Consider the following 72089-nt stretch of genomic DNA (forward strand, 5'->3'; position numbering starts at 1 on the left):
AAAAAAAAAAAATAGCGTGGGGGTCCCTTCCAGGCCCTTCAGGTCTGGAATGGATATTAAGGGGAACCCCGCCGTCAATTAAAAAAAAATGACGTGGGGTTCCCCCCAAATATCCATTCCAGACCCTTCAGATCTGGTGTGGATTTTAGGGGAACTCCACCCCAAATTGAAAAAGAAAAGGCATGGAGTTCCCCCAAAAATTCACACCAGACCCCTTATCCGAGCATGTTAACCTGGCCGGCCCGCAGAAAAGAGGGGGGGACAATGTTGATGGGGACAAGGGCCTCATCCCCACAACCCTTTCCCGGTGGTTGTGGGGGTCTGCGGGGGGCTTATCAGAATCTGGAAGACCCCTTTAACAAAGGGGACCCCCAGATCCTGCCCCCCCTATGTGAATTGGTAATGGGGTACATTGTACCCCTACCATTTCACGAAGGAAGTGAAAATAGTTTGAAAAAACACACACACACACAGTAGAAAAAAGTCCTTTATTAATAAAAAAAAGGAAAACAAATCCAGCGGTGGTAATCCACTCGGTCCCAGCTCCCTGCTCCAACGTTGTCTGTATCCAGCGACGGGTGATCTCCGGTCCAGCGATGAGAAGATCCATCCATTCTGAAGCTGTGACATTTCTTATATAGGGGAGGCGGGGCCACCCGTCACGTGACCCCGCCCCCTCTGACGCAAGGGGGAAGCCGGACTTCCCCAGTGACATAGCAGAGGGTGCGTCAGAGGGTGTGGGGTCACGTGATGGGTGGCCCGCCTTTTTTTTTTATTAATAAAGGACTTTTTTCTACGGTGTGTGTGTGTTTTTTCCAACTATTTACACTTTCTTTGTGAAATGGTAGGGGTACAATGTACCCCATTACCAATTCACATAGGGGAGCCAGGATATGGGGGTCTCCTTTGTTAAAGGGGTCTTCCAGATTCTGATAAGCCCCCCGCCCGCAGACCCCCACAACCACCGGGCAAGGGTTGTGAGGATGAGGCCTTTGTCCCCATCAACATGGGAACATCCTCCCCATGTTGAGAGCATGTGGCCTGGTATGGTTCAGGAGAGGGGGGGGCGCACTCTGTCCCCCCCTCTTTTCTGCGGCCGGCCAGGTTAACGTGCTCGGATAAGGGGTCTGGTGTGAATTTTTGGGGGAACTCCACGCCATTTTTTTTTTTAATTTGGGGTGGAGTTCCCCTTAAAATACAAACCAGACCTGAAGGGCCTGGTAATGGAATTAGGGGGGACCCCCACGCTATTTTTTTTTTTTTTATGAATGAATCCTCTCTGAATTGCCGGAGCCGACAATTCATTATAGCCGCAAGTCCGGTTTTAAAAGACTTTTTTTCCTTTCAGAAATTACACTTTGGGCCAGATTCACATAGAGATACGACGGTGTATCTCCTGATACACCGTCATATCTCTGATTTACTTCGGTCGTATCTATGCGACTGATTCATAGAATCAGTTACGCATAGATATGCCTAAGATCCGACAGGTGTAACTGTGTTACACCATCGGATCTTAAGCTGCAATTCCCGGCTGTCCGCTAGGTGGCGTTTAGGTTTATTTACGCGACGATTATGCAAATGAGGGGATATGCCGATTCCGAAAGGAACGACCGCCCGGCGCTTTTTTTTTACGTCGTTTGCGTTCGGCGTATAGTTACCCCTGCTTCAATGGCGCAGCTAATGTTAAGTATGGCCGTCGTTGCCGCGTCAAATTTTTACATTTTACGTTGTTTGCGTACGTCGATTCACAAAAGCGCTGGACGCAAGTTATGCTCACGCCGAAACGTCCTAGCAACGTCATTGGGAGCAATGCACGCCGGGAAAATTTGCGGACGGCGCATGCGCAGTAAAATCGGCGCTGGGACGCGCCTGATTTAAATACTACACTCCCCCTAGCCGCGGAATTTGAATTCCTTTGGGGGATTTAAGATACACCGCCGCAAGTTTTGAGGTAAGTGCTTTGTGAATTAGCATTTGCTTTAAAAAATTGCGGCGGCGGATCTTAAATCACATAGGTTACGCGGATCTAAAGATCCGTGTAACCTATGATTAAGTTGCGAAGCCACTTAATCCAGTGTAATCCCAACATGGCAGAAAATGTGTGTAAACAGATCCACAGTGCCCATAGGGAAAGACGAATGCCAAAGCCCCATGACCCCTAATTAATAAGTGGTCACAGTAAGCATGTTTGGATAAACCACCTGGCTCAGCTTTCCTCAGGCATCCCGTGTATGTAACATCAGACTCAATGAAACCCTACTAGGAATACCAATATGGCTGACTCCCCATCTGGACAGGAAATGATGTCACCCGTTACCAATCTTACACCTTGCTTCATATGGCATGTGACTTCATCACATGACTTGATCCCTGTCAAAGTCACGCGTCATGTGACGCAATGTGTAGGAACGGTAGTAGGTGACATCACTTCCTGTCCAGACCAGGAGTCAACCGTATTGGTACTCCTAGTGAGGTTTCATTGAGTCTGATGTTACATACACCTATGGGAGCGGCTTTTTATATGCTTTTAATCTTTTTAATAAATATATTGCACTATGGGAGTGTCTCTTTTTTTCCTTTGTGCTGAATGCCCTGAGAACATCAGGAATTGAGCGTTTTTATCCTATCCGAAGCCAAGCTGATTGGGGAGCATTGGAGTTTGACTAATAACGTGTTTAATGATTCTCCAATTACTAAAATAATAATCATGTAAGTATTCTGTATCTTAAAATAAATATACATCAATATAAATTAATATATTTTTTGGACAGTAATAGTGTGTAATAAAATATGTGTTTAGTATAACCCCACCCTTGAATATAACCAGTGTGCATATATATAAAAAAGATACATTGTATTGTCAAAAGTATTGGGACGCATGACTTTACACTCCCATGAACTTCAATGACATCCCAGTTTTAGTCAATAGGGTTCAATATTGAGTTGGCCCACCCTTTGCAGCTATAACAGCTTCAACTCTTCTAGGAAGGCTGTCCACAATGTTTAGGAGTGTGTCTATGGGAATGTATGTCCATTCTTCCTGAAGAGCATTTGTGAGGTCAGGCACTGATGTTGCACGAGAAGGCCTGGCTCGCAGTCTCTGCTCTAATTCATCCCAAAGGTGTTCTGTTGTGTTGGGGTCAGGACAAACTCGCTCATCTCTGTCTTTATGGACCTTCCTTTGTGCACTGGTGTGCAGTCATGTTGGAACAGGAAGGGGCCGTCCCCAAACTGTTCCCACAGACAGCATCTCATTGGGTAGGATATCTCCGTGGCTCGACGTACCTCTATTTCAACTCCGAAATTTAGTTCATCCTGTCACACGGAGATTGTATAGCTTTGATATTTTACGCAAAAAATTCAATATACCCAACCATCTTTTTTTATTTTTACCTGCAGGTGAGACATTTCTTTCAATCCAAATCTTCTACCCTGACTCTCGACAAACCGACGGCTTTTGAGTTTCTATGTGCCCAGGGCCCCCACCAATTACACCTAATATCCTCTATTCACCGTATCCTCCATGGGTCAATCCCTCTCTCTGAAACCACACACCTTTACATGAGAAAGTGGTCCCACCTATTGGGTAAGCCTATTACGGTCCAAACCTGGGATAAGATTTGGTCTTCCACCTTTAAATCCTCTAAATGTGTGATCCATCGGGAAACGTCTATTAAAATTCTCATGTTTTGGTATAAAACTCCTGATGTTATTCACACATATGTTCCCTCAGTTCTGCCGCATTGTTGGCGTTGTGGAAAAGATATTGGCTCTTTGTTTCATATTTTTTTGAAGTGTTCCCTGGTTCAACCCTTTTGGCAGGAGGTGAGACTGCTGGTACAGGAGGTGATAGAAGTTTCCCTTCCATTTGACCCATTGAACTTTCTTTTGGGCCTCCCATTCCCAGGTCTAAACAAAAAAGCTAACCGCTTGGCCGCTTATATTTTATTGGCCGCCAAGAGGCTCATACCGTTGTGTTGGCTGTCTAGTACCCCGCCTCCATGGCCCAGATTTCTCCACCTGGTAGCTGAAATTCGGAGGATGGAATATTTGACGGCCTCTGTTAACAATTCCATACCAAAATTTGATAAAGTCTGGGAACCTTGGGATCTCTCTCGAGATACGGGACCCCTGTGTCATTGCCCTCATCTTAGTATATGGTTTCCCCTTGTGTTTTTTTTTCTCTCTGTTTATACCTCTAATATATACCTAAGAGTTGTTTGTTTAATATGATCCTGTAGATTCATGCAGATCACTTCTGTGTTCTGCGTCCGTGGACACTATGTATATGTCATTTACTTTCATTGTGTTGAACTTTTCAATGCTTTGTACTTTATGATACTATGATGTCTTACTTGTTTGTTTTATAACCCAATAAAAATACAATTATAAAAAAAAAAAAAAGTGTTCCCACAAAGTTGGAAGCATGAAATTCTCTAAAATGTCTTGGTATGCTGACTCTTTAAGGGTTCCCTTCACTGGAACTAAGGGGCCAAGCCCAACCCTTGAAAAACAACCCCACACCATAATCCCCCCCATCTCCACCAAATGATTTAGACCAGTGCACAAAGAAAGGTCCATAAAGACATGTATGAGTGAGTCTGGGGAGGAGGAACTTGACTGGCCTGCATAGAGTCCTGACCTCAACAAGATAGAGCACCTTTGGAATGTGAATTAGAGTGGAGACTGCGAGCCATGCCTTCTCATCCACATCAGTGCCTGACTTCACAAATTGGAAGAATGGTCAAACATTCCCATAGACATAAACCTTGTGGACAGCCTTATAAGGTGTGCATCAGAATGATCATTGGAGGCTCTCGGCCGGCTACGGAACTGGGCATGCCCAGTTCCGAGCCCGAGAGTGTTAGCGATGCAATGGATGGCATTTTGCCACTCTTCTTAAAGGGCCGCCTGGGTCCCGATGACAGGGCCGGCCCTGTCCAAAACTCACCACTCCCTAATAGACAGAAAGTGACTGTGCAAAGGCTGAAATCTTATATCGCCTTCACAATTGAAAGTCTATCTGAAAAGGAGTGGTTGTATTTGCTCAATACACTATTTGAGTAACCTAATCCTGAACAGTTCGATATTTCCAGCGTTTACTCCTTTTATAGGACACCTTTGGACTATTCTCAGGCAGTGGCTGGCATCATGAAAAGGAATCACTGCTTCTCCAAAATGTTTACACTTTTGAATTCACTACTACTATCTCGGGGATCTATTAAGGCCACAATATAGTGAGGAATGATCCTTTTTTATCAATTGAACAATGAGGTTTATCACAAGTTTAGGGCAGTGAATGGCCAAAAAAGCACCACATCCCAATTATATGCAAAAGGAAAGAGGGAACTTTTAACTCCTTCTATACAGGGCATTTTCACCCCCTTCCTGCCCAGACCAATTTTTAGTTTTCAGCGCTGTTGCACTTTGAATGACAATTGCGCGGTCATGCAACACTGTACCCAAATTAAATCTTTATGTTTTTTCTCCCCACAAACAGAGATTTTGTTTGGTGGTATTTGATCATCTCTGCGGTTTTTATTTTTTGCGCTATAAACAAAAGAAGAGCGACAATTTTTTAAAAAAACACAATGGGCCAGATCCACAAAAGAGATACTCCGACTTAACTGCTGTTCAGTCTGTGTGTAACTTTGGAAACGATCCTCAAAAGGCTTTTTCCAAAGTTAGGCAGAAGATCAGGCATGTGTAATTGAATTACACTGCCGAATCTTAGGATGCAGTACCGCATCCGCCGCTGGGGGCATTTCGAGTCGAAATGCCGTTTCTAGTATGCAAATTAGCACTTAAGGCGATCCACAAAGCTTTCCAGCTTCCTTTTTGCGCCGTAAGTGTTATTTTGCAAGTGTAAAATTAGGGCTGGTTCTACAAAGTGTAAACTAGTCACACCTTGTAAAAGCCCATTCCAGCGACGGCATTTGGTATGCTTTCCCGAGGGAGAACTCCACGGCAATTTGTAAAAACAAAACCGGCATGGGTTCCCCCCCAGGAGCATACCAGGCCCTTAGGTCTGTTATGGGTTGTAAGGAGACCCCCCTACGCCGAAAAATCGATGTAGGGGGTCCCCCTACAATCCATACCAGACCCGTATCCAAAGCACGCTACCCGGCCGGTCAGGAATGGGAGTGGGGACGAGCGAGCGCCCCCCCCCCTCCTGAGCCGTGCATGCCCTCAACATGGGGGGGTTGGGTGCTCTGGGGCAGGGGGGCGCACTACAGGCCCCCCCACCCCAGAGCATCCTGTCCCCATGTTGATGAGGACAGGACCTCTTCCCGACAACCCTTGCCATTGGTTGTCGGGGTCTGCGGGCGGAGGCTTATCGGAATCTGGGAGTCCCCTTTAATAAGGGGGCCCCCAGATACCGGCCCCCCACCCTAAGTGAATGGATATGGGGTACATCGTACCCCTATCCATTCACCTGTAGGCAAAAAGTAAAAGTTAATAAACACACAACACAAGGCTTTTTAAAATATTTTATTATTCTGCTCCAGATGCCCCCCCTGTCTTCGTTATTAGCTCAATTACCAGGGGGGGCTTCTTCTTCCGCTCTCCGGGGGTCTTCCACTCTCCGGGGGTCTTCGCTCTCCGGGGGGGCTTCTCCGGACTCCGGGGGGCTTCTTCCATCTTCTCCCCTCTTCCGCTGTTGACTCGGCGAACCCCGGTTCTTCTGCAGATGTCCGGTGCCTTCTTCTTCAGCGCTGCCTGCCTGCTATGTTTGTGTGTTAGCTCGATTTCAAACAGGCAGCCGGCGCGGTCTTCTGTGGCGTCAGGGTCTTCTCTTCCTTTCTTCCGATGTTGCCTCGTCGCCTCTTGTCGCTGCAATGATGGAAGCGCGCCTTGCATCACATTTATATAGGCATCACCGTCCCATCATGCTCCGGTAGGTACCCACGTGGTGGGTGCACGTGGGTAGGCACCCACCACGTGGGTACCTGCCGGAGCATGATGAGACGGTGATGCGGCAGTGTAATTCAATTACACATGCCTGATCTTCTGCCTAACTTTGGAAAAAGCCTTTTGAGGATCGTTTCCAAAGTTACACACAGACTGAACAGCAGTTAAGTCGGAGTATCTCTTTTGTGGATCTGGCCCAATGTCACTACATTGTTGGATTGTTAAAAATCACAGAGGGGATCAAATATCACCATTAGTAAGCTCTATTTGTGGGAAGAAGAGAACGCAATTTTTGTTTAGAAGCCATGTCGCATGACCGCACAATAGTCAGAATTGTAAAGACACATTTTTAAACTTAACAGCATATTGGTACGGTAATAAATGCTTACTGTAACGACAAACAATCATTCCATTATTTCATTATGGGCATTTTGTAGTTCTGTTATGTTTTTTGATTGAGTTTACCTTTGCTATCATGGTTCTTATTTATCCGTGCACAGTTTTCATATACTTGGCTCCCAATTGAACACCAAGCGTCCCAACGGGTGGTCCTCATCTTGTAGCCCGGTGCCCTGCTGTCATAAAGACAGGGGTGCTCCTTCACCATCCTGATGTAAGTTTCCGGCTCCAGCATGGAAAGGGTTCTGTCAAATTCTGCCTCCATTGTTAAAATTGTGACTTTTCTTTATTGCAAGTAAAGTAAAATGGTGATTTCAGAACTTCCTGTAAAAAAATATGTCATTTCCTGTATTTCTTTTGAAGCTGTATGGGCGTCAAAACGCGCGTAAAAACGCTTGCTGTCGCGCGATACGCTCAATTCGCGCGTTTCCCATTACTTTCTATGGAAAAAAAAACGCTCGAAAACGCCTATGTCGCGCGATTCGCGCGACAAAAAAAGGTCCGGGACTAGTTTGAGCTTCGCGCGACAGGCGTTTGGGCGTTCAGGCGTTCAGGTGTGAACAGGCACCATAGGAAACAATGTTAATTCTGCCCTCTCGCGTTCGTGAGCAGTGCGTTTCAGGCGTAAAAACGCCTAGGTGTGAATGGGGCCTTACAGAACAAACCTAAACCTTCTATCTTCTTTGTAAGTCGGGAACTGCCTGTATAGGAATAATTCCCCAGGAAAAATAATTAAGTAACTTATTATTGGATCTTTTATTTTTTTCACAATTCTCTTCTTATGTTCACATGTGGCTGCAATTTCAAGTTTCCATTGGTCAACTGTGATGGCCCTACCACAGATTTAGACTCTATTATTATTATTATACATGATTTATTTAGCGCCAACAGTTTACACAGCACTTTACAATGTATAGGGGGGACAGCACAATTACAGTACAGTTCAATACAAAGGGTACATGAGTGCCCGGCTCGTAGAGCTTAAATTCTAAAGAGATGGGGTGGTGGTACAAAAGGTAATAGCTGCAGAGAATGATTTGATGGGGGTGGCTCGAGGACAGTTGTTAGGTGGGTGTGGGATAGGCTTCCCTGAATGAATGAGTTTTCAGGGATCTCCTAAAGGTGGACAGGGTAGGAGCTGATCAAACATACTGGGGCAGGGCATTCCAGGGTTGGGAGAGGTTCTGGAGAAGTCCTGAAGGCGAGCACGGGAGGAGGTCACAAGGGAGCTAGAGAGCAGGAGGTCCTGGGAGGAGCAGAGGGGACGATTTGGGCGATATCTGCAGATGAGTTTGGTGATGTAGATGGGGGCGATGTTGTGAATGGCCTTGTATGTTATGGTTAGCTTTTTGAATTTTACACGGTGGGGTAGGAAAAGCCAGTGAAGAGATTGGCAGAGAGGAGCAGCAGTCACGGATTGGTTAGTGAGGTGTATTAGTCTAGCAGCAGCATTCATAATAGACTAAAGGGGGATAGCCTGCTTAAGGGTAGGCCAATAAGGAGAGAGTTGCAGTAGTCAAGGCGGGAAATAATCAAGGAGTGAATACGTTGTTTTGTGGTGTCATTAGTCAGGAAGGGTCGAATTCTGGAGATGTTGCGGAGGTTAAGGCGGTAGGATTTAACTAGTAATTGGATGTGGGGACTGAAGGAGAGGTCAGAGTCAAGGATTACACCCAGCACCCTGTCATGTGTGGAGGGACCAATGGTTGTGTTGTTGAGATTAATGGTGAAGCCACAGGGGGGGACCGTGAAGGAGGAAATAAGGAAGGACTCTAATAAGGAAGGGCTGTGAAGGACTCTAGCTCCATGATTGATAAATCGTGTCATCTTTTTTGGCCAAATGTTGTGGCCTTATGTTTGTTAACTGCATTGTCACTTTTCATTTTTATTCTCAATTACATAAATAAAAAAGTGCCAGAATGAGTTATTAAGCACTTCAGGCCTGGAAAGCAACACCCCTTTCCTCCCCTGGCCATTATTCAGTTTTCATTGGTGTTTGGCTGACAATTACTTGGCCAACCAACTCTGTAGCCAAATTAATTTTAATAATTTTTCTAAGAAGGATGGAGCTTTATTAAGATTACACCTTTTTGGAAAGAGGACACCCCAAAATGATCATATTGTTTGTTAAAAATCTTTTGGTAAAAAAAAAATCGCAATAAGCGTTTATCGATTGGTTTACGCGAAATGTATAGAGTTTACAAAATAGGCGATAGTTTTATGGCATTTTTCTTAATCATTTTTTTTAACTACTAATGGCGGCGATCAGCATTTTATTTTGTGACTGCGACATTATGGCGGACACATCGGACAATTTTGACCAATTTTTGGGATCATTGTCACTTTCACAGCGAAAAGTGCTATAAAAATGCATTGTTTTCTGTGAAAATGACAATTGCAGTTTAAGAGTTAACCACTAGGGGGCACTAAAGGAGTTAAGTGTGACCTCATATGTGTTTCTAACTGTAGGGGGCGGGGCTGGACATGTGATGTCATTGATCGTCTTTCCCTATATCAGGGAACAGACGATCACTGACATTGCCACAATGAAGAACGGGGAAGCTGTGTTTACACACACCTCTCCCTGTTCTTCAGCTCCGGGGCCCAATCGTGGGACACCGGCAGCGATCGGCTCCATGGGTCCCGCGGGTGCGGTCACAAAGCTTCGGACCGTGTCGCGAGCGAGCCGGCGGCGGCGTGCTCCCGACCACATGGCTGGGCTCTTAAAGAGGACGTACAGGTACGTGCTTGTGCCCAGCCGTGCCCTTCTGCCGACGTATATCGGCATGAAGGGGTCCTTAAGTGGTTAGGGGGAAAATCTTCCGGGGCTGAAGTGATTAAATAACCACCAAAAGAAAGTCCTGTTTGTATGAAAAAAAATATAAAAATATCACATGGGTACAGTGTTGCATGGCCGCGCAATTGTCATTCAAAGTATGACAGCGCTGAAAGATGGAAATTGGCCTGGTCAGGAAGGGGGTGTTATGCACACGATCAGATTTTCCGCCGGAAAAACCTTAAATGTTTTTTCCAACGGAATTCCACTCAAGCTTGGCTTGCATACACACGGTCACACAAAAGTTCTCTGAACTTCCGTCGGTCAAGAATGTAATGACGTATTAAAACACTATGACGAGCCGAGAAAATTATGTTTAATGCTTCCGAGCATGCGTCAAATTGTTTCCGAGCATTGCTTTTGAATTTTGCACGTCGGAATTGCTACAGACAATTAGATTTTCCGACAGGAATTTTTTCCGTCTGAAAATTTAAGAACCAGCTCTCAATCTTTTGCTGGCGGAAATTCCGACAGCGAAAGTTCGATGGAGCAGACACACGGTCAGAATTTCCATTCAAAAGCTCACATCGGACTTTTGCTGTCGGAATTTCCGATTGTGTGTACGTGGCATAAGTGCCCAGTAAGCAAGTGGTTAACCACTTAAGACCCGGACCATTATGCAGGTAAAGGACCTGGCCAGTTTTTTGCGATTCGGCACTGCGTTGCTTTAACTGACAATTGCGCGGTCGTGCGACGTGGCTCCCAAACAAAATTGGCGTCCTTTTTTCCCCACAAATAGAGCTTTCTTTTGGTGGTATTTGATCACCTTTGCGGTTTTTATATTTTGCGCTATTAACAAAAATAGAGCGACAATTTTGAAAAAAAAACAATATTTTTTACATTTTGCTATAATAAATATCCCCCAAAAAGATATAAAAAAACATATTTTTTTTTAAGTTTAGGCCGGTATTCTTCTACCTATTTTTGGTAAAAAAAATCGCAATAAGAGTTTATCGATCGGTTTGCGCAAAATTTATTGCATTTACAAAATAGGGGATAGTTTTATGGCATTTTTATTAATAATTTATTTTTTACTACTAATGGCGGCGATCAGCGATTTTTAGTGACTGCGACATTATGGCGGACACATCGGACACGTTTGACACATTTTTGGGACCATTGTCATTTTCACAGCGAAAAGTGCTATAAAAATGCACTGATTACTGTGAAAATGACAATTGCAGTTTAGGAGTTAATCACTAGGTGGCGCTGTAGGGCTTAAGTGTGACCTTGTGTGTGTTTCTAACTGTAGGGGGCGGGGCTGGACGTGTGACCTATATCAGGGAACAGACGATCATGGACATTGCCACAGTGAAGAATGGGGAAGCCGTTCTTCAGCTCCTGTGACCAGCGTGTCCCACGGGTGTGGTCACCAAGCTTTCGGACCGGGTCACGTGTGCGACCTACGGCACGCGCAACCCACGGCTGGGCTCTTAAAGTCGAGCCATTCTGCCGATGTATATCGGCGTTAGGCGGTCCTTAAGTGGTTAAAAGAGGCTTTAGGATTGACTGTACTAAATTGTATATCGTGAACGTATAAGGTGAACAGCTGAAAACTCATCCTTCCGAAAAAGTCACTTGATCACATTGAGTGGAGTGTAAAAAAGTACAGTGCTTACGCGTTTCGGCAATATGCCTTAATTATAGCCACTGTACTTTGTACACTTCCAATTGATGTAATAAAGTGACTTTTTCTGAAGGACGAGTGGCTGGCTCTTTACCTTATACCTCCATGTTCCATTAGGCTGCATTCACACCTGAGCGTCGGTCGTTCGGTCGTTTTTTCCGGCGTTTTGTCGCGCGTATTCATGCTTATTTGCGCGTTTGCATACAGCGTCGTCCGAAGTTTTTGTACTTTGACGTTTTTTATTTTAGATAATAGGAAAAATGATCATCTTTTCATCACTTGTTGCTATGTTGGTAGATTTTTTTAATCTTCTGCCTGGGTGAAAAGTTCTATTGATTAAAGCGACGAAACGCCCGTAGCAAACGCTCGTTGTCACGTTAGTCGCTTGAATCTAGCGTTTCCATTACTTTCTATGGGAAATGGAAATGCTCAAAAATGACCAAACCGCCCGATACGCGCGACAAAAAAGAGTCCGGAACTTGTTTGAGCTTCAGGCGTTCGGCGTCAGGCGTATTGGCGTGCAGATGTGAACCATCTCCATAGGGAATAATGTATTTTTTCCCCTCTAGCGTATTTGAGCGTCACGCTTCAGGCGACAAAACGCTCAGGTGTGAATGCAGCCTGAGGCCCCATACACACCATAGAATCCATCCGCAGATAAATCCCAGCAAATGGGTTTCAGCGGATAGATCCTATGGTGTGTACACGCCAGCGGATCTTTATCTGCGGATATTTATCCCCTGGGATGGATTTCCAGCAGATGAATATTTGCTGACATGCTCAACAAATCCATCTGCTGAAGTCCATCCCAACGGATGGATCCGCTGGTCTGTACAGACTCACCGAATCCATCCGTCCGAAGGGATCCCCCGCATGCGTCGCAATGATTCAACGCATGCGTGGAATTCCTTATATGACAGCGTCGCGCCCGTCGCCGCGTCATAATCGCGGCGACCGCACGACACGTCATCGCCAGAGGATTTCGGTGCGGATTTCAATGCGATGGTGAGTACACTCCATCGCATTAAAATCTGCTGAAATCCTCGAGAGGATTTATCCGCGGAAACGGTCCGCTGGACCGTATCCGCGGATAAATCCTCCCGTGTGTATGGGGCCTCAGTGTTGGGAAAACACTCGTAAACAGGAGGACCGTCACTCCACCTCCATGGGGAATCTGTCTGGACTTTGTACTTTCCTTCTCAAGAAACTGAATACCAGTAACACATTCATAAGAACTCATTTTTACAGTGCTCGATGTGCCCAGATATGAGCAAAATGTTTAACAGCATCTTTGATATCCTTATTCTTTAGACTGTATATTAGAGGATTGAGCATCGGTGTCACCATCGTGTACAATATAGAAACGACTTTGCTTATAGACAAAGATAACCCCTTTGGTGGAAGTATATATATCGTAATTAGCGTTCCATAGAATATGCAGACAACGGTCAAATGAGAACTGCAGGTGGAGAAAGTTTTCCATCGATCAATGTTGGATGAGAGGCGTAGTATAGCCATGACTATACACCCGTATGATACAATGATTATAATCAAAGGGAAAACCATCACAGGAATGCTCAACAAGACAACCTCCATTTGAACGGCTGAAGTTTCTGAACAAGATAATTCTATAATAGGAGCAAAGTCACAGAAGAAATGGTCAATGACATTTGGACCACAGAACTCCAGAGTAGATAGCATTAAAGTGGTCACAAGGATGAAGATGAAACTCAACAACCAAGAACATAGGACTGACTTCAGGCAAGTTGGGAAACTCATCATCAAGGAATATCGGAGGGGGTAGCAGATGGCCATATATCTGTCATAAGCCATTATAGTTAATATGAAACATTCTGAGGACTCCAAGCCACCAAAAACATAAAACTGAGAAAAGCAACCCATGAGGGACATAGTGGACCCATTGTTTATTACACTTACAAGGGCATTGGGGATAATGTCTGTGGTCAGCAGGATGTCTGATAATGAGAGTTGGCTGAGAAAGAAGTACATGGGGGAATGGAGGCTTTTGCTGGAGGACACTAGTATGATGATCAAAAGATTTATACATACTGTCACACAGTAAATCAAAAGAAGGCAAACAAATATGAATCCTTTGAGTTTGTGAAAATTTCTAAACCCGAGTAAAAGAACTTCTGTAACTTTAGTCACGTTTCCGCCATTCATTTTCTGAAAATAAAGAGTAAATATTAACAATGATGATCACTAAATTGAAAAATGTTTGCGATATCATAAAGAAAAAGATTGATTACTGTTGCCCTTGGATGGTAATCAACATCCTTAACCACTTGCCGTCGCCGCACCGCCATAATACGTCCACAAGGTGGCTCTCCTAGGCGAGATCACGTATTATGACGTCCTGCCTTTTAGCCGCCACTAGGGGCGCACGCGCGCCGCCGGGCACACGCGATCGCTCGGTACAGAGCGGGGAACGGGAGCTGTGTGTGTAAACACACAGCTCTTGTTCCTGTCAGCAGGGGAAATGCTTTTCTTCGGTTCATACAATGTATGAACCGAGGATCAGTGTTTCACCTAGTGAGGCCACCCCCCCCCCCACAGTAAGAACACACCCAGGCATACTTAACCCCTTCCCCGCCCCCTAGTGTTAACCCCTTCACTGCCAGTGGCATTTTTATAGTAATCCAATGCATTTTTATAGCACTGATCGCTATAAAAATGCCAATGGTCCCAAAAATGTGTCAAAAATGTCCGAAGTGTCCGCCATAATGTCGCAATACCGAAAAAAAAAATCGCTGATCGCCGCCATTACTAGTAAAAAAAATATTAATAAAAATGCCATAAAAATACCCCCTATTTTGTAAACGCTATAACTTTTGCGCAAACCAATCAATAAACGCTTATTGCGATTTTTTTTTACGAAAAATATGTAGAAGAATACGTATCGGCCTAAACTGAGGAAAAAAAATGTCTTTTTATATATTTTTGGGGGATATTTATTACAGCAAAAAGTAAAAAATATTAATTTTTTTCAAAATTGTCGTTCTATTTTTGTTTATAGCGCAAAAAATAAAAAAACGCAGAGGTGATCAAATACCACCAAAAGAAAGCTCTATTTGTGGGAAAAAAAGGACGCCAATTTTGTTTGGGAGCCACGTCGCACGACCGCGCAATTGTCTGTTAAAGCGACGCAGTCCCGAATCGCAAAAAGTACTCTGGTCTTTGGGCAGCAATATGGTCCGGGGGGTAAGTGGTTAATGAACAAATATGCCATGTCCTAGTGTTATGTAAATAGAGAACAATTTAGGAGGAATTGAGGGAAAAATGGACCGCGGTTCTATAAACACTTTTAAAGCAGCATCAATAAATTTTGGTGAGCGTTTCACATTTGGGGCCAGATCCACGTACATCCGCGCATATATAGGCCGGCGTAGTGCATCTCATTTACGCTACGCTGCCGCAACTTAAAGAGGCAAGTGCTGTATTCTCAAAGCACTTGCGTCCTAAGTTACAGCGGTATAGCGTAAATGTGCCGGCGTAAGCGCGCCTAATTCAAATTGTGAAGAGGTGGGCGTGTTTTATGCTAATGAATCGTGACCCAACGTGATTGACGTTTTGAATGAACGGCGCATGCGTCGTCCATGGGGTATCCCAGTGCGCATGCGCGAAATCACGTCGCAAATAGTCAATGCTTTCGACGTGAACGTAACTTACGCAAAGCCCTATTCGCGAACGATTTACTCAAACAACGTAAACGACGAAAAATTTGACGCTGTCCCGACATCCATACTTAACATTGCGTACGCCTCATAGAGGCAGGGGTAACGTTACGCTGAAAAAAGCCTTACGTAAACTACGTAAAAAAATGTGCCGGGCAGACGTACGTTTGAGGATCGGCGAATCTAGCTAATTTGCATACTTGACGCGGAAGCGCCACCTAGCGGCCAGCGTAAATATGCACCTTCGATGCGACGGCGTACTAACACGTACGTCACTCGGATCTAGCCCACATTCAGGCGTATCTTGTTTTGTGGATACAAAACAAAGATACGACTGCGCATCGTAGAACTTACGCAGCGTATCAATAGATACGCCGCCGTAAGTTCTTTGTGGATCTGGCCCATAATGTTTATGGTTTGACTTTGTTTAACCACTTCATTACTGGGCACTTAAACCCCCTTCCTGCCCAGACCAATTTTCAGCTTTCAGCGCTGACGCATTTTGAATGACAATGACGCGGTCATACAACGCTGTACCCAAATTATATTTTTATGATTTTTTCCCCCACAAATATAGCTTTATTTTGGTGGTATTTGATCATCTCTGCGGTTTTTATTTTTTGCGCCATATACAAAAAAAGACAGAAAATTTAAAAAAAAAAACATTTTTTACTTTTTCGCAATAAGCGTATATTGATTGGTTTGCGCAAAACTTATAGCGCCTACAAAATAGGAGATAGATTTATGATTTATTTTTTATTTTTTACTAGTAATGGCGGCGATCTGCGTTTTTTTTTTGTCAGGCCTGCGATATTGCGGCAGACATATCGGACAATTTTGACACTATTTTGGGACCATTCACATTTATACAGTGCTAAAAAATGCATTGATTACTGTATAAATGTGACTGGCAGTGAAGGGGTTAACTCTAGGGGGTGAGGAAGGGGTTAAATGTGTAAACTGGGAGTGATTCTAACTGTGTGTGGAGGTGGACTGACTGGGGGAGGTGACCGATGCTGTGTCCCTATGTACAAGGGACACAGCATCGGTCTCCTCTCTCCCTAAAAGGAAGTGGAGCTCTGTGTTTACACACAGAGCTCCACGTCCCTGCTGTCACCGCCGATCGCGGGAACCTGGCGGACATCGCGGCCACCAGGCACACGCATCGGCCTCTTAGCGATGCGCTAGGCACAGTGTTTCCCCGCTGCACGCCCCCAGCGGCGCACGCGGGGAATGTAAATAGCAGGACGTCCACCCGGCACTTGAGAGCCGCGCTGTGGACGTCTTTCGTCTATAGCGCGGGTCTCAAGTGGTTAAAATTAAACTAATGTTGTTGTATTTGACAATTTAACTGAAACCTGTTTTCTCTCTATACAATTTAATGGGCTCCTGATGAAGCGATAATATATTTTGTGAAACATGTAGAGCACAAGTCTTTCATTGTGGATCCTGTGGACCTCCCATTGAGGAGATATTTATACTCAATATAGGCAATTACTATATAGACATCTCTGTAGCCAATTACCTACAATATTATTGAGTTACTCCCATTAGAGGGTCATTGGTTGATCCCAATTTTGTACTGTATTGTTTTTACCAATAATTTCATTTTCTTGTTTTATATGTATATAAATGTTATTTCTTTGTGAAACATTACATTTTGTATTTTTATATTAATGTGCCTACAAAGTCAATTTTTCCCTCAATTCCTCCTGAATTGTTCTCTATTTACATTGCGATATCATAAAATCATAATACCTGCCTTACATATCTTACATATTGTTGCTCTATAAATGAAAAGAAAGAACTTCAATTTTGCAAAAAAACAAAAATAATTTTTTTTTATATACTGCTATAAAGCACATCCAATAAAAACATTGACTAAAAAAATCAAATGTGTTCATCAATTTAGGCCAATACGTATTCTGCTACATATTTTTGGTAAAAAAAATCCCAATAAGTGTATATTGATTGGTTTGCACAAAAGTTATACCATCTACAAACTATGGGATATTTTTATTTATTTTTTTACTAGCAATAGCGGTGAACAGTGTGATATTGCGGTGGGCATTCTGACACTAAATGACACTTTTGACACTTTTTGGGAACCAGTGACAGTAATACAGTGATCAGACCAAAAAAATATGCACTGTCCCTGTACTAATGACACTGGCTGCAAAAAGGTTAACATGAGGGGAAATCAAAGGGGTATATGTGTGCCTAGCCAGTGTTTTACTAAACTGTTGGAGGTGTTTTTACTAGGGAAAGGCATGGATCCATGTTCCTTGTTTGCAAAGACACAGGACCCATGCCTTACCTTCTGTCAGAACAGATTGCTAAGACTAAAGTTAAGGTTGGGACTTTAAGTGAGGCAATAACTATATATACCTCCATCCCCAATAGATTGAATGGAAGGGCTCAGTTGTGGGACTTTAAATGAAGCACACTACTAGGTTATATGAACCAACTATAATAGATATTGTTTATTATTGCAAAGAGGGCATAACATACACATATAAACTGATAAATTATACTAAATCATAGGTCTCAATAAATAAGGTCTAGACCATGGGTCTTCAAACTATGGCCCTCCAGTTGTTCAGGAACTACATTTCCCATCATGCCCTAGTCATGTCTGTGAATGTCAGAGTTTTACAATGCCTCATGGGATGTGTAGTTCCACAACAGCTGGAGGGCCGTAGTTTGAGGATCCCTGGTCTAGACAATACAAGATTGTACCTAATTGTATCAACGTAGCATACATGGTAATGTATAATAGTGATAGGTCTTGATAGATAAGGTCTAGACGATACTTAGTTGTACATGTAGTGCCTGGCTACTTTCATAGCCGGTGCTGTTGTAAATTTATAGGGGGCCAGAGAGTTAGTTGCCCCTGGCCATGTTTATTTAGCTAAATTTAAGGCCTCTGTCCCAGCTCTGGCTGTACTGTGTGCCCATGCTTGCTTTCTGGGGACTTTCAGTCACCCCCAGACAGTAGGTGGCAGCAGTGGAGTCAGGGTCGTGTGGATATTTCTCCTCGGCAGCCAATCAGGAGGGTTGATCACCTTGCTGTGCATGCTGGGGTGGGGTATTTAGGGGGCAGACGCCATTGGTTGGGCGTCCTCGTCTTGCCGCCATCCACCTGGGCAGTCGTCCCACCACCCCCGTGTGTGGCCCTCCTGGCCAGGGTGTGTTAGTGTTGCAGTGTTCCTGGCTCTGGGACAACGTTTGCCCGGAGCACCTAATCTACTTGTGGGCCCGGTGTGTAGACTGGGTCTGCTATTTGCAAGTGGTCCTGGGCTGTCCGTCCCGTGGGAGGAAGCCGATTGATGGAGAACCTGTCTGCGAGATACCGAGCACGAGGCTGGTGTCTCAGGAGAGGCCTAATTGCTCATCGAAGGACACTTTGTTTCTGAGAGGTTGGACGATGGTCGCCTATCAGTTCCTGACATAATTAAGCTGTTTTGAAGGATATCCGGGTGCTGAATCCAGTTGAGAAGGATTTTGGACCAAAGCTATCTCCATCTTTAGGAGGGTCTGTGGCAGAGACTTCACCCTAAAGTTTCTGAGTGACACTCTGGCTGCTAGGCTGGTGAGAGAGGCCTATCCAGATGCACTGTACCCACTCTGGCGAAGAAAGTTGTCGTTGGAAGCAGGACTGTTTCCAGTAACCAGTTACATCTGAATCTGTTACCTTCCATACTGTCTATATCTTCACCTTTTCTACTATTTACCATTTTTACCCCATTGTGTAATAAAAGCAAAGAAAAGACACCTGTCGTGTGGACATTGACTTTATTACAGCTCTCATCCAGTACCCTAGACGGCAGGAGGACAGAGGTAACAGCAGCTCCTTTGGGGGTCGTGCTACATACATATTTGTCTCAAAGTAACATACATGGTAATGGGCATTGGGTATGTGAGCCAAATTTGTAATGGTAGCACATAAACAAGGTAACAATAAATATATTGGTCCATTAAAATATTAAAATGCAGATATTAAACATATACTGTGACGTATCGTTGTGGAGAAGCTCTATGCGTTTTGTGGTCACTATACCAATCGTCAGGAGCAGATACACAGTAAATGGGTATCTAAAATAGAATGAAAAATGCTAAAATAATATAATAGAAACTATGTAAAACACATACAATGCAAAAAAGGTCCCAAACATTCTCACCTATCAATAGCATATAGGTATGGTTGTAGGATGGTATCAATGGTAGTGGGCGGCTATGGAAGACATCATCCCTGGGAGCTGAGACGGTAACGTCAGAGGCACGGCAGTATCACCAGCAATCAATAGTGAATGTGAAGGTAGGGTAACCGGTCAACAGCTGGAGTATGTGTAGTTGGTAGTGTATATAATATATTGTATGATTAATTCCCAGGGGTATCTGTAGAAATGAATAGGTTAGAAATGAGTTAATTGCACAGCTGATAAACTGGAAGGAAGCTCCAAGCAATGTGGGTAAGAAATATATATCACGTGAATAAAAGATCTATTTACCATAACATAGAGGGCATAAATAAAAGCCATAGTGGAAGTGTAAAAATAACTGAGAAAAAGTACAACCATAGGTACCTGCATAGGTACCTGCAAGGGTATAAAGGAGGAATTATTCCACAGGTGCAAAAAGTATCATGAAAATATGTCAGCATAGGGTGTTGATGTGGTGAAGGTGGAGTATATATAATGGCCGTAAACCAATGGCAACCATCGAAGCCACGCAGCTTCAAAGGGGGGGGGGCGGCGCCGGCGCCCGAGCAGCACAACACGCTCAGTGTTTGGGGCCCAAACCACCCTGGTGGTGAACGCAGATGGAGAGCCATGTCAGTGTCACGGCGTCACAAGTGACGTCGCCTGCTAGACATGTGAGTGTAACGTCGACCCGCAGCGAGTATCTTCTGTCAGAACGGCAATCTGCCTTGTTTACACATTAGATCATCCCCGCCTCTTTGGCCTTAGAGGACCGGAGCAACGTCTTTTGCTTTTTTTTATAGCAAATGATCAAACACATTTTTGTTTTGATCTTTTGCTTTTAAAGATGAAGAAGAGATTTGGGATATTTTTGTCCCCATATCTCTCCATAAAGAGGACTGATCATCCTTATTTATATTACAAGGGATGTTTATATTCCTTGTAATATAAATACAAGTGATATAAAATACATAAAGGGACAGTGTAAAAAATAAATAAATGGATAACTCTTGAAAGGTGCAATAAGAGCCGGTTCACACTGGGGCGGCACGCCTTCAGGGGTGACTCGGCAAGGCGTCCTGAAGAAGACTTCAGAGGCGACTTGCAAAATGACTTCTGTATAGAAGTCAATGCAAGTCGCCCCGAGTCGCCCCTGAAGTCGCACAAAAACCTTTTTCTAAGTCAGAGCGACTTGCGTCGCTCCTATTAGAACGGTTCTGGTGAATAGAATGGGACGCGACTTGTCAGGCGGCTGAGTCGCCTGACGAGTCGCCCCAGTGTGAACCAGCTCTCAGGGTTAGACATGTGCACAACAAAAAAAAAAATTGTTTTGTTTCGTCTTGTTCCGTAGCTTAGTAAAGATTCGTAATTTCGTAAGACGCAAGTTTTCCTATTCGGACCGTTCGTATTTTCGTAACAGTTTTATTTTCATTTATACTGAATGATTCGTAACTTTTTGCCAACAAACTTCAAAATGAGCAAGTTTTCATCGGACAAAAGTTTGCTCTGCAAACAGACAAACTTTTCGGCAACAAAAGTCCGGCCAACTCCCTTCGGACAAAAATCCACGGAAACGTTTGTTTGAAGTCCGATCGTGTGTACGAGGCTTTACACTGTCCAATGGGACGCAGCACAAAAGAGATAAGCTGATTGGCTAAGATATTAAGAAAGATACATCACTCACTAGTCACTAACTACACTGCCCATTCGAAAGAACGCTTTGAGTACACAAATTTACGAACAGACAAAGAAACGGATTTAAAAAACACACAAATGAAAATACTAACATACGAATCAAAATATGAATATACAAAATTAAGAAAAGACAAAGGATTTTAAATACGGAATGCAAATAGTTTGTTATAGATGTCATTTTCGTTCTTTTGCTGTTTCAGTGTTTTGTATTCTAGTAAGTTTGTCCAATCGTACGTTCGTATTTTCTCGTGTTCGTTATGTTGCTTATTCATAATTCCGTAATTTTCGGATTTTAGTACTTTCAGCTATTCAGATGTTCGAATTGATACGAATGTATGAATACTAATATATGCTTCTTTATGTTACTTTTTTGTTAGCGGTTTGTAGAGGCGGCATCTGTCGGCTCTTACTCACACATTTTGACCTCTGCTTCTCCCCTTAGTTGGAAACCGTGTAGAACTTACAAGATACAACTTAAGCCCTGTACACACAATCGGATATCTGATGGAATCTAATCCGATGGATGTTCTATTTTTTTTCACCGATGGAAAATAAACCGATGGGGCCCACACACGACCGGTTTGGCCGATGAAAACAGTCCATCGGTCCGTTTTCATCAGACAAACCGATCGTGTTTACAGGGCTTTAGTCATATGTTTTATTGTACTATTTGTCTTACTTGTGAACAACTTTCAATAACATTTTTTGTAGGAAAAAAATTGATAAATAAATAAATAAATGAATAAATAAGAAAATAATATAAACATTTAAGCCCCCCTCTATGTGCTTATGTGATGCACAGAATGCATACGTAAGTCGCTCACGCATATGTAAATGGTGTAACATTTTAGGTATCTATTTACTCAGTGTAACATCATCTTTCATATTTTACAAAAAAGGGGTATATATTATGTTTTCTTGTTTTTAAATTCATAAAAAATAAAAAATAAATTGCATTTGAAAAATTGCTGCGCAAATACTATGTGAAATAAAAATCGCCATAATCGCCTGTTAATATATATATATATATATATATATATATATATACCGTATTTTTCGCACCATAAGACGCACTTCCCCCTCCCCATAAAATGGGAGGAAATGCCTGTGCGTCTTATGGAGCGAATATAGATCAGCCCCCCGCCGCCGAATACCGCTCGGCTCCTCAGCTGTGGCTTGCCTGCTTCTCCCTGTCAGGAGAGAAGCAGGCACTGTGAGTACGTGACAGGGAGCGTGTCCCCCCTCCTTCTCCGGGCATACCGCTCTCTGTTCGCCCCCCCCCCCCGCCGCCGAATACCGGGCCGGGCCAGCCGCTTGGCTCCTCAGCTGTGGCTTGCCTGTTTCTCCCTGTCAGGAGAGAAGCAGGCACTGTGAGTGCCGTATGTGACAGGGAGCGTGTCCCCCCTCTTTCTCTGATAAAGAAATTTAAAATGTTAAAAAAACGTTGCCTTTCGTGAAAGATATTACCTAAACTTCATATTTTTTTCTTGAAAAGAAAAACAATTTATTACATTTCTGAGCAAGAATTTGCGCTATAAGATTTATAGAAATGGTTGTAGAAAGATAAAAATACAATCAGAACATGGTTAAAAATATGACTTTTATATTACGCTCCAGATTCAAGTTTTATTGTATAATTCCTATATGAAGCTTACAATACCAAGAGCAAGAGATCAACATATACGGCATGTAGTCTGTAGTTTATGCATCAGTTACATTTTGAGAGACAAAACACAAAACAGCCACAGAATAGAGAGGACACATAGAATTAGCATTTAGCTACTGTGTTTTATAGGCATTTGAAAAATCTTTTGAGAAAAGAAAAAAAAATATCCTCCTTGTATATATTGTTAAATAACAACCTCAGCTCTCCCATCTTTACACCCCTATAGACCAGAGTTATTTTTACATTTCACTATGGGCCTATTAATTCAGCAATAATTGTTTGCATTACTTATAATAACAATGGGATACAGTACATGTATAATTTTTTTTAAGACAAACTCATCTATCTTTTGATGACATTGTCTTGCAAATTATTTATTTTTTTATGCAATCCATCAACCAAAAAACAGCAAAATAACATTTAAAAACATACAGTATTTATCGGCGTATACCGCGCACTTTTTTCCCCTTAAAATAAGGGGGAAATTGTGGGTGCGCAATATACGCCGACACCCGCTTCCCGTGCTCAGTTTGAATGCCTGCGCCGACATATACCGTGTGCAGTACACTCGGCTACATTCGGCCAGGCTCGGCTTCGCTCGTGCTCACGCATAAACGTCACAGAGCGTGAGCACGAGCGAAGCTGAGCCTGGTCGAATGTAGCCGAGGGTACTGCACTCGGTATACGTCGGCGGAGGCGTTCAAACTGAACACGGGAAGCAGCGATTTGACGGGGAGACATCGCGGGAGAAGCCGGGAGGACACCACTGAAGCCGCAGAAGGAACGCCGGACCCAACGAGGAGGACACCAACGAAGCCGCAGACGGACCCGACGAGGAGAACACCACCGAAGCCGTAGACAGACCCGACGAGGAGGACACCACCGAAGCCGCAGACGGACACCGGACCCAACAAGGCCGCCGATGGACGCCGCGCAAGACACCAAAACTGTAAGTACTAAAATGTTTTTTTTACAGGAATGCGGGTACACATTAAGGGTGCGCGCTATACGCCGGAGCGCGCAATACCCCGATAAATACGGTATATAATTTTCAACTTAGATGATACTTCTTTAGACTAAAAGTATGAATGTTATTTCATAATTTTTCTCATTTAACCACTTTAATACAGGGCTTTTATACCACTTCCATACCGGGCCTATTCTGTCACTTCTCTCCTTCATGTACAAATCATCATTCTTTTGCTAGAAAATTACTTAGAACCCCCAAACGTTTAATATGTTTTTTTTTTTAGCAGACACCATAGGGATTAAAATGGCGGTCATTGCAACGTTTTATCTTGCAGGTATTTGTGCAATCATTTTTCAAACGCCTTTGTTTTGGAAAAAAAATTGTTTTATAAATTAAAAAATAACAAAACGTCTTTTATAAAACATGAAAGATGATGTTACGCTGAGTAAAAAGATACCTAACATGTCACGCTTTAAAATTGCGCACACTCATGGAATAGCGCCAAACTTTGATACTTAAAAATCTTAAAAATGCGCTCTAATGCACGCGGCGATACCTCACATGTGTGGTTTGAATGGCGGGGAAAGGGGTGTTTTAATTGTTTTATTATTATTATTTTTTTTACTTAATTTTTTTTTTTTACACTTTTTTTTACACTTTTTTCCTATTACAAGGAATGTAAACATCCCTTGTAATAGGAATGGTTTGTGGCAGGTCCTCTTTATGGAGAGATGTGGGGTCAATAAGATAAAAAATTAGTCACTGATTGTCATGGTCTTACCTCTTGCTGGCTTCTTTCATCTGACATGTGCTGGCGGCCATGTTAGTTTCTGGGCTTCTTATAACTTACCACACCCTGCGGCTCCTCCTTCCCACTGGGAGGAGCTGGATGCCTTGCATATATATAGGAGGTCTGTTGCTTCAGTTCCTTGCTTGGTCCTCTTGTATTCACATGCTCCTGAGATTGTGCTGCTGCTTTTGGTTACCGACCCGGCTTCCACGGACTACCCTTCTGGATCCTGATCCCTGGCTTCGTTCGGACTACCCTTCTGGTTCCTGATCCCTGGCTTCGTTCGGACTATCCTTCTGGTTCCTGATCCCTGGCTTCGTTCGGACTATCCTTCTGGTTCCTGATCCCTGGCTCCGGTGGAGGACTCTGCACTGTTTGATCATCCGTTTGGACTTTTACCTTGCTGTTTGGTTTTCAATAAAGCCTTCCTATTTCATTTATCTATTGTTGTACGTCTGATTCATGCTTCCGTGACACCGATCTCATGCTTACTAGCCGCAATCACAGCTTTGTTTACTTCCGGGAACCCGTGCGTGACGTCATAACGTTGCGCCTGAGCCTCTGACGGTCATATCTCTATGATCCTCATGCAATTTATTTTGCATTTTTTTCTGCAATTTTTACACTGTTCTTTTAATTTTAATTTTTGTATCACTCCCAAAACATTCCTTGTGATAACAGCATAACAGGTCCTCCTTATGGAGAGATATGGGGTCTAAAAGACTCTAATGACGCGTACACACAACCGTTTTCCGGTCAAGCAAAAAAAAGAAAAAAGTTTTTCTCGACGTGATTACTCTCAAGCCTGTCTTGCATACACACGATCATGAAAAAAACGCTTGAGAAAAGCGTGGTGACATTCAAAAACGTACAGTGGCACTATAAAGGGGAAGTTCCATTAAAATGGCGCCACCCTTTGGGACGCTTTTGCTCATTTCTGAGAATGCACGTTTTTTCCCCCTCGGGAAAGCATACACACAAGCGTTTTTCACCAAAAGAAAAAGACAGATGGGAAAAACAACGAGAAAAAATAGAGCAGGTTCTATTTTTTTTGCGGGCAGATTTCTCGTCGAGGAAACTGCTATGGAGCATACACACGACCGGTTTTCACGACCAATCTAAAACATTTCATTTTTCTCGTCATGAAAAATGGTCATGTGTATGCGGCATAACTTTCCCCTCTACCTTTAAAAGCAAACAATCAAAAACAAAAACAAAAAAACAAAATCTTTTGCTTTAGGAAAATAAAAAGAAGAAACGTGTTTACATGGCCCGAGAACCTGGAAGTGACATCATGACATCATGACGTCACTCTGGTCCTCCAAGTGCATAGAGATTAGCGGTGGCCATCTTGCCATCGCTTATCTCTATGGGAAGACACTGTCGGCTAGGGATGAGCTTCGTATTCGAGTCGAACTCATGTTCCACTCGAACATTGTGTGTTTTGGGCCGTTCGCGACAAATTCGAGTGGCGTTTCACAGCCCATAATTCACTGCGACATCGCAGTGCATTGCTGGCTTATGATTGGCGGAGGCATGCACTATGACCTGCATGCTTGGCCCATCACAGCTTGCAAAAAACAGAGAGCCATAATTGGCCAAAGCCAGGGTGGCTTTGGCCAATTATGGCTCAGGGGGTTTAGTACACGCCCCACACTATAAAAGGCCATCTGCAGGTCGGCCTTGTGTAGTGTGTTGCGGTGGTTAAGAGAGAACAGAGAGAGACAGAGAGAGAGTGTCATTTTTTGCAGGTAGATAGAGCAGGCAGGCTATTCAGTTAAAGTTACAGTGTGTAGAGGATATATATACATCCCAGGTGTTGTATATATATTTATACACTGTATAGTTTAACTAGATCAGCTCTTCCTAATTTACTGGCAGGCAGGTGATTGTGCTAGCTGCAGTATTCTCATGTGGTGTATTGCCCGTGTCCTCTGCAGTGTGCACCATAAAGCTACTTTGTGTGTATTGCCTTTGTCCTCTGTAGTTTGCACCTAAAGCTACTTGGTGTGTAATGCCGTGTCCTCTGCAGTGTGCACCTAAAGCTACGTGGTGTGTGTACTGTCTGTGTCTGTGCTATTTTTCTCAATGATTTTCATCCATATTGCAGGGACCAGACATTATATGAAAGTCGCAAGCCCTGGCGTGGTAGCCAGGCACTATAGCATTGTGTATAAGCTCTGGGGAAAACGGAGCACAGATAGAACTGCTTGCCTTATGGGAAAGGGGGGTGCTATAGGTGAAGAACACAGAGGTCAGCTATAGTGTCTGACCACCTGTGTCAGGGGTAAGCGTAACACTACTTTGTCCACATTGTTTGCATTGCAACCCTTCCTTATACAACAAACAGTCTAATGGAAGGTTTTAATCTTTTGTGTTCATGTATCTTTTTTTATTGGTTGGTATTGATGTGGTGGTTTAGCTGCAGGTGTGTCTTCTATTCCTTTTTTCAGCATATTCTTTCTCTTTCCGGGCAATTCACACACCAATTTTCTTTTTTTTATATTTATTTTATTGTTTTCTTAATTATTATAATCTACCAAATTTTGCATACAGTTCCTGGTGTAGGTGGCCCCAGAGTGGAATATTCCCAGCTGCCATGTGTGTTTGTTTTTAGTTGTCTTTATACTTTTTATTCATTTATCCACATTGTTTGCATTGAAAACCCTCCCTTATACAACATACTGGGGTAGATTCAGGTACCTGTTTCAAATCTGCGCCGGCGTATCGTTACACTGATTCTCAAAGGCAGATACGCTTAAAAAATAGGCTTCCTCCGCCGACGTAACTTGAATGCGGCGGCGTATAATTGTGTGCAATATTACGCTGGCCGCTAGGGGCGCTTCCATTGTTTTCGGCGTAGAGTATGCAAATTACCTAGATATGCCGATTCACAAACGTACGTGCGCCCGGCGGTAGTTTTTTTACGTTGCTTGCGTAAGGCTTTTTACGGCGTAACATTGCTCCTGCTATTAGGTGGCGCACGCAATGTTAAGTATGGCCGTCGTTCCCGTGTCGAAATTTGAATTTTTTAAGTCGTTTGCGCAAGTCGTCCGCGAATAGGGCTGGACGTAATTTACGTTCACGTCGAAACCAATACGTCGTTGCGGCGTACTTGGGAGCAATGCACACTGGGATATGTACACAGACGGCGTATGCGCCGTTCGTACAAAACGTCAATCACGTCAGGTCATCATAGATTAACATAAAACACGCCCCCTTCCACATTTGAATTTCGCGCTTACGCCGGCCCCATTTACGCTACGCCGCCGCAACTTACGGAGCAAGTGCTTTGTGAATACTGCACTTGCTCCTGTAAGTTGCGGCGGCGTAGCGTAAATACAATACGCTGCGCCGCCGTAACATCAAGCGCAGCTACCTGAATCTACCCCACTGTCTACTAAAAATTTTCTTATGTTTTTTGTTGATGTATATTTTTTATTGGTTGGTATTGATGTGGTGTTTAAGCTGAACATAGCAGAGACCAGGCATGTCTTCTATTCCTTTGGTTTGCTAGCATACTCTTTCACTTAGCAATCTGACTTCATGAATTACCCTTAGCAATCCAGTCTCATGAATGACTCTTAGCAATCTGATCTCATGAATGACTCTTAGCAATCTGATCTCATGAATGACCCTTAGCAATCCGATCTCATGAATGACTCTTAGCAATTTGATCTCATGAATGACCCTTAGTAATCCGATCTCAAGAATGACCCTTAGCAATCCGATCTCATGAATTATCGTTAGTAATCCGATCTCATGAATGACCCTTAGCAATCTGACCTCATGAATTAGCCTTAGCAATCCAATCTCATCAATGACCCTTAGCAATCCGATCTCATGAATTACCCTTAGCAATCTGGTCTCATGATTGATCCATACCAATCCAATCTCATGAATGACGCTTAACCATCCGGACTCATGAATGATTCTTAGCAATCCGATCTCATGTATTACCCTTAGAAATCCGGCCTCATGAATGACCCTTAGCAATCCAATCTCATGAATGATCCTTACCAATCTGGTTTTATGAATGACTCTTACCAATCCAATCTCATGAATGACGCTTAGCAATCCAGACTCATGAATGACTCTTAGCAATCCGGTCTCATGAATGACTCTTACCAATCCAATCTCATGAATGACTCTTACCAATCCAATCTCATGAATGACTCTTAGCAATCCGAACTCATGAATGACTCTTAGCAATCCGATCTCAGGAATGACTCTTAGCAATCCGGTCTCATGAATGACGCTTAGCAATTCCGGACTCATGATTGACCCTTAGCAATCTGACCTCATGAATGACTCTTAGCAATCTGACCTCATGAATTACCCTTAGCTCCAGCTGCCAATGCAACAGCTTTGTTAACCTTCCAAGGGGTCTCCCACACAACACATGCTGGTATACCACTTGACACTTCAAGTGCTTCCATACCAGCTTGCAAAACAGTCCTTTCCTTTAGTTCATGGAAAGGGCATGTCCAATGTTAACATTTTCTTAACTTTCAATACTTTTTAATGTGTTTTTGTTAAACATTTTTTGCTGATTTACTTTTATTATAATTTAATTTTTAATTTTGCCATCCCTGCCCATGTCTAGCAAACATGGTCTCCTACCAAGTGTTTATTCTAATGGACTACTGAATGTCAACTATGTATCACTAGCTGAAGGTGTCCCAATATACAGTAGGACCAATATGAGCTTGAGGTATTGCCCTTCTGTGTTTAATAAGTGTGATGGTTTTGGGGTTTTGTACTCAAAGGTAGTTCTCAGTGAGTTCAGTTCATCCAGAAGTGGTTTAGTCCAATCCGGCCAGTCTCCTGATGATAATGTCTATGGTGAAACGCGTTGAGGTGAAGCATATTGATGTATCTAATTTTAGACATGCTTCTGATGAAGCGGCCTTCGCCGCGAAACTAGTCAAGATGATTGTCGTGACCCTCAATTTACCGTTTCCTTCTCCTTTGGGGATGAGATTATCGGTGTTGTGTACGGTCGTCACCATTTTAATTCTGTAACCCTTTATTGTGTTTTATTGATGTTGTATTCAATAAAATTATTTTTGTGTTTTTATATTTGTATTTGTATAATTGATATCTATTTTATTAGTACCGCAATAGTCCAATTGCCCCCCTTTTTTCTTTGGCTCTCTGGTTTGGGGACCTTAGACCCAATCCTTCTATACTTAAATTTCTGGACGGTGGTACATTCTACCATATCACTTATGTATTCCCACTTTAGAGGCTATACTTTAATTCTTAATTAGGTGGATAACACACCTGGGCCCCTGTAGGGCGGCCTGCGACAGGCACTGGGGTTGGTAATCCCGCCCACCAAGCACTCCCCAATATCGGGGAGTAGCCTCTGACTATATAATATTTTACCCCACCCCATGAAGTTTCCTACATTTGATGGTGTGTCTTAAGCGACTTCTTATTGCAAATTGTTTTGGCACAGTCTGGATATGAGGGTTGGGATTACCCCCCTGTCCATTGTCTGAATTACCATCAGACTGTTCTGGACAACTCCAACTCCCATAGACTAATGCTTAATCTGCCCAATGCGAGCTACAACCGCGTGGATATATTGAGTATCTCTTATCACCTTGAGTGTATGTCACCTGTCCCGTGTGAGCGCCATGATCCCCCTCGGCTTATTGTTGCCATAGTGGCACGCATGGCGATGCCGTCGGAGGCTCTTGTTCTTACCCCTCATATGCCTTAATCGTCCGCAATTCGTCCTAGCTCACCTTGGTGCCCATTATTTAGTGGGCACCTTTATGTAATGCTCATTGTAACTGTATTTTATTTACATTAATTGCATCTTATTTTTACCTATTGTATTTACTTGTACACACCTTTTTACATGTATTTATTTTTACTTAATTGGACTGCTTGCCACTCTCCGCTCTTTATGGGTAAGTCTGGGCTTCTCCGGACTGCTTTCCGGCGACGATCAGGTGACCGCCCTGGTGGGGCTAACTAGTCCTGCCCCTTGGGGTTGTACCTCACCTGTATGCGTCCCTGTGCGGGCTTCCGTCCCTCACACCTTGGGGTACTGACACGCGGCGCATACGCAAACTGATCGCGCTGTCGCCGTGTGGGCGGTCAGATCCGGCGACACTGCGCAACGGTGGTTGTCCACGTGTGTCAGTGCCACCGGATAGGGAGCATTTAAGCAGGACTCCCCTGTTTCCAGCGCAATGGATGCCGGATCCCGGGATCGCTGTGGCTTCACCCAGTCCACAGTAAGATATCGCTAGCCTCGCTTAGTATCCTTTTCAGCCCGACCTTGTTCATCCCCTTCCTCCCCCCTTTTCCTTTTTTATTCACCATCACCCTTATATATATATATATATATATATATATATATATATATATATATATATATATATATATATATATATATATATATATATATATATATATATATATACATATATTTATAACCCCTGATTTTATACCCCTTTTTCTATTATTAGGTGTCACTGTGCTGGCGTCACTACCCTGACGCCACTTTGGGATTCTATGTGGTCCCTCATCTTCACACATTCCATCTTCATCGACATTCCTGCTGAGTTAACATATGCTTTTCAGCGAATGTTCCAGTTGGGATCCTGCTCCCGGGACCCTTCACACGTACTACTTACTTTCCTGTATCTAAGGTACACATTTCCACTCTTGTTTTCTTTTCTTATTTACCTTGCTCTCTCTTCATTTCCACACTTTCTCTCCTCTACCCTCCCCCTTCCCCCTCCCCTCCTCTACCCTCCCCCTTCCCCCTCCCCTCCTCTTTACCTCCCCCTCCCCCCCTTTTTTTCCCTCCCTTCCCTTTTCCCTCCCCTTTCCTCCTTTTCCTGCTCCACACCCCCTTTCGCTCCTTTCCCACCCACACCACCACACAATTTTACACTTTTACTATTGGCAGTTATCACGTGTGTTTATGTACTCCCCACTAGTCCAAGGCCTGGGCTTTAGATATTAATCACTCTTTTTATCTTACATATCTGGCAAGTAGGTGCGTCCACATATGTGTCCCCCCTGGTTGCCGCATGGGACCTTGTTTGGTGATCCCCGCTGTCCTTGCCCGCGGGTTCTATAGGTAAGCAGCTGAGCCCTTGTCCCCAATCTACTTATTGTAGTTTTGTTTAATGTATAACCATCGATTGTTTGTCAATCTAATTTTAAACATTCTTCGGATGAAGCAGCCTTCGCCGCGAAACTAGTCAAGATGATTGTTGTGACCCTGAATTTACCGTTTCCTTCTCCTTTGGGGATGAGATTATCGGTGTTGTGTATAGTCGTCACCATTTTAATTCTGTAACCCTTTATTGTGTTTTATTGATGTTGTATTCAATAAAATAATTTTTGTGTTTTTATATTTGTATAATTGATATCTATTTTATCAGTACCACAATAGTCCGAATGCCCCCCCCCCTTTTTCTTTGGCTCTCTGGTTTGGGGACCTTAGACCCAATCCTTCTATACTTAAATTTCTGGATGATGGTACATTCCATCATATCACTTATGTATTCCCACTTTAGAGGCTATACTTTAATTTAGAACTAAAATCGAAAAGAAAGTTTACTCTAAAAAAAATTGTGTCCCACGATCCAGCGGTGTATATACCCCAGCCGTTTTCTACCCGTGTCCTTCCTCAGAGGCACCGGAGTCTCTACTATGGGCACCCCAGCTTTGACAGCTTGCGGCTTCAGAGAAGGGTGCCCAATGCACATGTGCGAGTGGCGCTGTGCTCTGTGACTGGTCCCAAAGACTTCTAGGACCTGTCATGTATCCCGGAAGACTTAGGAAAGGGGAACTTCTGCTTCCAATTTCCCCCTTCTCCCTTTCACAAACAGGAGCTGGGGAGGAGGCCTTAATGTGTAAGCTCCAGTTTTGGGTGGAACTCCGCTTTAGAAAAACTTAATAGTATATTTTGTGAACTTTTTTCCAAAGTACCACTTTGTATTGTTTTAAAAGCTAACATATTAAATTGTACAGTAATAGAATGTCAAAACAAAGTGTACAAAAACACTTCAAAACCACAACCTGAAATTCCCCAAGCCCCCTCACATCCCTGTATTTAAAATATAGACTTTAAATACACTATATTACCAAAAGTATTGGGACACCATACTTTAATGGCATCCCACTCTTAGGGCCAAATTCCCAAAAAAGCTGCCTAACTTAACTTTCAGCAGTTAAGTTACACTGACTTAAAATTTCTACCTAAGTGCCTGATCCACAAAGCACTTACCTAGAAATTACACGCCGTGTAACTTAAGTGCCTCCGTCGCAAGGCGGTCCTCCTCTCCGGGGGGCGTTTAAAATTTAAATGAGGCGCGCTCCCGCGCCGGCCGTACTGCGCATGCGTGTGACGTAATTTTTCCGACGTGCAGCGCGCGAACGTAATTGACGCCGGGCTTTGTGGATTGCGACGGGACACTAAAGTTGCGACGGGTGAAAAAAAATATACGCGCCGGGAAAACAAATAATTATAAAAAAAAATTACAGCGTCGCTCGGCATGCATTCCTGAGAGGGAGAACTCCATGCCAATTTTCAAAGAAAAAACCGGCATGGGTTCCCCCCCCCAGGAGCATACCAGGCCCTTAGGTCTGGTATGGGTTGTAAGGAGACCCCCCCTACGCCGAAAATTCGACGTAGGGGGTCCCCCTACAATCCATACCAGACCCGTATCCAAAGCACGCTACCCGGCCAGTCAGGAAAGGGAGTGGGGACGAGCGAGCGCCCCCCCCCCCCCCCTGAGCCGTGCCAGGCCGCATGCCCTCAACATGGGGGGGTTGGGTGCTCTGGGGCAGGGGGGCGCACTGCGGGCCCCCCCACCCCAGAGCACCCTGTCCCCATGTTGATGAGGACAGGACCTCTTCCCGACAACCCTTGCCGTTGGTTGTCGGGCCTGCGGGCGGGGGCTTATCGGAATCTGGGAGTCCCCTCAAATAAGGGAGCCCCCAGATACCGGCCCCCCACCCTAAGTGAATGGATATGGGGTACATCGTACCCCTACCCATTCACCTGGAGGCAAAAAGTTAAAGTTATTAAACACACAACACAAGGGTTTTTAAAATAATTTATTAGTCTGCTCCGGAGGCCCCCCCTGTCTTCTTTATTAGCTCTAATACCAGGGGGGGCTTCTTCTTCCACTCTCCGGGGGTCTTCTCCGCTCTCCAGGGGGGGTTTCTTCTTCTGCTCTCCGGGGGGGGTCTTCTCCGCTCTCCGGGGGTCTTCTTCTATCTTCGCCGCTCTCCGCTGTTGACTCGGCGAACCCCGGTTCTTCTGCAGCTGTCCGGTGCCTTCTTCTTCAGCGCTGGCTGCCTGCTATCTTCGTGTGTTAGCTCAATTACTAACAGGCAGCCAGCGCGGTCTTCTGTGACGTCACCTTCTTCTCTTCTGTTCTTCTCCCCTCTTCCGATGTTGACACGTCGCCTCTTGTCACTGCAATGATGGAAGCGCGCCTTGCATCCCATTTATATAGGCATCACCGTCCCATCATGCTCCGGCAGGTACCCACGTGGTGGGTGCCTACCCACGTGCACCCACCACGTGGGTACCTACTGGAGCATGATGGGACAGTGATGCCTATATAAATGGGATGCAAGGCGCGCTTCCATCATTGCAGTGACAAGAGGCGACGTTTCAACATCGGAAGAGGGGAGAAGAACAGAAGAGAAGAAGGTGACGTCACAGAAGACCACGCTGGCTGCCTGTTAGTAATTGAGCTAACACACGAAGATAGCAGGCAGCCAGCGCTGAAGAAGAAGGCACCGGACAGCTGCAGAAGAACCGGGGTTCGCCGAGTCAACAGCGGAGAGCGGCGAAGATAGAAGAAGACCCCCGGAGAGCGGAGAAGACCCCCCCCGGAGAGCGGAAGAAGAAACCCCCCCGGAGAGCGGAGAAGACCCCCGGAGAGTGGAAGAAGAAGCCCCCCCTGGTATTAGAGCTAATAAAGAAGACAGGGGGGGCCTCCGGAGCAGACTAATAAATTATTTTAAAAACCCTTGTGTTGTGTGTTTAATAACTTTAACTTTTTGCCTCCAGGTGAATGGGTAGGGGTACGATGTACCCCATATCCATTCACTTAGGGTGGGGGGCCGGTATCTGGGGGCCCCCTTATTTGAGGGGACTCCCAGATTCCGATAAGCCTCCGCCCGCAGACCCCGACAACCAATGGCAAGGGTTGTCGGGAAGAGGTCCTGTCCTCATCAACATGGGGACAGGGTGCTCTGGGGTGGGGGGGCCCGCAGTGCGCCCCCCTGCCCCAGAGCACCCAACCCCCCCATGTTGAGGGCATGCGGCCTGGCACGGCTCAGGAGGGGGGGCGCTCGCTCGTCCCCACTCCCTTTCCTGACCGGCCGGGTAGCGTGCTTTGGATACGGGTCTTGTATGGATTGTAGGGGGACCCCCTACGTCGATTTTTCGGCGTAGGGGGGGTCTCCTTACAACCCATACCAGACCTAAGGGCCTGGTATGCTCCTGGGGGGGGGAACCCATGCCGGTTTTGAATTAACAAATTGCCGTGGAGTTCTCCCTCAGGAATGCATACCAAATGCCGTCGCTTGAATGGGCCTTTACAAGGTGTGACTAACTTTACACTTTGTAAAAGCAGCCCTAGTTTTGCGCAAGCAAATCGGAACTTACGCAGAAATCACAATGATGAAAAGCGTTGTGGATCTGCTTAAGTCCTCATTTGCATTCTCAAAGCGGCATTTCAATGAGAAATGCCCCCAGCGGCGGATGTGGTACTGCATCCTAAGATCTGACCGTGTAAGTGTCTTACACATGTCAGATTTTCTGCCTAACTTTGGAAAAAGCCTTTTGAGGATATTTTCCAAAGTTAGGCACAGACTGAACAGCAGTTCCACCTGCGTATCTCTTTTGGGAATCAGGCCCATAGTCCATAGGGTTCAATATTGAGTTGGCCCACCCTTTGCAGCTATAACAGCTTCAACTCTTCTAGGAAGGCTGTCCACAAGGTTTAGGAGTGTGTCTATGGGAATGTTTGACCATTCTTCCAGAAGCGCACTTGTGGGGCCAGTCACTGATTTTTAATTTGTATATGTATTTTTCCCTAATTATTATAATCTTTCAAATCTAGCAGAAAGTTCCTAGACTAGGTGACCCAAGAGTGGGGGATTTCCAGGTTCTATATATATATATATATACATATATATTTTAGTTTTGTTTGTGTTTAGTTACTTCTGATTTTTTTTTTCTTGGTTGTCTGTCTGGGCAGCACACAGCAGAGGAGAGTGTTTCTTTAACCAGTTCCCGACCCCCGCATGTACATATACGTCCACAATATGGCACGTACAGGCACATGGGCGTACATGTACGTCCTTGCCTATTAGCGGGTGGGGGGTCCGATCGGGACCCCCCCCCGCTACATGCGGAGGTCCACGGCGCGGCTATTTGTTTATAGCCGCTCCGTCGCGATCGCTCCCCGGAGCTGAAGAACGGGGAGAGCCGTGTGTAAACACGGCTTCCCCGTGCTTCACTGTGTCGGCGCATCGATCGCGTCATTCCCTTTATAGGGAAGACACGATCGATGACGTCATTCCTACAGCCACACCCCCCTACAGTTGTAAACACATACTAGGTGCACCCTAACTCCTACAGCGCCACCTGTGGTTAACTCCCAAACTGCAACTGTCATTTTCACAATAAAGAATGCAATTTAAATGCATTTTTTGCTGTGAAAATGACAATGGTCCCAAAAATGTGTCAAAATTGTATGAAGTGTCCGCCATAATGTCGCAGTCACGAAAAAAATTGCTGATCGCCGCCATTAGTAGTAAAAAAAAAAAAATTAATAAAAATGCAATAAAACTATCCCCTATTTTGTAAACGCTATAAATTTTGCGCAAACCAATCGATAAACGCTTATTGCGATTTTTTTTACTAAAAATAGGTAGAAGAATACGTATCGGCCTAAACTGAGGAAAAAAAATGTTTTTATATATGTTTTTGGGGGATATTTATTACAGCAAAAAGTTAAAAATATTGCATTTTTTTCAAAATTGTCGCTCTATTTTTGTTTATAGCGCAAAAACTAAAAACCGCAGATGTGATCAAATACCACCAAAGAAAGCTCTATTTGTGGGGGGAAAAAGGACGCCAATTTTGTTTGGGAGCCATGTCGCACGACCGCGCAATTGTCTGTTAAAGCGACGCAGTCCCGAACTGTAAAAACACCTTGGGTCTTTAGGCTGCATATTGGTCCGGGGCTTAACTGGTTAAAGGAGTTGTAAATAATTTAAAAAATGTTGGCTGAAATGACTGTTTACAGGGTATAGAGACATAATAGTTAACTGATTCCTTTTGAAAAACTATTACAAATAGATAAAAAACAATCATATAATGTACCTGTAGTTTCTAGTTTTGTTTTTGCATGTTGTTTCCTGCCTCTGTGCTGTACAGAGCCACAGAGCCAATACAGGACAGTGATGGTTTGGAAAACGAAACTGATTGGTGCTGAGGGGTTTTAGACACACAGTAATCACACCTCCTTGAAGTTACTGACCACAGAGAGAAAGCTCCCAGTACTGGGGTTATCAGGAAACAGACAACCAGGAAGTGTGGAGATCAGAGAAGAATTACAGCAACTTGAGAGCAAAAACGAACAATGAGGACATGAAAACAGCACTGCATTAAGGTAAAGAAAGCTATTAAGATACAAAAAAAATTCCTTTACAAACCCTTTAAGTCCTCTAGTTTGACAGGACAATCTTCCTTCTCCTAGGCACTCAGCAGCCAGTTTATTTTCAATTATTTATTTCAATAAGGCATACAGTGATACAGAAACCTCAACAATGTTGAACATACAGTGGATCATCTCCACATATAAGGCTACATCCCCCATCATCACAGTGTCATCATTGGTTAAACATATAGGCCCGGATTCACGTAGCACTTACGCCGACGTATCTCGAGATATGCTGCGCAAGTGTAACTATGCACCGTCGTATCTGTGTGCTGTGCCCACAGAACTAGATACGCCTGAAAACAGGCTTCTTCCGACCGACGTAAGTTTCCTACGCCGTCGTATCGTGGGCGCATATTTACGCTGGCCACAAGGGGCGCTCCCATTGATTTACAATTCAAATATGTGAATGAGTTTCATTATGGATCGAGTAAGGGAGGGTTATAGCCCCTGTCAGATAATTTTTTTACCATTCTTGTCCCATTGCAGAGATTTCCCTTCACTTTCTGCCCCATAGCCAAACAGGAACAGGAAATCTATGCAAATTAAGGGAATCCATTGTCCCCCCAGGCTCACATAACTATTGTCCCCACTCAAAAATGTCAGTGCGGGTCTTAAACAGCAAGGGGTGTGGCATTGACAGGAAGGGGTGTGGCATATTTAAATTAGGGGGTGCACAAGTTTAGTCAGGCCTAGGGCAGCACAAAACCTAAATACACTACTGGGAAGAACGCAGAGGTTCAGGGCAGCTCACGATCCTTACATTTCTGAACAATGCAGTAAATCTCATTCCAGTAAGGCAGCGAAAGGTGACAGGACCAGAAGATGTGAAGGAGAAAACCGGGTTCCTCCCCACACCTCCAGCACAGATCTGTGCTCTGCGGGAACATCAGTTTTTTTTAACATGTATTTATTTCATTATATTCATGGCACCGAAGAGTCGTTTTCTGGAGTACAAACTCAAGACCATAGGCTGGTCTACAATACAGGAGTAAGAACAGGCAGCAGCGAATGAGGCAGTGAAACCCTAGGCCAGGAGAAGGGTAGGCAACAGCAGCAAAAATTATGGGGTAGATTCACGTAGAATGGCTTATTTTTATGCGGGCGTAGCGTATTTCCGATACGCTACGCCGCCGTAACTTAGTGAGGCAGGTTCTGTATTCACCAAGAACCCGCCCTCTAAGTTACGGTGGCGTATCGTAAATCTGCCGGCGTAAGCGCGCCTTATTCAAATTGTGAAGAGGTGGGCGTGTTTTATGCAAATAAAACATGACCCCACGTAAATGACGTTTTTGTCTAACGTGAAAGTAACCCAGTGTGCATGCTCCAAATTAACCCGCAAAAGCCAATGCTTTCAACGTGAACGTAAATTACGCACAGCCCCATTCGCGGACGACTTACGCAAACGACATAAAAATTTCAAAATTTGACGCGGGAACGACGTCCATACTTAACATAGGATACGCCTCATATAGCAGGGGTAACTTTACGCCGGAAAAAGCCTAACGTAAACAACGTAAAAAAATGCGCCGGGCGGACGTACGTTTCTGAATCGGTGTATCTACCTAATTTGCATATTCCTCGCGTAAATCGACGGAAGCGCCACCTAGCGGCCAGCGTAAATATGCAGCCTAAGATACAACGGCGTAAGAGACTTACGCCGGTCGGATCTTAGTCAAATCTATGCGTAACTGATTCTAAGAATCAGGCGCATAGATACGACGCCGCACACTCAGAGATACGACGGCGTATCTGGAGATACGCCGTTGTATCTCCTACCTGAATCTGGCCCTGTGTGTATTTTCCTACAGCCACAGGTTGCCCACCCCAAATCAGTCCAAAAAAAGACAGCTGAGTCTAATGCCCTGTACACACGATCGGTTTGTCTGATGAAAACGGTCCGATGGACCGTTTTTATCGGACGAACCGATTGTGTGTGGGCCCCATCGTCTTTTTTCACATCGGTTAAAAAAAATAGAACCTGTTTTAAAATTTTCTGATGGTTAAAAAAACAATAGAAAAAAACGATCGTCTGTGGGGAAATCCATCGGTCAAAAATCCACGCATGCTCAGAATCAAGTCGAAGCATGTTCGAAAGCATTGAACTTCATTTTTCTCAGCACGTCGTAGTGTTTTACATCACCGCGTTCTGACACGATCAGATTTTTAACTGATGGTGTGTAGGCAAGACTGATGAAAGTCAGCTTCATCAGATATCTGATGAAAAGGACCCATGGGGGAGAGCAGCATGGAGGAGGACACACAGCATGGAGGGGGACACGAGCCTGGAGGGGGAGAACAACACAAAGGAGGACACACAGCACGGAGGGGGACACAAGCCTGGAGGGGGAGAGCAGCACGGAGGAGGACACACAGCACAGAGGGGGACACAAGCCTGGAGGGGGAGAGCAGCACGAAGGAGGATACAGGCACAGTCAGTAGTGATTGATGTGGCTTTGGGGGGTTACAAGCACCAATCACCGCTGTATACAAGGACCCGGAGGGGGAGAGCAGCATGGAGGAAGACACACAGCACGGAGGGGGAAATCAGCACAGGGGAGGACAAGGACCCGGAGGGTGAGAGCAGCATGGAGGAGGACACACAGCACGGAGGGGGACACAAGCCTGGAGGGGGAGAGCAGCACGGAGGAGGTCACACAGCATGGAGGGGGACACGAACCCGGAGGGGGAGAGCAGCACGGAGGAGGACACACAGCACAGAGGGGGACACAAGCCTGGAGGGGGAGCGCAGCACAGAGGAGGACATATAGCGCGGAGGGGGACACAAACCCGGAGGGGGAGAGCAGCATGGAGGAGGACACACAGCACGGAGGGGGACACGAGCCTGGAAGGGGAGAGCAGCATGGAGGATACAGGCACAGTCAGTAGTGATCAGTGCGGCTTTGGGGGGAGTTACAAGCACCGATCACCGATGTATAACTTTAACTAAAGCAGCTGAAAAGGGGGCAGATCAGTGCTTGTAACTAGAGTTGAGCGGACACCTGGATGTTCGGGTTCGACAGGTTAGGCCGAACTTCGGAAAAAAGTCCGGGTTCGGGACCCGAACTTGACCCCGAACCCCATTGAAGTCAATGGGGACCCGAACTTTTGAGTACTAAAATGTCTCTAAAAAAGTAATGGAAAGGGCTAGAGGGCTGAAAATGGCAGCAAAATGTTGGTAAGAGCATGGCAAGTAAATGTGGATAGGGAAATAACTTAAAATAACATAAAATAACATAAAATAAAAAATAAAATAATCTTGACCTAGGAGGACGAGGTCCATATGGAGTAGAAGGTTGAGGTGGCGGTGGATATGGCGGTGTAGGTGGAAGCGGCGGTGGAGGAGGACGAGGTAGCCAACACAGGTTTTTGTTTTTAATTAATTTATTTTTTAAATTAGGGTACACCCCAAAAGACTGAGAAAGATCAGAAATACAAGAATGGCTGGGTAAGGCTGGTATACGTGTCTATTCTGCACAAGGTACGGACAAGTCCTGTGGGATCCATGCCTGGTTCATTTTAATGAACGTGAGCTTGTCCACATTGGCTCTGGACAGACGGCTGCGCTTGTCTGTGATAACGCCCCCTGCCATGCTAAATACACATTCAGATAATACACTGGCTGCAGGACAGGCCAGCATCTCCAAGGCGTAAAGGGCAAGCTCAGGCCATGTGCCCAATTTGGAGACCCAGAAGTTTAAGGGGGGAGACCCGTCATTCAGTACGTGTAGTCGTGTGCACACATACTGCTCCACCATGTTGGTAAAATGCTGCCTCCTGCCAAAACGTTCCATATCAGCTGGTGGTGCTGGTTGTTGTGGCATGCTGACAAAGCTTTTCCACATTTCGGCCATGCTAATCCTGCCTTCTGAGGTGCTGGCAGCGCCCCGGCTGCGTTGGCGACCTCTTCCTCCTCTGCCTTCGCCTTGTGCTTCCACTGTGCCCCCGCTGTCAGGTGGGAATTCCACCAGCAGCACGTCTACCAGCGTGCGCTTGTACTCGCGCATCTTGCGATCACGCTCCAGTGAGGGAATTAAGGAAGGTACATTGTCCTTGTAATGGGGATCCAGCAGTGTGGCCACCCAGTAATCAGCACCTGTTAAAATGTGGGAAACACGGCGGTCGTTGTGGAGACACTGCAGCATGTAATCGCTCATGTGTGCCAGGCTGCCCAGAGGCAACAAAAAGCTGTCCTCTGTGGGAGGTGTATCATCTGTGTCCTCTGTATCACCCCAGCCACGCAACAGGGATGGCCATGAGCTGGTCTGGGTGCCACCCTGCTGTGAACATGGTTCCCCCTCCTCCATCTCCTCCTCCTCATCCTCCACCTCATCATCCTCCAGAACTGTGCCCTTGCTGGACAATTGTGTACCTGGCATTTGTTGGTGCAGGAACCCACCCTCGGAGCCACTTGTGAATGACTGCCCTGAAAGCCTTGGAAATTATCCCGATTCCTCCTCCTCCTCCTCCTGTGCCACATCCTCTTCCATGATCGCCCGAAGCGTTTTTTCATGGAGGCCCAGTTATTGGTGGTGAAGTGGTTCTGTTCCGCAGAGCGACTCACGCTTGCGTGCTGCAGCTGAAACTCCACTATCGCCTGCTGCTGCTCGCACAGTCTGGCCAGCATGTGCAAGGTGGAGTTCCACCTTGTGGGCACGTCACATATGAGTCGGTGAGCGGGAAGGCTGAAGTTACGCTGCATCGCTGACAGGCGAGCAGCAGCAGGGTGAAAACGCTGAAAGTGCGCACAGACGGCCCGCACTTTCTGCAGCAGCTGTGGCATATCGGGGTAAGTTTTAAGGAACCTCTGCACCACCAAATTCAGCACATGCGCCAGGCAAGGGATGTGCGTCAATCCGGCTAGGCCCAGAGCTGCTACGAGATTTCGACCATTATCGCACACCACCAGGCCCGGCTTGAGGCTCACTGATGCCAACCACTCATCGGTCTGTTGTTCCATGTCCCTCCACAACTCCTGCGCGGTGTGGGGTTTTTCCCCCAAACAGGAAAGTTTTAAAACTGCCTGCTGTCGTTTACCCATGGCTGTGCTGAAGTTGGTGGTGAATGTGTTACGCTGACCGGATGAGGAGGCGGTAGAGGATGAGGAAGCGGAGTAGGAGGAGTTAGCAACAGGAGGCAAACTGAAGCGCCCTGCAATCCTCGGTGGTGGAAGGACATGCGCCAAACTGCTATCCGCCTCAGGTCCAGCCACCACTGCATTTACTCAGTGTGCTGTTAGGGAGATATAACGTCCCTGACTGTGCTTACTGGTCCACGTATCCGTAGTTAGGTGGACCTTGGCACAGATGGCGTTGCGCAGTGCACACCTGATTTTGTCCCCCACTTGGTTGTGCAGGGAAGCGATGGCTCACCTGGAAAAGTATTGGCGGCTGTGCACGATGTACTGTGGGACAGCCAACGCCATCAGGCTTTTAAAACTCTGCGTCTCCACCAGACGGAATGACAGCATTTCAAAGGCCAGGAATTTTGAAATGCTGGCATTCAGGGCCAGGGATCGCGGGTGGGTAGGGGGGTACTTCCTCTTCCGCTCCAGTGTTTGGGAGATAGAGAGCTGAACGCTTCCATGGGACATTGTGGAGATGTTTGGTGACCCAGGTGGTAGTGTTGCTTGCCGATCCTCTGATTGCGGGGTGGCAGGTGGCACTGTCACTACAGAGGTGGATGAAGAGGCAGAGAGGCCCGAGACTGAAGCAGAAGAGGAAGCAGGAGGAGCCAGAGACCTTTCTTGGTTTTTGAGGTGTCTACTCCACTGCAGCTCGTGCTTTTCACTTAGATGCCTGGTCGTGCAGGTTGTGCTCAGGTTGAGAATGTTTATGCCTCGCTTCAGGCTCTGATTGCACAACATGCAAACCACTCGTGTCTTGTCATCAGCACATTGTTTGAAGAACTGCCACACTAGGGAACTCCTTGGACCTGGCTTTGGTGTGCTCCGTCCCTTGCTGCGTTGGGCAGTAGCAGGCGTACTGTCTAGGGGATGGACGCTCCGCCTTTGCACCCTTCTCCCTCTTCTGCTGTGCTGGTGGCTCTGTGCGACCACCGCCTCTTCCTCCGAACTACACAGGTCACCTGCATGACGTTGATTCCATGTGGGGTCGAGGACCTCATCATCCTCCACATCATCTTCCACCCAGTCTTCACCACTGCCTTCCTTGTCGGTCTGCACAATTGCAAAAGCAGCAGCAGTTGACAACTGTGTTTCTTCATCATCCAAGACGTGCTGTGATGGTACCCCCATGTACTCATCTTGAAACATATGCGGCTGGGCATTGGTGCACTCAATCTCTTCTACTTCTGGGGCGGGCTAGGTGGATGGCCCTGGGACACCATGCTAACCCGAGAATACGATCTGAAAAAGCACGGAGACTGAAAAGCGCGACTCGGCTCTAACCAAACTTTCACTAACACGCGGTTACACGGAATTAGCAAAAGCAGACTCAAGGGCGGCGCCGAAGGCTTTGGCCTTCCCCTTTATAGTAACGTTGTATGTGGTTTACGTGTCCACGTTCTGACCCGATCGGTTTTGGAAACAATGGTGTGTACTCACATCAGACCATTAGTCTGCTTCAGCGGCGAACCGATGAAAGCGGTCCGTCGGACCATTCTCATCAGATGGACTGATCGTGTGTACGCAGCCCTAATCTCTTCCACTTCTGGGGCAGGGCTAGGTGGATGGCCCTGGGAAACCATGCTAACAAAGTCATCAAAAAGCAGAAGAGACTGTTGCATGATTTGGGGCTCAGACTGCTTGGCTGATTTGCAAGGGGGTGAGGTGAAAGACTGATGGACATCGGCTGCAGGTGCCAACTCTGATCTTTCAGCACAAGACTGATTGGGAGAAAATGTGAAGGAACTGGAGGCACTGTCAGCAACCCAATCTACTATCGCCTGTTCTGCTCCTGGCCTCAACATTCGTAGAGCCGGATTAGGCAATACCAAATACCGCTGCAGGTTCTGTCACCTACTCGCACCTGAGAAAGGTGTTTCACTTGTGCGTGTAGCTGGCACAGATCGACCACATCCTCTTCCTGCAACAGGAGCTCCACCAGCAGCACCGCGACCGCGGCCACGTCCCTTATTTGATGTTCTCCTCATATTTCTCAAATGTAGGATCTTGCCCTAAATGGGTTATTTTTTTTAATAGAACAATAGAAGAAAAGTATCTAAAGTGTGTATCTCACACGTACAGATATGGAGGAAACACTGCAAACACTGGAGGAAACACTGCAAAATATATATTTTTGCCCTAAATTGGTGTTTTTTGAATAGCAAAATAGAAGAACAGTATCTAAAGTGTTTATCTCACACGTACAGATATGGAGGAAACACTGCAAACACTGAAGGAAACACTGCAAAAATTTTTTTTTTTCCCTAAATGGGTGTTTTTTGAATAGCAAAATAGAAGAACAGTATCTAAAGTGTTTATCTCACACATACAGATATGGAGGAAACACTGCAAACACTGGAGGAAACACTCCAAAAAATTTTTTTTTTCCCTAAATGAATGTTTTTTGAATAGCACAATAGAAGAAAAGTATCTCAATAAAAGGGTGTATCTCACAGTAACATATGCAGTGCTGGTGTAATTTGATTTCTGAAGCAGGACTGACTCCTATCTATTTCTCTCCCTAAAAGCAAATGAGGCAGGAACATTTCCCTAAAGTATCTAAAGCAGAGTGACTTGCTGTGTTATGTAATTTGATTTCTGAAGCAGGATTGAGTCTGACTCCTATCTAATTCTCTCCCTCAGAGCAGCAGCAGCGCCAGCCTTTCCCTACACTATCTAAAGCAGAGTGATGTGCTGTGCTGTGTGCCTCTAGCTTATATAGAGACGGGTCACATGCTGCACTGGCCAATCACAGCCATGTCATTAGTAGGCATGGCTGTGATGGCTTCTAAGTCACACGACGAGTTAAACAAATGTTGATTGGCTGCCCTGCAGCGCACCATTACATTGCCGAACACCGAACTTACAGCAAATTGTTCGGGTCCGGGTACCAAAAATCCAAAAGTCTGGTACGAACCCGAACTTTACAGTTCGGGTTCGCTCAACCTTACTTGTAACTCCCCCACCGTACCGATCACCCCTGACTGCCCAGGTATCGGGTGAAGCATCGGAGCATTTCCCCGAGTACAAGTTCTCAGGGAAATGCTCTGTATCGGTATTGGGACATCTCTAGTAGTGATGATCCTGAACTGAACCTTATCCCTAGTTATTAGACACAGTTTGCATTTTTTTTTTTTTTGGGGGGGGGGGGCATTACCTATGCTTCTTGGTGGTGTAAGAAATTATAAGGTATTTGATGTCCTTATTCCTCAAGCTGTATATGATAGGATTCATCATTGGAGTCACTGCAGTATATAGAAGAGAAACCATTTTGCTAATAGTTAGAGACAACCCTTTTGTTGGTAGCATATAAATAACAATTAATGTCCCATAAAATATGCAGACCACAGTTAGATGAGAACTGCAAGTTGAAAAGACCTTTGATTTGTCAATATTGGAAGACATTCCTAGGATAGCTTTGACAATCCACCCATATGATATCCCAGTTAAAACCAAAGGCAAAACCATCACAAAAACACTCAACAGGACCACCTCCATTTTAACTGTGGATGTTTCTGAACAAGACAGTTGCAAAATAGGAGCAAAATCACAAAATAAGTGATCAATGATATTTGGTCCACAGAAATCTAATGTAAATATGTTTAGTGTTGTCACCAATGTAATAGAAAATCCCAAAATCCAGGAGAGAATAGATAATTTCACAAAAAAGGTCACGTCCATAATGGAAGAATATCGGAGGGGGTTACAAATGGCTAGGTACCTGTCATAGGCCATCACTGTTAATATGAAGCACTCTGATGATTCAGAGCCACCAAATATATAAAACTGGGCTATACAACCAGAAAATGACATAACTGCCCCATCACTAAGAATACTGGCAAGTGTGTTTGGGAGGATGTCTGTGGTCAGTAAAACATCACATACAGAGAGTTGTACAAGGAACATATACATGGGGGAATGTAGGTTCTTACAGAAGGCCACCATTGCGATAATGAGGAGATTCCCACTAATTGCCACACAGTAAACTATAAAAAGCATAGTAAAGCAAAATATTTTCCAGTCATTCAGATTCTGAAATCCAAGAAGATGAATCTCAGTGATACATGTTTGGTTTTTCTTATCCATTTTCTGAAATAAAAGGAAGGGAGGGATGAAGGGAATAGAAGAGGAAGGGATGAAGGGAAGAGAGGAGAAATTAAGGAAAGAAAGGAAAGGAGGGAAGGAAGGAAGGAAGGAAGGAAGGAAGGAAGGAAGGAAGGAAGGAAGGAAGGAAGGAAGGAAGGAAGGAAGGAAGGAGGTAAGGAAGGAAGGAAGGAAGAAAAAGGAAAGGAAAGGAAGGAGAAATTAAAAAAAAAATTAAGGCAAAAATATTAATTAAAGAGAAGAAAAGAAGGGAAGAAAAGAGGGTGAAAGGAAAGAATGAAATGTAAAGGAGAGGATGGGGAAAAGGACAAGGGAAGGGGAAGGGGAAAATTAAAGGCAAAGGAAATGTGAACAGTAAAGGTAAAGGGAAAGGTAAAGAGAAAAGAAAAGAAAATGAAAAGTAAAGACGAAAGAAAATGGAAAAGAAAAGGAAATGGAAAAGGAAAGGGGAAAAGGAAAGTGGAGGGAAAGGAAACAGAAAAGGAAAGGGACATGGAAAAGAAAGTAAAAATAAAGGGAAAGGAAGGGGAAAGGGGGAGGTAAAAGAGAAAGCAACTGGGAAAGGAAAGGGAATGGGAAAAGGAAAGGGAAATGGAAAGGAAAAGAAAAGGGGAAATGAAAGGGACAGGAAAAGGAAATGGGAAAAGTGAAGGGAAAGGAAAATGAAAGGGAAATGGAAAAGAAATGGAAAGGAAAATCAAAGGGAAAGGGGAAGGGAAAGAGAAAGAAAGGGGGAAAGAAAAGGAAATGGGAAAAGGAAAGGGGAAGGGAAAGAGAAAGAAAGGGGGAAAGAAAAGGAAATGGGAAAAGGAAAGGGAAAGGGAAAATAAAAGGTAAAGGAAGGGGAAAGAGTAGGGAATGGGAAAAGTAAAGGGAAAAGAAAAAAGGAAACAGGAAAGGGAAAGGGGAAAATGGAAAGGGAAAAGGGAAAGTGAAAGGAAAGGAAAGGGAAAGAAAAAAGGAAAGGAAAAGAGATAGGAAAGGGGAAATGGAAAAGTGAGGGGAAAGGAAATGGAAAAGAAAAAGTAAAGGGAAGGGAAATGGGAAAGGGGAAGGGAAAAGGAAAAGGTAAAGACAAGAGAAAACAGATATAATTTGTCATTGTACACTGCATTTTGTGCAAAAAAACAAGAAAACTTTGTGGGCTTCATGCATCTCTTGATTTAACTAAACTTCAACAAGATATAATACTGTATATTAAAATGTCCATTCATCATACAATACTATAATATTTTACTATTTTACACATTGCTGCACTTAATTTGCAAATTCATAAGAAAAAAAAAGAAAACTATTTTTGAAATACATATACCATTTATCCACAAAAAAACGAAATGTATTGTGTTTTAATTATACCTATGTATGTTTTCAGAACTCTAATGCCACGTACCCACGATTGGAATTGTTTAATGGGAGCTTGTTGTCGGAAATTCCGACCGTGTGTAGGCTTCATCGTACATCTGCTGTCGGAATTTCGGACAACAAAAATTTGAGAGCTGGTTCTCAAGTTTTCCGGCAACAAAATCCGTTCTCATAAATTCTGAGTGTGTATGGACAATTCCAACGCAAAAAATTCCACGCATGCTCTGAATCAAGTTCGAGACGGAATCGCTCGGTCTGGTAAAACTAGCGTTCCTAATGGAGATAGCACATTCGACACGCTGCAAATTTGCTAATCTTTTAATGCAGGGCATTCTCTTCTTCTCTATAATTCTACAATAATTAAGTTGTTTTCCTGCTGATATTCACACAGAGTTCTGACAAACTGATTTCTCCGAGAGTCTGAGAGATCGGGAACAGCAGCAGATGACATATAAGCGTGAATCGTCTCTCACCAAACTTCTACTAACGTGAGATTAGCAGAAGGAGCCCAAAGGGTGGCGCGCTTGGTATTGAACTTCCCTTTTATAGTGCCATCATATGCGTTGTACGTGACCATGTTCTTGGCGATCCAAATTTCCGACAACATTTGTGCGACCGCGTGTATGCATGACAAGTTTGAGCCAACATTCTTCGGGAAAAAAAATCCACGGTTTTGTTGTCAGAACGTCTGATCGTCTGTGTGTGGCAGTAGGGTTGAGTTACTAAAACTGGAGTGTGCAAAATCGAATACAGCTCTGCATAGAAACCAATCAGCTCCCAGTTTTTTTTTTTTTTTTCGTTTTTTTTTTGTCAACGCTTAATTGAGCAAGTGGAAGTTTGAATTGGCTATCACGCACCAGACTTTTGCACTCCACTTTTGCACTTTTGCACTTTAGTACATTAAACCTATACAGTCTCTTTTGTAGGCATTATACATTTCAGAAAACAGATAATAACAAATAATAACATTAGGAACAAAAAGGTGCAGTCAAATAAAACCGTGTAAGACATATTTCCCAACTGGAATAACCCAGTACCAAATGTTGAATCTTATTTTCTAACAAAAAAAAAAAAATCACAAGATTCCCAAAAATCAAACATTAACAAGAATATACAATTAAAGCAATAAAAAAATATATAAAGTTCAGTTGCAATGTTACATACCAGTTCTAGACCTTATTTTATATTTTGTCTATAGTACTGACAGAAAAAGTGTTTTTTGTATTTTGTAATTCATTTATCAGCAAATATTCAAATCATGAAGCAGTCATAGATTAGAATGAACACACAATTTTTATATGTATTCTATTATATATAGCCATGCAAAAAAATCTTTTGAGAATTAAGAACCTCTTACGTGCATTTGTAATTGGCCTTCAACAAAGAAAATTAATCCTCATAAGAATAAGAATAATATATATATATATATATATATATATATATATATATATATATATATATATATATATATATATATTAGACATACTAGAATAATATGTGCACTCAATAAAATAATTAAAAATTTATTGTTGCTCTACTAGTGGGGGGGGGGGGCATCGTCTGCAGACCCATTGGATTACTATTTCCTCTTTCCTGACTGACTCCATGGCAGCCTACGTGTGGGTTAATCCCGCCTTCTCTCCAATGCTATAGGACCCCATACCCATAAAAGTCAGCTCACATATCAGTACTGTGTTCCTTTTTTGTCCTCCTCATGGACCTACATCACGTTTGTTCCTGCTGGCGTCCGTTTGGAATATTTCCCGAATTTTTGGCATATCATCCATGCGGTACAGCTCAGGGCTGAGCTACGAGTTGGCCTGTGCATTTCTTTGGCAGTATACACACTCCATAGAGAAGAAGGGATCTGCCGCTCCAGCTGAGTGCACTAAGCAATCAGTGTCCTCTCAGAAGCCTGGGTGCAGGCAATGCATGGAAACAAAGCTTGAAAGGAAAAAGGTGAACAACCGCACTTCCAAAAATATATACCCCAGTGATGGAACGGTATGCCTGAAGGTGGACGCATCAACGGCTGGCAAGGTCTGAACCTTTTTCACTTCCTCCATGGCAGTCACCTCTGTGTCTATTTGTTTGTTTCCCTTTATTTTCTGGTACTCTCCGGTACCTCTGTGTCCCCTCACGACGCATGGAATGCATTTGCGTTCCAGGGTGCCACGGTACTTCCGGGTCACGGGCGCTGCCGCCGCTCTGCGCATGTGCGGGGCCTCTGTGATAGTGAGGCCTGGCTCTCGTGTTCACGCAGTGGCAGGTGGTCCGGCGACTGCGCAGGCGCCGTTAGGCTGTCTTCACGGCGCAGGCGCGAGGTGGAGGGGGCGGTGACGTCACCAGGCCGGGGATTCGAAGGTCTGCCTCCTGTCAGTGCGGGAATTTTCCTCAGACAGTGAGCGGTGGCTTCCCCCAAGCTGAGTCTGCACCAGGATGCACTATATGTTAAAAAAAAAAAAAAGTATATGTATATTTTTTATAATATAAAAACAAAAAATAATAATAAATAGATGTTTTTTCTTCTGGTTGGCTTCCCTGGTCTGGGTAGCATTTATGGGTCATCCGCAGACTGTATGTATTTTTTGCTGAAGTCCTGTCCAGAGGTTATGGACAGGTCACTGCCTTTTTGCAGCCAGCCCTTGCGCACTGGGTAGGTGCAGGCAAGGGGAGGGGGCTGAGGTTGCATTCTCAAGGGTTTGAGATTGCGTTTGGTGTCCCCACCCCCCAATCTTTCTTTTGCAGCTCTTTCAAAAGATCGGACCAGCAATTTGTGGTCCAGGATGTCCGAGACCTTGCCAGACCACAACTTTCTCCATTTATTGTCTAGATCTAGACGAGATTCGCCGTCTAGACAGAAGAGGAGAAGTCACATTCCTCCTGCAACTGAAGGTGAAGTCGCATTCCTCCTGCAGCTGGAGAAGTCGCATTCCTCCTGCAGCTGGAGAAGTCGCATTCCTCCTGCAGCTGGAGAAGTCGCATTCCTCCTGCAACTGGAGAAGTCGCATTCCTCCTGCAACTGGAGGAGACGTTGCATTCCTCCTGCAACTAGAGGAGACGTTGCATTCCTCCCCCGACGAGAGGAGAAGTCGCATTCCTCCCCCGACGAGAGGAGAAGTCGCATTCCTCCCCCGACGAGAGGAGAAGTCGCATTCCTCCTGCAACTCGGAGAGGTCACATTCCTCCTGCAACTAGGAGATGCAGCATTCCTCCTACATCTAAGAGACGCAGCATTCCTCCTGCAACTGGAAGGAGATGTAGCATTCCTCCTGCAACTGGAAGGAGACGTAGCATTCCTCCTGCAACTGGAAGGAGACGTAGCATTCCTCCTCCAACTAGAGGAGACGTGGCATTCCTCCTCCAACTAGAGGAGACGTGGCATTCCTACTCCAACTAGAGGAGACGTGGCATTCCTCCTCCAACTAGAGAAGACGTGGCATTCCTCCTCCAACTAGAGGAGACGTGGCATTCCTCCTCCAACTAGAGGAGACGTGGCATTCCTCCTCCAACTAGAGGAGACGCTCCATTCCTCCTCCATTCACCTTACCCACTGCTGTGACAGCCGCTCTGAACGCAGAGCCTGCTGGGGATATGGGACACGAGTCCCGGAGGGCAAGTCCTTATGTGACCAATGTGATGCCCAGGCGGTTGAGGGAAATAGAGACTGGAAACTATGAAGTATGAAAAGTCTCTGGTGAAATATGTGGTAGATCAATCCCTAAAAGAAATGGGATACATCCCACACACGGAGCCAGTCCACCATTCTACATGGCTCCTTGGCTGATGCGGCCCAAAGGATTTGGATCCTTACAGCCCTACGCTGCTTCTCCGGATTCTTCGGTCAGCAAGCTGGAAGGTGATATAAAGTGTCAGCGGCCTTGATGGCTCTTTGGCTCCCCCACTAGTCAGGATGGTTAAGGAGACCCTTAGGTGGGTGGACCCTTCCACCCCCGGCTAAGCGAAGAGGTTCTTTAAGATTCTTACGGAGTTAAAGGATATCATCGGAGTGGACTATGGTGGACATGAAAACTGCTTCATCAAAAAAAAAAATTCCAGAGTATACCCCTTCATGACAGAAGAAGTGAAGTCTCTGGGAACACTCCCCCCATAGTTGCAGCATTAATACGGTTGGCTAAATGGGTTACCATTCTTTTAGAAGATCCTGTGTCCTTCAGGACGGGCTGGAGAGAAGAATAAGCCAAGACCCAAGAAAATCTATGGGATGGCTGTTGACCTGACCTGGCGCTAACAGCTATGGCTAAGGCTTTGGAAACCTGGACAGAGAACATATGTCTCCATACTCAAGCCTCGGTCACGGCTAGTGGGCCTTATACTTACGTCTTCCCCAAGGTTAGGCGTCTGTTTGATCGGAAGAGTTTCTAGTATGGAAGGTTCTGAACACTCGGGAGAAGCTCACCCTTAAAGGCCTGGCTGGAACTTCTGGCACATCTGTGTGGACTTAAATAGTTGAAGTCGCAGGGAGAAGCGGGACATGTCCCAAGGGACGAAAATTCCCAGGGGGTATACCCCCCCCCTCTCTCGTAGCACAAGAGAAAAGGTTTATGGCGACCAGTGACAGTCTTAGCTTACCTAAACAAGTATATGTAGTATGAAGGGTCAAATGTAGACTCCGTCTGGCTATTCTTAATCGACTTAAAATACTTACCTCCATGTTCTGGTGGCGAAGGAGTTTCTCAAATACCTCCGGTTGCAAGTTGGACGATAACATCTACATTTCATCTTCCTTCCTTTTGGGCTGTCAACCCCACCCAAGTCTTCTCTAGAATTCATCTGGCCATAGTGGCTCTCATCAGAACGTACGTCCTTTCACTACTTCAACCTCCTGTTGCTGTCCCAAGACAAAGGGTAGCTGCCGGTTCACAGGGAGAAGGTAGTCTCCACCTTGGCCAGCTGTGGATGGCTCCTAGATCAGTGAAAGAGCCACCTAGAACTAGTCCAGCGCCCGCTGTACTTTGGAGCCCAGCTTTGTTTTCTCTATAGTGGAAGGCACCATCCCACTCCCAGTGGGGAAGATTTCATTTTTCCCAGAGGAGAATTTAATTTCTCTTCATGGCTGAAGACCTCATGGTATCAAAGATTATCGGCCCAATGGGCTCCACGATCCCTATGGTCAAGTGGTCCCTGCAGACGTACGCCCTTCTTTCCAGCTAGGTTGTCGACAGCAACGGAAACCAAGGGGCAACAGTCAACCTATTTCACGTATCGAGGATGAGGGGCAACCTCTTCTGGTGGCTTCAGTTCTAAACCGGCGTAATTGCCCTATCTCATGGGTCATGGTCACAACTTATGCCAGCAGTTCCAGTTTGAGAGCCCTCTGCAGAATGGATCCTGCTCCAAGACAAATTGGCTATGCTTCTTCTCATCCCGGGCTAGATCGTTCTGGAGCCTCAGGCAGCTTAGGGTGCCCTTCAGTCCTTCTCCCGTCTCCATAAGGGGGAGTCAGTTTCATTAAGAATGGTCGACGCCACGGCGATCTCCTATATGAAGAGTTTGAGGGAGCACTCGGGGGGAGGTCAAGCCCATTCTGTCTTGCGACCAGAAGAACCTGTCCAGCATTTTAGCGGCTTGCATCCCCGAGCCCAGATTGTCCAAGCGGACTTCCTGACGCGTATTCGGCAAACACCAACAAGTGGTCTATTCATGTGCAGACATTCAAGTGGATCCTGTTCCTGGGAAATCAATTCCGAAGTGGATCTATTCTCTTCACTGGCAACTTCAAGCTTAAGAGGGATTTCACTCAGGGCCGTACAGTTAAGGCCTCCGGTATGGATGTCCTGACAAATTGATTGGGTTCCAAGAGGGCATACGCGTTCTGACCACTCGCATTCATCCTCACGTTCCTAAAAAGACCTCATGCGGAAGCGATCTAAGTGATGGTAGTAGCTCCTTATTGGCCGCACAAGCTTTGATTTTATTTTCCCTCCTGAGCTAGCTCAGCTTTTGGGATCAGGTGCCTCATCCTCTCAGGCTGGATTCTTTTTTCCTCGAGGGTCAGTTCTGCACCCCTGTCCAGTTTGGGTGCGCTTTAAGTCTGTTTTTTTCATTCTCATGAGCTCTAAGGAAATGGGCATGAATTAGGTATTTAGGGAGGCTGAGCCTCTGTCAAGAATGATTGCGGCCTGAATCGTTCAGTCCATCCAACAAGCTTGTAGAGTCGAGGGCTTGGCTCCTCCGGAGCCAGTAAAGGCACTTTCCACCAGGAGTATGGTGGTTTAATGGGCAGCAGTCCAGCACATTGCTCCAGATGTTATCTGTGAAACGGCCCTATGGCCTCCATTAAGACCTTATGTCACTTTTGTAGTGAGCCTGCTTCACTATCTTCTGTGATTTTGTATTTGTAAATCCTGTTGGTTGACGGGTCAAATTGAATTTTTTTCTGTTCATCATACCCACCCGTGTGGTTTGGCTAGTTATTTCCCACACGTAGGCTGCCATGGAGTCAGTCAGGAAAAGGGAAAATTTATTATCAATACTTACCGTAATTTTCCTTTCCTGATGGACTCCATGGCAGACGGAGTTCCCACCCTAAAGGTTAATAAGGGGTCCAAGAGTCGGCTAGTTACGGAACACAGTACTGATAGGTGAGCTGACTTTTATGGATATGGGGTCCTATAGCATTGGAGAGGAGGCGGGATTAACCCACACGTAGGCTGCCATGGAGTCCATCAGGAAAGGAAAATTACGGTAAGTATTGATAATAAATTTTCCCTTTTCACTGCCTCCATCTTCAGTTTTTACTTTTTTTTGGTGTCATAAAGTTATGGACCTCTTCTCTAGATATACAATAGGGACTGCCGAAAAATTTGTTAATTTTCTTTTTTATTAATTTTTTTGTTTTTCAGGTCATTTATTATGATCACAATTCATAAATTCATAAATTCAAAAATTAGTAAATTTGAAAATTCGTAAATCTAAGAAATAAAATCTGAAAATTTGAAAGAATAACTAACTAACTAACTAATAATTAACTAACTTTTAAATTATAGGTATTGGAATTTCCTTTCAAATGTGGCTGTTTGTGAACGTAACGAATATGAATTTTCCAAAATAACGAATGCCACATCTAAGCAAATGGAGCGGAAAAAATTATAATAATAACAATAATAATAATACATTTGTATTATTAATAATATTGTTATTTATTATTATAAATTTGTTACGTTCCATTCATTTAGGTGCAGCATTCCTTATTTTGGATAATTCATAACTTTGGATAAATTAGTATTTGTTACGTTCAGCCAAATTTGAAAGGAAATTCCAATACCTGTAAGGCCCCTTTCACTCTGGGGCGGGGGTGGCGTCAGCGGTAAAGCGCCGCTATTTTTAGCGGCACTTTACCGCCAATTTCGCTGCGCTATTCAGCCGCTAGTGGGGTGGTTTTACCCGAGAAAGAGTTAAAAACCACCGCAAAGCGCCTCCGCAGAGGCGCATTGCTGGTGGTATAGCCACGGTGTCCCATTGATTATAATGGGCGGAAACGGTGAAGAAGCGGTATACACACCGCTCCCTCACCACTCCAAAGATGCGGCTAGCAGGACTTTTTTTACCATCCTGCTAGTGCACCGCTCCAGTGTGAAAGCCCTGTTTAGGGTCGGTTTGCAGGCGCTTTTTTTAGCGCAGTAGCACCTGCAAACCGCTCCAGTGTGAAAGGGGTCTTAATGAATAGTAATGCCGCGTACACACCATCACTTTATGTGATGAAAAAAAATGACGTTTTTAAAAACGTCACTTTAATTGACTGTGTGTGGGGGAAAACGTTGTTTTATGTCTTGTAAAAAACAACCAAAAAAATTGAAGCATGCTTCAATTTTATGTGTCGTTTTTCAAAAGTGCACTTTTTACTTCACAGAAATTGACCGTGTGTAGCAAAAAACGTCGTTTTCTAAGACGTTTTTTCATCCACGCATGCCCAGAAGCTACTTATGAAGCAAGCTTCAATGGTAAAACGTGGTGGAACGTAACCTCACTTTGCAAGATCATTGTGAGAAAACGATGGTGTGTAGGCAACTTCGTCCTTGAAAATTGAAGTTTCAAAAACGTAATTTTTTACTTCACAGAAAGTGTCGTTTTTTTTCATCACATAAAGTGATGGTGTGTACGCGGCATTAGTAATAGTTGTTATCATTAGTTACAAGTGACACAGTTATTATTTCAGATTTTCAAATTTTCCAGTTTTCAGATTTTCAAATTTAACGTTTAACGAATATTTTGAAAAAGTCGTTAAACGTGTTTTCGTTAATGTGGATATTTACGAATTAACAAATTTGTCGAACATCAAAAGGAATTGCACATGTCTACTCTTCTCCCTTATGTGGAAATCACTCTTAGCTTAACTAGTTTATTATTTTATCTTCCGATTTAATCGACTCTTCACTGTCTTCTAATACAACAATAAAAACAGTGCACATACAACCTCAGTAAAACCTTGGGAGCCCTACCTGGAAGCCGTGCCATGGTGTTGGCCTGTAATCTTGATTCAAGCCCTGGATCCTGCTCACCTTGGCACATGGTGCAATGCTTGACATTAAATACTATAGACAGTATATTAGACATACTAGAATAACATCTGCACTGAATAAAATTAATTAAAAATGAATTGTCTCTACACTATTAGCGGGCAGGGGGCATGGCCTGCAGACCCATTGGACTATTATTTTGCCCCCTTGATTTTTTTCCTGGTGCCCTTAAGGCAGAGGCGGCTCTAGGCTTTGTGAGGCCTTAGGCAAAGCATAGACATGAGGCCCCACTCACGCCCATAATGGGAAAAATTATTCAAGCAAGAAAAATGACCACAGAAAATGCATCTAGCATACAGGTGATCAGCACCACTTCCAGGGCACCCTCCTCACCCATCAGACATATTCAGCCAATGCAAGAGGGGGGGAGAGAGGTGAAGTTGAGAAAGAGAGGGGGGTAAAAGAGAGATCCGATGACGCCGACATTAGTATAAATCACAGGCAAATTAGGCGGCCGTGAGTGGGAGGCCTTAGGCGACCACCTAATTTGCCTAATTAGAGAGCCGCCTCTGCCTTAAGGTAATGGACTTATTCTTCCTTATATAAAATTCACTCTTAGCTTACCTAGTTTAATAATTTAGCTTCCAATTATTCAGTCAACTCTTCCAACTCTTCAAAGTCTTCTAATACAACATTAATAGAAGCAGTGCATCCAGATCAGTGCAACCTTGGTAAACTCTTGGGAGCCATATCCAGAACCCACACCATTGGGAGGACCTGTAATGTTGCTTCAAGCACTGCATCCTACATGAGTGCTCACCTTTAGTGTTGCTCACGAATATTCGCATTGCGAATATTCGACTCGAATATAGCATATTCGAGAAATCGCGCTATATTTCGAATTTCGCTGTGAATATTCGCAATTCCGAATATTCGATTTTTTACAATTTTTTTTTTAAAACAGATCACATCCTAGATATCTCCATCGACGTCTAAAAGCATTGCTGGTATCATTAGAGACCCTGGGCCGAGTAGCTGAAGCGTTCATTGAATTTTCCCGAAAAATCGCAATGCGATTATTCGGCAAACGCAATATCGCGCGATTATTTTCTTCGCCCCTATCTTCCGCATCAGAGCGATTTTTACAGTTTCATTTTTAAAACAGATCACATCCTAGTGATCTCCATAGACGTCTAAAAGCATTGCTGGTATGATTAGAGACCTTGGGCCGAGTAGCTGAAGCGATCATTTTATATTGCCGAATATTCGCAATGCGAATATTCGGCAATAGGAATATTGCGCGATTATTTTCTCCGCCCTTTTGCATCAGAGCCAATCAGAGTTCTCCTTCCACACTCGTCAGAGGTTAGCAACCAATAGGAACCTGCCTGCATGGACATTATATAAGCTCACTCCCAGCACCATTTCATTGCAGATTCAGAAGCTGGCTAGAGAGTGTGGAGGCTGTTTCTGTGTTCCTGTGTCTTTGTTCCTGATTGATTTATATCATCACCAGCATAGTGCTGCATTGCTATTTAGTGATTCCAGTGCATCTTTTCCAGTATATCAACTGCTTTTTTCAAAACAATAGACCCAAGAGCGTTTTTCAAAGCTACGTTTTGTGCTGTTTTGTGCTGTTTTGTTCATTTGTGTTACTGTTTGATCCTGCATCTTCGCTGTTCAGTGATATTTGCTAGAGATTTCAGTGCACATTTTGCTGAGCTTTCTAAAAGAGCTTTTCTAAAAGCTAAGTTTTGTTCATCTTGTGTTACTGTTAGATCTTGCAGGTTCGCTGTTCAGTGATATTTGCTAGGCATTTCAGTGCACATTTTGCTTAGTTTTTCCTAAAGAGCTTTTCTAAAAGCTAAGTTTTGTGTTCAGTTTAGTTAAATTTTGTGTAGTAAGTGTACACACTGTTAGTGTACATTTATTTCATCTAGCTTAGCTTAGTGTGTGTTTAGTGTCTGTGTTTTGTGTTTAAAAAAAAAAAAAAAAAAAAAAAAAAAAGTTAGTGTTTGTTTAGTGCTTTTTTTTTTTTCTTTAATTTTGTAGTCCTTGTCTTTGGTGTACTACTTTTCTTATAGTTTAGTAGCTGTCTGTGTACGTCTTTGTCTGCGTGCCTGTCTTGTAAAAAAAACACAAAAACACATTTTGTTCACATTTCCCCCCCCAATAAAGTTTACCCCCCCCACACACATATCAGCAATAATGAGCGGCATCCGTGGCCGTGGCAGCAGGGGTAGGGGAGTTACTCCCAGTGCTGGGTCGCTGCCAGCACGGGGTACCTCTCGTGCCCCTACTAGTGGTAGAGGATCGGGTGCAAGGGGAGTACGCCTGATCCGGGAGTTCTTCCCATCGGGCAGCCGCCCGATATTGCCATCTCAGGCTGAAGTAGTGGTGGACTACATGGGGCACAGCAGTGCCACTGAGTCGTCGGTCCCGACTCACAGTAGTACCACCATTACACCGGTGCCTGTAGTACCCCCCCCCAGCCCCCAAGAGTCCAGCATCTTACTGTTCGACAGCGACAGTGAGAGGGATATCTTGGGGGAGGCCATGCATCAGGCAGACCTTCAGCTCTGTCCTGATGGTCAGGACCTTTTTGAAGGGATGGATGAGGAGGATGGGATACCTGCTGGCAGTATCCCAGAGACATCCCTTCAAACTGGTGCTGCTGTTTTGGTGCAGGAAACAGCAGCACCTAGTCAGACCCAGGCGTGGGTGAGGGGACAGCGGAGCCAGGCTAGAGGCTCCATGTCAGTTGGTTCCCTCAGACCAACACATTTCAGCCCTTAGTCTGACATCTCTGGGGGCGAAGAGGGTGACCCATCATGGTTGCCATCTGACGCGTCGGCTCACTACGTCAGTGACGACGGGGAAGGTAGGCACCCTGGTGAAACGGTGCGCCAGGTCACCACCAGGGAGACCATCGTCAGGGTCTCCACTGGTGATGGCAGCAGGAGGTGTCAGGAGGAGGAGCAGCAGCAGCAGCAGCAGCAGCAGGCAGCTCCACCTGTGCGCACCGAGTCCCAGCAGGTGCAAGTAAGCGTCACCCCATCTGACAGGAGGGCGGTGCTGAAGTCACCTGTCTGGAATTACTTTACCCTGGTGGCAGACAACCCTACCGTGGCCATCTGCCGGATTTGTAAAGTGAGGGTGAAGAGAGGGAAGTGTTTGGCTCGGGTGGGTACCACAGCCCTGAACCAGCACCTGAGGATAAACCACTGGGCGGTGTTTGACGAGATGAAGCGTGGTGGTGGTAGCAGCGCCACCACCACAAGTGAGCAGGGTACAGCAGCCCCTGCCACATCTTCATCTCTTTCCAGCAGGTCATGCCCCCCCGCTCCCTCTAGTAGAGGTACTGGTACCGGCAGCCAGACCTCTACTTCCACAGCACCCTCCACGTCTGTGTCCCGCACTGCCGTCCGGCACCAGGCGTCGATTTCAGACGCCTTTGACCGCACCACTCCCTTCCCCCCTGGAGACCGACGTGTGCGTTCCCTCAATGGGCTCCTGGCAAGGGTTATTGCCCAACATCTGCTGCCCTTCAACATAGTTGACAGCAACCCCTTCAGGCAGATGTTGGAGCAGGCCCAACCCCAATGGCGTGTCCCCAGCCGCCATTTCTTTGCCAGGACTGGTGTCCCTGCCCTACACCAGCACATTGTGCAGAATGTAACCCTGTCGCTGGATCACGCTGTCAGCGACAGGGTTCATCTGACAATGGATGGCTGGACCAGCAGGCATGGGCAGGGGCGCTACATCAGCTTCACGGCCCATTGGGTTTCCCTCCGAGGCGTCGGTGAGGGATCGGCGGCAACCGATCTTGTGGTGCCGCCCCGGGGTGTCCAGGGGAGAACTGCTGGTCTCCCTCAAGCCACTGTCTCCGCAGCTGCTGAGCCTCCCAGCAAGCGCCCCCGTAGCTACTCAAGTGTGGGGCACGTGCGCTGTCAGGCCGTGCTCCAGCTTGTTAGTTTAGGGGACCGGAGACACACTGGAGAAGAAGTGCTGAAAGCACTTCAGGCTCAGGTCCAGAAGTGGCTGACACCCCGAAGGCTCCAGGCAGGTATGGTTGTCTGCGATAACGGCAGCAACCTACTCGCCGCCCTCAGTGCTGGCAGTCTGACCACGTGCCCTGTCTGGCACATGTCCTCAACCTTGTGGTGCAGAAGTTCCTGCGCACTTATCCAGGGTTGAGTGACATTGTGGCAAAGGCGCGTAGGATTGCCAGCCACTTCAGGCGCTCCCCACTTGCTACCGCGTCCCTGTCCAAGTTGCAGCGGAAGTACAGTCTGCCCCTTCACAGGCTGATTGTGGACAGTGTGACGCGGTGGAACTCCACCCTCCACATGCTGAAGAGGTTGTGGGAGCAGCAAAGGGCGGTGAGGGAGTACCTGATGGAACTACGCACTGAGAGGGCTTCACCACAACTCCCTTTCATCGCCTGTGCGGAGTGGGGGCAGATAAAGCAGGTCTGCCAAGTGTTGTCCTCCTTCGAGCAGGCGACCAAGATGGTCAGCAGTGAGCACGTCGGCCTCAATAGCGTGCTGCCAATAGTGTTCATGCTGGAGAGGACGCTAGATCGCCTGCTCGAAGCTGGGGAGAGTGCCTTGGTGGAGCAGGAGGAGTCAGCAATGCTCCACCGAGACCAGGGCCAGGACGAGGAGGAGGAGGAGGATGATGATGATGAGGAGGAGGTGGTTGCTGGTGTCGTCCCGGAGTCAGGGCCTGGTCAGGAGGGAGAGCCGGTGTTGGGGGCACCGATAGTCCGGGGGTTGGGCATCTCTGAGTTTGACCAGCAGCGCCTCAGGGATGAAGAGTCGCACCTCATTCACCTGGCCAGCAGTGAGGAGTCACAGCGGGCTGTGCTCTTCCCCATGGCTGCCCACATGCTGAGATGCCTCAGGAGGGACCCCCGGGTTAAGACCATCAAGGCGAGGGATGATTTCTGGATGGCCACCCTTTTGGATCCCAGGTGCAAGGGGAAACTGGAGCAGTTCATCCCAGCCAGCCGGAGGCAGCACCGGATGGAGGAACTGCAGGCAGGCATTGTCAGCCAGTTGGAGCAGGCAACTCCCCGGCCTCCAGTTGTCCCCCCTCATCTCACCCAGCAGGTGGCTGCACCCAGCAGCAGCCGAGCAGGGGACCTAATGGATGAGATGAGGATGTTCTTCCAAACCGAGCGACCCAGTACCAGCACCAGCAGCAGCAGCAGTCACCACCAGCGGCTGGCCCACATGGTGGCAGACTACATGGCGTCCGTCGGTGCTTCTGACAGTATGAGCACCGAAGACCCCATGGAGTACTGGGTTGCCAGATTGGACACCTGCCGCGAGCTCGCTCAGTATGCGCTGGAGTTATTGTCTTGCCCCCCCTCCAGCGTACTATCTGAGCGGACATTCAGCGCGGCAGGTGGGGTGGTCACGGACAAGAGGACCCGTCTGTCCACAGACTCCGTGGACAGACTCACATTCATAAAGATGAATGAGTCCTGGATCGGCGGTGACTTTCTGGCACCCGTCGTCGGTTCAGGGCGCTGAAGGGTCCCTTGTCATGCATTCCCTGATGGAGCCCCGGACCTGATGTATTTACAGTGCTGAATATAACTATTTTAACATCTGAGAAAATCAATGTTAATATTTGGTACAGTAGGCTTTCTTTGCAATTACAGCGGTCAAACCTTTCTTGTAGTTTTACACCAGCTTTGCACACACTGGAGGAGGGATTTTGGCCCACTCCTCCACACAGATCTTCTCTACATCAGTCAGGTTTCTGGGCTCTCGCTGAGAAACACGGAGTTTGAGCTCCCTCCAAAGATTCTCTATTGGGTTTACGTCTGGAGACTGGCTAGGCCACGCCAGAACCTTGATATGCTCCTTACAGAGCCAATCCTTGGTTATCCTGGCTGTGTGCTTTGGGTCATTGTCATGTTGGAAGACCCAGCCTCGACCCATCTTCAAAGCTCTAACTCAGGGAAGGAGGTTGTTGCCCAAAATCTCGCAATACATGGCCACGGTCATCCTCTCCTTAATACAGTGCAGTCACCCTGTCCCATGTGCAGAAAAACACCACCAAAGCATGATGCTACCACCCCCATGCTTCACATTAGGGATGGCGTTCTTGGCATGGTACTCATCATTATTCTTCCTCCGAACACGGTTAGTGAAATTATGATCAAAAAGTTATATTATGGTCTCATCTGACCACATGATTTTCTCCCATGACTCCTCTGGATCAGTCAAGACACCTATGTCAGCAGTTATTTCACACCCTATATACTCTTATTAACACTGCTGTTCATCATGGCACCTCCTGCCCAAGTGATATGACTCTGTATCAACTACTACTGCTAATACTACTACTGCTGCTTCTGCTGCTGCTGCCCAGTCAAGACACCTATGTCAGCAGTTATTTCACACTCTATATACTCCTATTCCTACTGCTGTTCATCATGGCACCTCCTGCCCATGTGATATGACTCTGTATCAACTACTACTGGTAATACTACTACTGCTGTTTCTGCTGCCCAGTCAAGACACCTATGTCAGCAGTTATTTCACACCCTATATACTCTTATTAACACTGCTGTTCATCATGGCACCTCCTGCCCAAGTGATATGACTCTGTGTCAACTACTACTGTTGTAACGGACACATGCATGCTGCCGAGACAGTTATAATCTTCGTGCAGGGGGACTACAAGGAACTGCATGGCTTGTCACAAGTGGATGTACCACAGTGTATTCTGAGCTCAAAGGGTTAATTGGACAAGTTTCTTTTCATTGTTGAATGCTAATGTTCCCTTCGCATACCTAATGAACCCTCTTTTGTGTGCAGGTAAACAGCCCCCTGTGAGGTGTATGCTGATGGGGATTATGTGTGAGTGATAATTGTTTTAAAGGTTAATTGAATTCTATGTGCCTGGCCAGGAAATGTTAAGTGGGGTGAGGTGCCGAAGCGGCTAGAAACAGGCCAAGTGATTAATTCAAGGAGATGTCATTGTTTCAGGGGGTCTGTGTTGAAGCCCCCTACTGGGAAAAGGGGAGGGCGGAAACTGTCATTGTTCTTGTAACAGTTGTAACCAGATATAAGCAGGTGAAATATGCCAAATAAAGTCAGTCTGCTTGACCCTCCAAACGTAGCACGTCTCGTTTCTTGGAAGGGCGTTCGATGGGATATACCGGCGGAACCTGCATATCATAACTTGTCAGGAAAAAGGACGTCTCCAACGGCCGATACCCCTCACTACCAGTGGGTAGCCGTTACATTGGTTGGCAGTAGTGGGATGGTCCTTTTATCCAGAGAGCAAGTTCTGAATGGAGTCGCAGTACGCCAGGCTGAAAAGATCCACACTGAAAGATCTATTGGAGATTCGTGGTAGGAGCGCCAGCAACAGACCACGGAGGGAGCTGATAGCTGACCTGCTGGAGCTGGACGAAATGGATGGATCCATGGAAGGAACGGAGCCCCTTGCACCGGTCAGCGAGGAAGATGTAATTACTGGGATTGTACAGCGGAGATTATCCTTGTATCCAGAAACGTCCGTGGAACTTATCAACCAGCTGTTCCGGGAAGCAAGGGAAGAAATACAAACGAAGAGGGGACAAGAACTGGAACTGGTAAGAGCGAGACAGCCCATTACACCTGCAGTTCCTACCCCCCCACCTGCTGCTACAGGAAAGAAAATACCGTTCACTGCATTTAAAGCTTTTGTAGAAAGTGAGGAGGAAATCGATGGATATTTGGCGGACTTTGAGAGGCAGTGCTCACTACACCAGGTACCACCAGACCAATGGGTCACTATTTTGTCGGGGAAATTGTCGGGCAAAGCCAATGAAGCCTTTCGGGCTCTCGCCCCAGAGGATATTTTACAATACCAGCAAGTTAAAAAGGCGCTGCTAACCCGATACGCCGTAACTCCAGAAGCCTACCGCCGTCGCTCCCGGGAGTCCAAGAAGAAGGCTGTGGACTCCCACATGGAATGGGCAAACCAGTTACAAAGGGTGGCATCCCATTGGGTCCAAGGGTGCAAGGCCAACACCGGGGAGGAAGTATTACAGCTGTTCCTAATGGAACATTTCTTCCAAGACCTGGCCGCAGACATACAAGACTGGGTACGAGATCGCCGTCCCGCTAACTTAAACGAGGCGGCTCGGCTAGCAGATGAGTACGCGGAGACAAGGAAAGTAAGCCAGGGTACTATGCGGCTGGCTCAGAAGGTGGTACCGCGTACTCCAACCGTCACCCCACGCCCAGAGTTTCGGGCTCCAGTCCCACCAGGACCACCACGTCCTCAGGGGCCTAACAACTACCCCCGGGATTCGTCTAGGGTGACGTGCCATCACTGCAGCAACACGGGACATATTGCTCGTTATTGCCCTCTAAGAGCTACAAATAACAATTGGAGACGTACAACACCCAACACAGAAGTCACTCCATCACGTCCCTCTGCGGCCCACTGCCTGGAGACCGAGGGGGGCCCGGAGGAATGTCTGGGGATTTTGTATGAGGCAGACCCAATACAAGCTGCCTCCCCAGATAACCGTCAGCATCACCGTCAGGAGGTACGGGTGAATGGACAAGTAGCACAAGGCTTAAGAGATACCGGGGCCACTATCACTCTGGTTCAAAAACATCTGGTAAAACCAGAGAACCTCTCCACTCGTACAATTGCCGTCCGGGTCACAGGGGGCGCTGTATTCCGCTTACCCACCGCCCGGGTGCACTTAGACTGGGGAGTCGGGTCAGGAAAGACCACCGTTGGTATCATGGACAACCTACCGGCCGAGGTTGTGCTGGGCAACGACATTGGCCCTCTGACTTCGGCGTATCTACCTACACCTGATGCAGCTTGCCCCGTGACCACCCGCTCACAGACCCGTATCACAGATGATCCTACAACAGGCCAGGAGACCCAGGTAAGCCAAGAACCGACATGTAACCCCACTACGGTAGAGAGACCCATAGCTTGGGACACCCCAGAGGAATTTGGGAGGGAAACTAGGGAGGACTCCACCCTTCAAAAGTATCGAGAATTAGCAGACAGTAGAGGGGATGAGCGGGAACGTTTTATATGGGAGGGTGACAGGTTATACAGATTGACTGAAGGCAGAAAGAGAGGCGGTGTCCCTTCGCAAAAGCGCCAACTAGTGGTACCCAGAAAGTACCGGTTGGAACTTCTCCGAATCGGCCACGACATTCCGTTGGCAGGGCACCTAGGGGGTAACCGCACCACCTACAGGATCACCCAGACTTTCTTTTGGCCAGGGATCTCGAAGGATGTGCGACGTTACTGCAGCACCTGTGACGTATGCCAACGGGTAGGAAAAAGAGGGGACCACCCTAAGGCTCGACTGTCACCTATGCCCGTGATCGAGGAACCGTTTAGCAGGGTAGCAGTCGACATAGTGGGACCTCTACCTAACCCCAGTCCCTCAGGTAAGAAATACATTCTTACCGTAGTAGACTATGCTACCCGCTACCCGGAGGCCGTCGCTCTGACGAATATTCAGGCGGACACTGTTGCCAGTGCGCTCGTCGGGATATTCACCCGAGTGGGGTTCCCTCAGGAAATCCTGTCCGACCGAGGGACCCAGTTTACTGCAGATCTAACCCAACAGTTATGGAAGGTCTGCGGTATTAAGACCCTGCTTAGTTCACCGTACCACCCTCAGACCAACGGTCTCTGTGAACGCTTTAATGGTACCCTCAAGCAATTGCTGCGGACCTTTACGGCGGAATACAGAGACTGGGAGCGATTTTTGCCGCACCTCTTGTTTGCCTATCGAGAGGTACCGCAGGAATCCACAGGGTTCTCTCCCTTCAAGCTGCTCTATGGACGGAGAGTGCGAGGCCCCCTCGACCTCATCCGGGAACGCTGGGAGGGCGAGACAGAACATGAAGGTGTCCCCATTGTGCCATATGTGCTGGAAATGCGGGACCGCATGGAACATTTAGCTCGGATGGCACGGGACCATCTCCAAACGGCCCAGGGACGACAGAAACACTGGTACGACCGGGGCGCCCGTCAGAGAACGTTTCAAGTGGGCCAGAAGGTGCTGGTGCTTAGGCCTGTCAAAGGGAATAAGCTCCAGACCTCATGGCAGGGCCCTTACAAAGTGGTAGCGCAAGTCTGCGATACTACATATGTAATCGCCAGCAGCCAAGATGAAAGGGTCCAGAAATCCTTTCATGTAAACTTATTAAAAGAGTATCAGGAAAGACCAGAGGATGTAGCAGCCATATGTATTCCAGCCACTGAAGACCCCGACAGCTTACCCATCCCAGATCTATTAGCAGATTCGGAACCTAAGACTCTGCTCAATACGATACAGCTAGGGGAGCGGTTACATCCCGCAGAAAAGGGACAGATGCGACAATTGATAACTGAGAAAGGACTGACATTTTCCCAGGAGCCCGGGTACACTCTCTTAGCGACTCACTACGTAGAGACCCCAGGACAAAACCCGCTCAGACAGACTCCCTACAGAATCCCTGAGGCAGTAAAAGAGGAGATGAGGAAGGAAATACAAGAAATGTTAAGACTGGGGATCATAGAACCATCTGACAGCCCCTGGGCCTCGCCCGTTGTCCTAGTACCCAAAAAGGACGGAACAACCCGATTCTGTGTCGATTACCGACGCCTCAATGACAAAACCGTGACAGATGCCTACCCCATGCCCCGAGTAGACGAGCTATTAGATCGTATTGCCAGGGGACGTTATCTGACCACAATCGATCTGTGCAAAGGGTATTGGCAGATTCCCCTGTCCAAAGAGGCTATCCCTAAGTCGGCATTTGTCACCCCATTTGGCTTATTCCAGTTCAAGGTCATGCCATTTGGGATGAAGAACGCCCCAGCCACATTTCAGCGCTTAGTGGACCGCCTCCTTGATGGCTTCCAGGATTTTGCTTGCGCGTACCTGGATGACATTGCGATCTATAGTGAGACTTGGGGGGAACACTTGAGGCATGTTGAGGCTGTACTGGATCAGATTAGGGCCGCCGGCCTAACCCTGAAACCAGAAAAATGTAATTTCGGGATGGCAGAAGTCCAGTACTTGGGACACAGAGTGGGGTGTGGGAAACAACGACCAGAACCCGCTAAGGTTGAGGCTGTAGCCAATTGGCCAACTCCCCACACTAAGACCCAGGTACTGGCATTTCTAGGGACAGCGGGGTATTACAGAAAATTTGTCCCTGACTATAGTACCATTGCCAAACCCCTGACGGATTTGACCAAAAAGAATTTGCCTAGAGTAGTCCTGTGGTCTCCCGCCTGTGAAACAGCATTCCAAACCTTGAAACAAGCATTGATCAACGCACCTGTCCTATCTGCCCCCGTCCCTAACAAAAGATTTGTCGTTCATACAGATGCGTCCATGTATGGACTGGGGGCAGTTCTAAGCCAGATCGGGGAGGATGGAGGAGAACACCCTGTCGCGTACCTGAGTAGAAAACTATTACCCAGGGAAGTGAGCTACGCGGCCGTGGAAAAGGAATGTTTAGCCCTGGTTTGGGCCTTAAAGAAGCTCACACCCTACCTGTATGGTCAGGAATTCACCCTGATCACGGACCATAACCCACTAGTATGGCTGAACCGAGTAGCCGGAGATAATGGGCGCTTGCTAAGATGGAGCTTGGCCCTACAACCCTACAATTTTTCTATCCAATACCGCCCTGGCAGATTCAATGGGAATGCCGACGGACTGTCCAGGCAAACTGAACTTTTACCCTAACAGCAGACCGGACATCCCCAAGTTGATCCGAAAAAGATCAATCCGGGTCTGCCGGAGTGTTCCACAAAGGGGGAGTAGTGTAACGGACACATGCATGCTGCCGAGACAGTTATAATCTTCGTGCAGGGGGACTACAAGGAACTGCATGGCTTGTCACAAGTGGATGTACCACAGTGTATTCTGAGCTCAAAGGGTTAATTGGACAAGTTTCTTTTCATTGTTGAATGCTAATGTTCCCTTCGCATACCTAATGAACCCTCTTTTGTGTGCAGGTAAACAGCCCCCTGTGAGGTGTATGCTGATGGGGATTATGTGTGAGTGATAATTGTTTTAAAGGTTAATTGAATTCTATGTGCCTGGCCAGGAAATGTTAAGTGGGGTGAGGTGCCGAAGCGGCTAGAAACAGGCCAAGTGATTAATTCAAGGAGATGTCATTGTTTCAGGGGGTCTGTGTTGAAGCCCCCTACTGGGAAAAGGGGAGGGCGGAAACTGTCATTGTTCTTGTAACAGTTGTAACCAGATATAAGCAGGTGAAATATGCCAAATAAAGTCAGTCTGCTTGACCCTCCAAACGTAGCACGTCTCGTTTCTTGGAAGGGCGTTCGATGGGATATACCGGCGGTACCTGCATATCATAACTTGTCAGGAAAAAGGACGTCTCCAACGGCCGATACCCCTCACTACCAGTGGGTAGCCGTTACAACTGTTAATACTACTACTGCTGCTTCTGCTGCTGCTGCCGCCCAGTCAATACACCTATGTCAGCAGTTATTTCACACTCTATATACTCCTATTCCTACTGCTGTTCATCATGGCACCTCCTGCCCATGTGATATGACTCTGTATCAACTACTACTGGTAATACTACTACTGCTGCTTCTGCTGCCCAGTCAAGACACCTATGTCAGCAGTTATTTCACACCCTATATACTCTTATTAAGACTGCTGTTCATCATGTCACCTCCTGCCCAAGTGATATGACTCTGTATCAACTACTACTGCTAATACTACTACTGCTGCTTCTGCTGCTCAGTCAATACACCTATGTCAGCAGTTAATTCACACTCTATATACTCCTATTCCTACTGCTGTTCATCATGGCACCTCCTGCCCATGTGATATGACTCTGTATCAACTACTACTGGTAATACTACTACTGCTGCTTCTGCTGCCCAGTCAAGACACCTATGTCAGCAGTTATTTCACACCCTATATACTCTTATTAACACTGCTGTTCATCATGGCACCTCCTGCCCAAGTGATATGACTCTGTATCAACTACTACTGCTAATATGCAAAAAATGTTGGAGTATGGCCTCAGATAAATAAGGTAGTTACTAGTAAAAGTGTACCATCATCCCGATTAATATATAAAAGAAGGGATGGGGACAGGGGACGAGGGACAGTGGCTAGGGCTGGTCCTCTAAGAATCCCCTCCCCCCAAAAGGGGGCGTTTATGGGACTATCTCGGTACTGGGTAAACAATAACATACATATAATATAAAAATATATTTTATTACATACAATTGTTGAACAAAGAATACATGGTAAAATTGAAAAGACAGGACCTCAGGGAGTACCCCCGGGCAATTTTGTTGTTGCAAACATATAGACTGGTCTATGCCTCGACTAGTTTCGCGGTGAAACCGCTTTCTCAAGAGAACCAATCTATAAAGCAATTAAATACAATTAATGTTATGCAAATATGATAAATTCAACAATAGCCATAGTAATACAATGCAATAACAAAATAAAAGTAAAATGAAGGAAAAAAGCTCACCCATAATTAGGTGGTGAAGTGTGGTTTCAGGCAACCCAGGTGGGGTAACCCCCCCCCGCGACGGACAAGGGGGATATTGCGGAAAACTCTGATTGGAGGCATGAAATAGATACAAGTTCAAGTAGGAAGCAATGTCAAGGCAAGAAAGGGGGACACCTGTGGAGGAATTGAAGGAAAGGGGAGTGATAGGACAGGGGGAAAAGGGACCGAGAGGGAGGACAGAGGGGGGAGGGAATAGCTGAGAAAACCAGGGAGGGGAAAGAGGGAAAATGGAGGGAAAGGGGGGGAGAGGGTGGGAGGGAGGGGAAGGGGGGGAGGAAAAGGGGGAGGGGAAGAAGAAAGAGGGGGGGAGGAAAACAAGGGGAGGGAGGAGGGGGAGAGGTAAGGACAGGGCAGGAAAAGGGGGGGGGGGGAGAAAAGGAGGGTGGGTGGGATAAAGTGCAGGAGGAGGGGATGGGAAAGGAAAAGGGGGTTTTTTTTGGGGGTAGGGGAATTAGGGAGGGCAAGGGAAGGGGGGGGGCAGGAGGGATACCCATAACCAAAACAAGGCTAAACAGAACCAATTTAAACTCACCAAATAGTTAAATGATGGTGGTATGAATGCCAAACCATATGTTGGTTCACTAAATTGCGGGGATGGTGAGACAGATGGAGGGTGTGGACATCCCAAGGTAATCATGGCCAGGAAGGTGTAATTAATATAGGTGGATACTGTAGGGTCCATCATAGCAAGGGACTGCCCAAAAAGGGGGAGTCAATAAATGGAGTGATAGTGGGTTAGTATGGGTAATTAGAATGGATATACAAATAGCCTGGAAGAATTATGCCTATGGGAGTCTCCCCTCCAGGAGGTAGATAGTCCGTCTCAGAGCTGTGGTCCGCATATAGGAACCATGGGGAGAGATCCGCGGTGCTCACTCACGGGCAAAAGCCCTTTAAGTGAGCTCCCCAACCCCATGACCCCAGAGCCGCCGCCAATCAGCGGCGTCTGACGTCATAGGTCAGTTCCTCCACACAGCGCGGGTTCACGTTAGACGCTGTCCGCGCGTGCGCCCTCAACACGGACCATAGGGGCGGAGAGCCCAGTCCGGGGAGGGCAAGGAGGGGACAGACAGAGGCTCATCCCTCCCAGGGGAAACACAAGTCCGCCGACATGGGGAGAAAGAAACCAGGCAGCCAACGACCACACATAACCACCAGGGGTCGCTATCTATATATACAGGAATTACAAGACATACATTTAGAATTAAAAGGCGATTAACAATAAATTGGGGGAAGAGTAATTCCCACAATAATTAGATCACAGATAGGTTGTTAAACCATACAGGAGGTGGTCACAAGGAGGGCTAATGGGCTGGAGGAGTTTTCAAAACCGAATAGAGCCCCTGTGACAGGGCAGCTAAATCCATGAATATTCGTTTTTAATTCCCATAGTTGATGATGTGATTGGGGAAAATGTGATAAACAATTATGATAAAAACGTATGACAGCAAGGGGATGCTAATAAGTGTATTAGTAAGAAAACTAAATACATGGGAGTGCTCGTGAGAGCAAGAAAGTGAGGGTAAATAATATGGCAAAACCATTAAAAAGGTGACCTAAAGGGGTGGTCAGGGTGCAAGTGAGGTGAAAGTTATGAAAAAATAAAGGGTCAAAGACACCATAGTGTCAATTGCCTGAGGTGTATTGAATGTATGGTGAAAAAAATATAATAACAGAAGCGTGTTGATTTCAATAATGGGATGGCATGTCCATTTAAGGTGTAGTAGTTAAACTTATAATTATTAAACCAGGGGGAGGGAGAAGGAATGATTCTCCTTAAAGGCAGGGCATGACAATCAATAGTGGAATAATATGATGGTAATCAAGGGACGGTAATAATCAGCATAGGATTCCAAGTGTGGATAACATATGGAAATCCTGTTGGGTCGGAGGGTTGTCCAATCCCTTAAACCCATGATCTTAGGTAAAGACCAATGGG

The 72089-nt window shown here is 45.8% G+C and overlaps 2 protein-coding genes across 2 annotated transcripts; both read right to left on the bottom strand.

The window, feature by feature from the left end:
* Positions 1–13019: 13019 nt before the first annotated feature.
* On the bottom strand, positions 13020–13973 carry LOC120930761 (olfactory receptor 11L1-like). Its single transcript, XM_040341933.1, has one exon. The coding sequence runs from the start codon at positions 13959–13961 to the stop codon at positions 13020–13022; it is 942 nt and encodes a 313-aa protein (XP_040197867.1). The 5' UTR covers positions 13962–13973.
* A 31825-nt stretch (positions 13974–45798) lies between these two features.
* LOC120930762 (olfactory receptor 11L1-like) lies at positions 45799–46731 on the bottom strand. Its single transcript, XM_040341934.1, has one exon. The coding sequence runs from the start codon at positions 46729–46731 to the stop codon at positions 45799–45801; it is 933 nt and encodes a 310-aa protein (XP_040197868.1).
* Between the last annotated feature and the right edge of the window lie 25358 nt (positions 46732–72089).

This window comes from Rana temporaria, chromosome 3 (genome assembly GCF_905171775.1).
Source record: "Rana temporaria chromosome 3, aRanTem1.1, whole genome shotgun sequence".
NCBI classification, from domain to species: domain Eukaryota; kingdom Metazoa; phylum Chordata; class Amphibia; order Anura; family Ranidae; genus Rana; species Rana temporaria.

Excerpts from the sequence above, each read along its gene's own strand:
- LOC120930761 (XM_040341933.1), bottom strand. The coding sequence starts at position 13,961 with ATGAATGGCGGAAACGTGACTAAAGTTACAGAAGTTCTTTTACTCGGG.
- LOC120930762 (XM_040341934.1), bottom strand. The coding sequence starts at position 46,731 with ATGGATAAGAAAAACCAAACATGTATCACTGAGATTCATCTTCTTGGA.